The 69,421-nt window shown below is 44.0% G+C and overlaps 2 protein-coding genes and 1 pseudogene across 2 annotated transcripts; all 3 read left to right on the forward strand.

Moving 5' to 3' along the window:
- The window catches only part of LOC130480132 (zinc finger protein 420-like), an 11,287-nt pseudogene extending 10,847 nt beyond the window's left edge, over nucleotides 1–440 (forward strand).
- A 26,970-nt stretch (nucleotides 441–27,410) lies between these two features.
- Nucleotides 27,411–28,325, forward strand: LOC130475347 (zinc finger protein 79-like; the record flags this gene model as incomplete). The annotated part of the gene is made up of 2 exons (XM_056847144.1): nucleotides 27,411–27,871; nucleotides 28,040–28,325. Coding segments are annotated over 2 exons (747 nt in total), but the record flags the coding sequence as incomplete, so codon positions are not given.
- An 8,073-nt stretch (nucleotides 28,326–36,398) lies between these two features.
- LOC130475440 (zinc finger protein 709-like) lies at nucleotides 36,399–58,655 on the forward strand. Its single transcript, XM_056847262.1, has 8 exons — nucleotides 36,399–36,678; nucleotides 43,719–43,903; nucleotides 52,474–52,588; nucleotides 54,225–54,295; nucleotides 54,504–54,630; nucleotides 56,182–57,606; nucleotides 57,674–57,684; nucleotides 57,954–58,655. Exons 1-8 carry the CDS (start codon nucleotides 36,399–36,401, stop codon nucleotides 58,653–58,655), a joined length of 2,916 nt encoding a protein of 971 aa, XP_056703240.1.
- Nucleotides 58,656–69,421: the final 10,766 nt, after the last annotated feature.

The raw sequence follows: 69,421 nt of genomic DNA on the forward strand, positions 1-69,421 counted from the left end.
TTTTGAATGCTCAGAGTGTGGAAAGAGATTTAGTTGCAGTGGCGATCTTCAAAAGCATTTAAGAACCCACACAGGGGAAAAACCTTTTGAATGCTCAGAGTGTGGAAAGGGATTCAGTCGCAGTTTCACTCTTCAACAGCATCAAAGAACTCACACAGGGGAGAAACCTTTTGAATGCTCAGAGTGTGGAAAAAGATTTAGTTTCAATGGCAGTCTTCAAACACATTTAAGAACCCACACAGGGGAGAAATCATATGAATGCTCAGAGTGTGGAAAGAGATTCAGTCACAGTGGCAATCTTCAACTGCATCAAAGAACCCACACAGGGGAGAAACCTTTTGAATGCTTAGAATGTGGTAAGAGGTTCAATTGCAGTAGCCATCTTCAACTGCATCAAAGAACCCACACAGGAGAGAAACCTTTTGAATGCTCAGAGTGTGGAAAGAAATTCAGTCAAAGTGGCAGTCTTCAACAGCATCAAAGAACCCACACTGGGATGAAACCTTTTGAATGCTCAGAGTGTGGAAAGAAATACCGTTTCAGTGGTAATCTTCACCAGCATCAAAGAACCCACACAGGGGAGAAACCTTTTCAATGCTTACAGTGTGGAAAGAGATTCACTTACAGTGGTCATCTTCACAGCCATCAAAGAACACACACAGGGGAGAAACCTTTTGAATGCTCAGAGTGTGGAAAGAGATTCAGTAGCATGGGCAATCTTCAAATACATCAAAGAACCCACACAGGGGAGAAACCTTTTGAATGCTCAGAGTGTGGAAAAAGATTCAATAGCACGGGCAATCTTCAAATACATCAAAGAACCCACACAGGGGAGAAACCTTTTGAATGCTCACAGTGCAGAAAGAGATTTAATTGCAGTAGAACTCTTCAAACACATCAAAGAACCCACACAGGGGAAAAACCTTTTGAATGCTCAGAGTGTGGAAAGAGATTCCGTCAGAGTAGCCATCTTTATATACATCAAAGAACCCACACAGGGGAGAAACTTTTTGAATGCTCAGAGTGTGGAAAGAAATTCACCCGCCATGGCACTCTTAAAAAGCATCAAAGAATCCACACAGGCTAGAAACCCTTTGAATTCTCAGAGTTTGGAAAAACATTCAGACACAGTTGCCATCCTGAAGGGAATCTATGAACCCACACAATGTAAAAACCTTTTTGAATGCAGTGTAAGGCCCCTGTCTCCTCCTCTAATCTGATCTGCTAACTTCTCTCAGTTTTTTGAAGCGTGCCCCCTTGGAAGCCTAAAGAACAATGCGGAGATCTTTCAGATTGGTTTCAGAGGGCTCATCTGCCTGCCAAGTCCAGACCACATTTCCATCATGGAGGCAGGATGTCACTAGGGCTTTGATTAAATCCCCCCCCCCATAGCCTCTGTACAAAAATACCTTTACTTAAATTTCATCAAAGCAATGCAAGGCCATTTCTAGTTAAAGGGCCATCACCTCTGAGCAGCCATAACATCTGAGCGACTCAGGCACACCAGGTGCTTTTAAATCCCCCCATCTTTGAATATCGGTTGTCATTCCTGACGTGTCCCACTGAAGTTTGAAGGCAGTTACTTCAAAAACTGTAATCAAATTCAAATTTTATTTCTTTAATCATTCATGATCATGGAAAAGTCTAGTCCCCTTTCAATCTGTGGGATTGAAAGGGGGAGCCCAGTTTTGTGAAAAGGGTGTGCCAGGTTTTCCCCATTACCTGGGTACTCCTGTAACCTGTAACTGCTTTGCAGGACCCCCCATCACTGGACTTCTGCTGCACAGGAATTCTCGGCTTCTCACTGACCTTGGATCAGGTAATATTGATCTCTCTCCTCTATCCTTACCTGTTTCCCCATTCCTTTCCCCATTCTTAGTTTTGTATATGTGTGTGTGCGCTATTTCTTAGGGAATCAACTCTAAGGTGCTTGCTGTAGATTATTTACAGTTTTACTGCTTTTTATTCAGTTTGTATCTAATAAATTTAAAATTATAATCACTCCACTTTTTTATAATTTTATTTTTGGTTTCTGAAAGCTAATTTCCCTACTCTGGGTCCAGTGTGGCATGATAGAGAATGCGTTGGGCAAGTCAGAGGTCTTAAAGCCTAAAGTGCCTGGCCAACACTTTCTTTAAATTTAATGTACATTGCGGGAGGGGGGAGGGAGATCTCAGTGTGGTTCCTTGCTTGATGAATCCCAGGGCATTAGTACTATGTTGTGTGAGAGAGAATGTTTGAATTTGTTTAGGGGCAGTTTAGGGTGTTTTCTTTTCCCCTTTCTGAACCTGAAGGAGGTTTAGCTGCACCTAGGAGGTTACTGTTGGAACACAAGGGGGATTAATTTGGTCTCCCTCCCCTCTCTCTACCTCTCTATAAAGTGGGTGGTGAATGGTATAGAATAGAAAAGGATTATGCCCTAGAGGTTGTCTGAATTAGTGGAGGCAGCTGCCTCCATTTTTAGGTTACAGGAGAGAAGTTCCTACAGCCTTTAATTAGTGCAATTCTGGGCAGCCAACAAAACAAAGGGAGCTATATCCCACCCATGAAACAGGCTAGGAACCTGGAGAGTTGAGCCAACATAATTAAAAATACTATTATAAATATAAAATGCAATTGTCCTTTAAAACCGGTAAAAACTTAATCCTCAAAAAGTAAATTGCATACATATAAGAACCTACATAAAACAGCTCCATTGGTTGTACTGTAAAAACCACCAAGACCATACACATTTTGACCGATAGGGACTTCTTCAGTGGTCACAATTGTGTATAGACACGTCTACAAGCAACCAATAACATAATTTTTGTATTAGTCCATGCAGGTTTCATGTGAAATCTAGGGATAGAAAAATATGAAAGTGTATTTTCATAATAGGGCTGTAACCAATTCAGAACTTTGTGATACCATTTTTTTTTCAAGTTTGCTACTCATAGTTCATTATTAGGGCTCCAAATATAGACAAAAGTAAAATCAAGCCTGAATTCGTCCTGGAACTCCCATCAACCTGAAGCAACCATGCTGCTCCCAAAAAAGGATTTTTACAGATGGCATTAACCCAAACACACACAAACCTTGCTACTTTTAAAGAAGTTTTTCATTGGACATGCCTTCATGCATAACTGTACAGTGTAGCACCCCCCCAATTGCTCCCCCCCATTTCTCTTGCTAACTCAAAGTTCTACCGTACAGACCCACTACAGAGAGTTTCTGTGACAACCAGTGAAAGAAATCTGAATAAGGTCCAGAGATTCTAATATAAGCCTCTGAAGTAGAGAATAGATGACGTCATCACCCTGTGCATCATCGAAATAGCAGGGGTGAGGGATGGAGGGGAAAAAACCTTTGAAAGAAACATTTCCGTCTGAGGATTTTTCATCATCAATGCAGAAATACAAAAGATACCTTTAGCAAACCACCATCATACATACATGCTATTTATACAAAAAGAACCGTCAATTTCCTCATTCTGTCCTTAAGATGTCAAAGTTGCAAAAATCCAGTGCAAAATCCAGAAGGTTTTTCTATTTCACAGTTGTCTGAAGAGTTGCATGGAAGATGTCTGCACTTATCCTCTGACCAAGAAGCGCAAGTCCTTTTCAGCATGATTGAAGGGCACAAAGTGATGTGGAAAAGGAGCTGAAAGTTTCCTTTTTCTAATACAGCTTCTCTGCTCACAGATAAGGGGCTTGACAGTTCTCAAAGAACAGCCAACATACATAGGTTTACAAGGGCACTGCACCACAGAGATAAATCCTTTAGAATTACAATTAACCAAAGAATTGATGGGAAAAGTTCTATCTTTGGATGAGTTATGAAAATTTGTGTTTTTACAGAGAGAGCACACATAGCAGGTACCACACTGGAAACTCTGTTTCGGAATAGCTTCCCCATCAATAGTTCTGTTTTCTGCAGCAGGATCACTCAATCAGCTTCCGACCAGCATATCTTGGAGATTTCTAGCTCGCCTGAATGCAAACCGGGGGGGGGGGAACGGGGGGACGGACTACACCGGGGATCCCTATATAGAAGGTGCCAGTGTTTCTAAGGTGCCAGTGTTTCTATATTATGTGCCTTACGTGAATGTGTGTTCTGTTGTATTTAAGCGAGATCACCATTCTATCAGTGTTATGTCTCTTCCCTTTGGGAGTTAATGATGATTATCTTGAGGTGCTTTTGTCCTTGTAAAAGGGCTGTTTGACCGTTCTGGTTGTATATCCCCTACCCAACAATTGCCTTGTTAGAAGCTGAGCCTGTTTATAGAAATATGCTTCCAGACTTCAGTCGCGTCTCAATCTTAAGAAAGGTGAATATGGCAGGTTCCTTTTTAGGTGGCGAGGATGAATACTAACGCCAGCTAAAAATGAGTTGACACCAGTTGGCTTCCTATGCATATCGGTTTGTATTGCACTCTATCCTCTGTTTGCAGGAGGAAATCATGTGTGTGTTTCTTAATATAATTGTCCACTAATGCTTGCTGTATCAATTCAGCTATTTGTCAGGCCTTGGCTGGGCTTCTTTCGAAGTTAAGATTTACCATTCGCAGACCAGAGGCTGGCCTCCTGTCAAGGCCAGGAGCTGGCTGCTGGTCAAGGTTATGATCTCATGCTGTTTATCTCGTCTCCGTGTTATGGCTTGGCTGCTGTGAGAATCGTTAACTCTTCGTAACCTTAGTAACCTGTGGTTTCACTTTGTATTGTTGTTTTCGCTTTGAATGCTTTTATGTTGTAACTCGTTTTACTTCTATTAGTGCCCTCTCCTGCGTGAGAGGCAGTCAACTTCTTAAATCTGTCTTTTTGCTCCTAATAAATTATCATTGTTTAGGTTCACCTGCCTGAGCGTGTCTGTTTATGGGAAGCTAGGGATAGACGCCTGAGCTGACATTAGGGCGTTAATAAAAGTAAAACAGATGGGTTACAACATAAAAGCATTTAAAGCGAAAACAGCAATACAAAGTGAAACCGCAGGTTACTAAGGTTACGAAGAGATAACAGTTCTCACAGCAGCCAAGCCATAACACGGAGATGAGATAAACAGCATGAGATCATAACCTTGACCAGCAGCCAGCTCCTGGCCTTGACAGGAGGCCAGCCTCTGGTCTGCAAATGGTAAATCTTAACTTCGAAAGGAAGCCCAGCCAAGGCCTGACACTATTTATTTCTTGATCTCTCCTGTGGGATTTTCACTGTGCTTTGTATAGTGTGCTTCACTATTCAGCTGTCTGTATACTTCTTGTATATATTCCTCTCTACCCCTAAATTGGTTAGTAAAGACATCCCTCTAAATCCAAGTGATACAGATGGAAACCGGAAGCCACTGCCAGAGACAGGCTTAGGTGGCACAACAAACAAGAGTCGGAGGTGGCAGAAGCTCTTTGAGTGGGACACCTGATCCCCATAAATTCTTGAGTAGACTCTCTTTGTTCTCTTCGTATGCTTCAGGTACATGAACTTAAAAAAAGAAACAACATGAGAGCCTTGAAGCCACCACGGAATTATCAACATGCAACAAAATCTGACTGTGGGGTGGGGGGAAATAGTAATGGCAGTCATGAGTTAAGAGGAGGGGTCCATTGATGGATTACAGATCCGTTATATGACAGCAAGCAAAGGGTATGAATAAATTTATAGTTCTCACCATGGAAGGAACTCAGCAGTGGGGTCCCACAAGGGTCAGTATTGAGGCCGATACTTTTTCATTTGTTCATAAATGATCTGGAACTGGGGGTGAGCAGAGTAGTGGCCAAGACCGCAGATGACACAGAATTATTCAGGATGGTGAAACCCAAGGATGACTGTGAAGAGCTCCAGGAGGAGCTCCACAACTTGTGTGTGTGGGCAACAGTGTGGAAATGAAATTCAGTGTAGGGAAGTGTAAGGTGATGCACACTGGAACAAAGAATACCAACTTCAGGCATAGGCTAATGAGGTCTGAACTTGCTGAGACATTGAGGGGAAAAGATCTCGGGGTTGTAGTAGATAGCTCGCTAAAAGTGTCAACCAATGTGCTGCAGTGGTGAAAATGGCAAACTGTATGTTGGGGATTATTAGGAAAGGGATTAAAAATAAAATGGTAGATATTATAATGCCCCGTATTAATAGATGGAAAAGGTTGAAGTGTCTGGGGCTTCTCAGTTTAGAAAAGAGAACACTAAGGGGTGACACAGTAGAGGTTTACAAAATTATGCATGGGATAGAGATAGTTGTATTTATTTATATCTTAAATTTCTGACAAGCCCTCCCTGGCAGAACCAGGAATGTAAATCCTTTAAAAGTATACAATAGACTAAACACAAACTAACAATAGATGGTGCTAAAACCAGATTGTCGATAAAGCAGATACAGACCGGCCCCTGAATTCAGACAAAGGAGGAGGGGGGAAATGTAGGGAGGCCATTACTGATGACATCAGTGGTTGGTCTTGATCATAGGCCTGGTGCAATAGCTTGGTTACCAGGAAGAGCATTCCACCAGGCTTGTCAAGGACAGCCGCACACTCTTAGGGCTGGGGTCCACCAGTAGATTAGCATCTAATGAGTGCAATGTTCTTTGGGGGTGTATTGGGAGAGGCAGTCCCAAAGATATGAAGGTCCCAGACAGTGAATGGCTTTAAAGGAGAAATCCAGCTCCTTGAACCTGGTCTGAGACTCCAGCTGTAGCCAGTGAAGTCGGTGAAGAACTTGCTGAATGTGCTCTCGAATTAAGGCCCCAGTCGAGCATCACCACAGCATTCTGTACCAGTTGGAGCCTCTGGATCAGTCTCAAGGGCAGCCCTACATACAGCAAGGTACAGTAATCTAAACTAGAGGTGACCGTCACATGACTCACCATGGATAGATCAGGGTGGGGTAGATAAGGCACCAGCTGCTGGGCCCAACATAGATGGAAAAGGCCATCTTGACCATGGATGTGACATGAGCCTGCATAGACAAGGAGGCATCAAGGATCACACTCAAACTCTTGATGGAGGCTGAAGAAGTTAACCACCTCGTCAAGAGCTGGGAGCCGGCACCCTGTCCCCAAGCCTCCCCAACTGAGCCAGAGGACCTCCATCTTTGCTGGATTAAGTTTCAGCGAAGAGTTCCTATTGCTTGGTCAGGGCGTTTTGGGGACAAAGAGAAAATTTTCTCCCTCTCCCAAAACATTAGAAGTCAAGGGCATCCAATGAAGCTGATGGGCAGAAGTTTCAGGATGGAGAAAAGGAAATACTTCTTTACACAGCAAGTGATTGAAATGGGGCCTTTGTTGACAGAGGTTGTAGAGATGGCCCTAGGCAGCTTTAAAAGGGGATTGGATAGATTCATGGATGATTGTTCTATCAGTGGCACCCAGCCATGGTGGCTAAAGGGACCCTCCACATCCAGAGGCAGTCAACTTCTGAATCCCAATTGCAGGAGGTAACGACGGGAAGGTCTCGGCCTTTGAGCTCTGTTGTTGGCCCTCCAGAGGAACTGGTTGGACACTGTGTGAGACAGGATGCTGGACTAGATGGACTGCTGGTCTGATCCAGCAGGGCTCTTCTCATGTTCTTTTATTTTGCTTGGGTAAGGCCTTCTCAGCCACCCTACCCACACTGATTAGGCCACTTGCAGAGAGCAGGTGTCATGCTGAGAAGGCCCTGCAGAAGGCCTCCAAATCACCACTCAAGCAAGGAAGTCACCTGAACACATGAAGCTTCCTTATACCAAATCAGATCCTTGGTCCATCAAGGTTAGTATTGTCTATTAAGACTGGCAGTAGTTCTCCAGGGTCTCAGGTTAGGGGTCTTCCACATCACCTCCTATGTGTAGATGCCAGGGATTGAACCTGGGACCTTCTGCAAGCCAAGCAGATTCTCTGCCATTGAGCCAAAGCCCCTCCCAAGCCACAAACTTCAGGAAAGGCAGGAAATTCACTGGGGCGCCAACCCAAGAGGAGAAATCCCTCTCCCAGAAGGGATGAAAGGGAGACCCTGAGCTAAGTGAGAGAGGAAGAAGATCTTCATGAGTTCAAAGTTCAGATGACCAAAGATGGGCTGACTGGCTGAAGGGCAGCAGTTCTTGTGGTGAAATGGCTCCCTCAGCTCCACAGGTATAATTTTGTACTCTGTTGATGCTCAGAGGCCAGCTGAGGTTGCGGAAGAAGTGGCTGAAAAACCAGTTTGCAGAGGCTCTGATTTCAGATGGCTCTGGGCAGACTCTACTGGATTGCAAATGGCTGCTGGCCTATCAAGACAACTGACTCTTCTTGCAAGAATGCAGAGCAATCGTGGTATCCAGAGCATTCTGGAACTGGGGAACCCTTTGCATTTCCCAGCAGGCCAGGACAGGGAATAAAAGGACAAGACATCTTTTTGTAAGAGGAAAAGCAGGATTCGTGCTTTGCCTCCCCCCATCCATTGGAAAAAGGAAAGTGAATTCTGGAGAGTCATTCGCCTCTTGTAGGATTCACTGCTCCTGGGTCTGCGGCCCCTGGATTTTGTCTAAAGAAGCATTTTCTTAGTTCTGTGTTCAAAACTTCATTTCCAGGCACATGGACGCCTGATTTGGACTGGGACCATAGCAGACAAGGAGCCTTAAGCCTCCCACCACATGGTTTGCCTGGTCCAGTGTGGTTCAGTATAAACCAATGTGATGTAGCAGTTAACAATGATAGACTAGTATGTGAAGGCCCCAGGTTCGAATCCCCACTCAGGCCATGGAATGCTCGCTGGGTGACCTTGGGCTAGTCACACCCTCAGCTTAACCTACCTCACAGGATTGTTGTGAGGATAAAAAGGAGGCGAGGAGGATGATTTAAGCTACTCCCACTGGGGAGAAAGGCAGGGGTTAAATGAGTTAATATCTGAAATGGCCCCAAGTGACTCTTTTGGGAATCCTGATTGAGCCAGTACACATCTGGAAATCAAGTTCCAAGCACACAGCTACCAGAACAAATCTATCACAGGACTTGGGACGGACCTGGAAATGGGGCGTTGTGTAGTGATGGCCTTGCAGGGTTTCTGGCACCAGGATGGGCTGTGATCCAGGGCACAAGGGGCGGCCTTCCTGGATCCCAAGATCTTGTCAGTGTTAATAGTGGGAGCTGGATTTAAATGATCCATAAAGGGACCAGGCGTCCTCCTTGCGTTTCCTCATGCCTTGGCTCTATTTTCAGCAGCCTCCAAATCAGACCATCTCTGGGTGTGCCTAATGTGGAGGGATTTACCATTTCTAGGAGAAAATAACGTCCAGAAGCAGAAAGTGCCCTCCACTACCTGCCCCCCTCCTCCTTCTTTGGGGCTTCAAGAAGCCCAGTGAATATGTGCTGGGGAACAGGTGGGCTGGATCCTTCTTGGGGAGGGAGGGAGAGAAGGGGCAACATCTCTTGCAAGAGGTAATTCAAGGCTGAGGAGGAGAGAAGAGTTGGTTTTTTATATGCCGACTTTCTCTACCACTAAGGCATAATCAAACCGGCTTACAATCACCTTTCCCTTCTCCTCCCCACAACAGACACTCTGCAAGGTAGGTGAGGCTGAGAGAGTATGACTTGCCCAAGGTCACCCAGCTGGCTTCGTGTGTGTGTGTGTGTGTATGTTAACTGCCGTCAAGTTGTTTCCAATTCATGGAGACCCTATGAATCAATGTCCTCCAAAGTGTCCTATCCTTAACAGCCTTGCTCAGATCTTGCAAACTGAGGGCCGTGGCTTCCTTTATAGAGTCCATCCATCTCTTGTTGGGTCTTCCTCTTTTCCTGCGGCCTTCAATTTCACTTAGCATAATTGTCTTTTCCAGTGATTCTTCTCATAATATGTCCAAAGTATGACAGGCTCAGTTTAGTCGTTTTAGCTTCTAGGGTCAGTTCAGGCTTGATTTGATCTAAAACCCACTGATTTGGTTTTTTTGGGGGGGGGGCGGTCCAGGGTATCCGTAACCCTCTCCTCCAGCACCCCGTTTTAAAGGAATCGACTTTCTTCCTATCAGCTTTCTTCCTCGTCCAGCTGTCACACCCATGCATAGTAATAGGAAAAGAAATGCGTGGGAGTGGGGAAACCAACCCCTGTTCACCAGATTAGCCTCATGTGGAGGAGTGGGGGGAATCAACCCCAGTTCTCCAGATCAGACTCCCTCGCTCCAAACCACTGCTCTTAACCACTACGGAACGCTGTCTGCCCCTTCCTTCCTCCCTCCCCCCGAGACAGCAAGGTAGACGTCCCCTGACTATGGAAGATCCACTGATTTAGCAATTGGTAATAATCTCTTTTCCTTTCTGTAAATGTATTGAAATGTATTAGGACAGCAAGGGAATAGCTTGTTGCTGGGCAGGATATCTCTATGTGTGTATGTCTGTGTGCTAAGGAATTGGGGCAAGAGTCACAGCGGGTTACAATGAACCATAACAAGAACTGGGTGAAACTGTCACTCTACTGCCGCCTCTATGTCTGTAGTGCTATCAGCTTTACCCTGAATGTTGATGGGTTGTCCTATCTTGAATTTGGATAAATATCCCTTCCTCAGTATGATCGGGGCTCAGAGATTTCTGCCCATTAGGGCCTCTGAGTGAGCAGCTGCAAATAAACTGTTTTCTTGAAATAACGATCTCAGGTCTCTCTCCCCCCCCCCCACGAACCCTTGTTTACCACATCACCCCCCACCCCCAATGCCTTTGGTCTCCTCCAGCAATTCCTTCTCTGTCTTTCACGGATCTCCCCTCCCCTCCCCTCGCAAATGCAAAGCCCGTTTTGCAGAGGGGTGGGGGGTGATGGTGGGGCGGCGGGCTGTGCTTTGCACCCCCGCCGGAGGAGCCCTGCTCTTGGCTGCCTGTGCCCCACAAAGACTAAGGCCAGCGAGTCTAAGTGCCTAGAGAGGCCACTTCCTTCTTAGGCGGAAGCGGCCTTTGTTGCTATGACACGTGCAGCTGCCGCAGCTCCTTCCGCGTGAGTCAAGGGGGGGGAGAGGGGAAATGGGGGGTGGGGGGGTGGAAGGGGAGTACAAGGGAGGTCAAAGGCGGGGCCCGATCCAGGAGAGGGAGGGAGCCCGCCTACCCAGGCCCACCCACCAGAAAGCCGGGGGGGGGGGGCTCCTCCGTTTGGATCTCCACTTTCCCCCCTCCTGTTTGCATGGGGGTGAAGGGGGATGCAGCCCCTTCCCTGCATGGCGGAGGCCTCGCCAGGGACCCAGGTGTGCAGCGGTGGGTGGGAGGGAGGAGCGGTGGGTCACGGGTGGGGGGAGGCGTTGGGATTCCCGGCGGAGGAGTGGGTTGGCAGTCAAGGAAACGCGGGGGGGGGGGAAGAGGGGGCTGGATGGGGGGGGGAGAAGGAAGTGGTTGGGGTCAGACCCCCTCCCTCCCGGCAGGCTCTCTCCAGACTGGCTGTTTCGAGGGAGGGGGCGATAAAGGACAGCTGGCATGACACGCGTTTGGGAATGAGGGGCATTCAGACGGGGCCGAGCCTGCCATCCCCTTTCACTCCGGAGGGCAGAGACCGGAGGGGGGCCAGGGATGCCCAAGGAAAGCAAAAACCCCACATACCTCCCTGCACCAGAGATGGACCCCATGAGAATAAAAACCAGTCCATTTCCTGGCTTTGATTGGCGTGGGGGGGGGGGACAGAATACCCTGAATGGTGAAAGGGAGAGAGTCCACCGTCCTAGAGAGACACACGGGTGGGGGGGGGAGGGGACATTTACTGCTCCCTCCTTGCAGAAAGAAGGTTTGAGTTTTCCAGGGTGCTGCAGGGATGGCCGGGAGGGGTGTGGGGGGCTCCCCTTTTGGGAGGGGGGAGGAGTGTGGGGCCAGGGTCTGCTAGGCCAGAGCCACAGCAAAGAGAAAGGAAGGGGGTGGCACTAAGCAGCCCCATACCTGCCCCATTCTGGACCAGAAAGGGACACTTGAATCAAAACAAAGACATCCCCAAAGAAGGAAGAGTCAAGGTCAAGGGACCTTCTAGCTCACTGGTTCCCAACCGGGGGTCCGTGGACCCCCAGGGGTCCGCGAGAACTAAATTAAGGTCCATGAAACAAAGTTATAAACCCATAATAAATTAATATTTTCAATTAAAAGTTCTCTATTATAAAAATATATATTCAACTATTATTCTAAGTTTAATGTTTAACTAACAGTTATGATTAAAGTTTATTTTCAACTTCTCAGAATTTTTATTTTGAACCTTGGGGTCCCTGCTCTGAACAAAAAAGTCCCAGTGGTCCCTGGTCAAAAAAATGTTGGGAACCACTGCTCTAGCTCCTTTAGACTGGGGAGGGGGCTGATGGGTGAACGTTCAGGAGGGGCGGGAAGTTTAGGGGAGCCCCCTCCTCTTCTGCCCCCTCCTGCTTCTGGCCACCCTGGCATCAGCAGGCCTTTCCTTCCTTCCACCTCAGGATCCCAAGATATGCAGCCGTCTTTGTGAGAGAGAGCCCCACTCCACTTTTTCCTTTTGGGCGATGGTGTGTGGGGGGGAAGGGGTTCCCTCCCAGCTCCCTGAGATTATGAACCAGAGTAGCAGCATCTCTTCAGGGTCAGGAGTGCCACGTGCTGGAGGGAAGAAGAGAGACAAGGCCCCCATCTGACACGCCTAGGAGACATTAATCTTTCTGACCTGATTCACACAAGCAGAGACAGTGGGCACAACCTTTCTCCTTGCAGTTCTAGCTTTCTATGTGCAAGGAGTTTTCCATGATGCAAAGGAGCATTTGTAGTTGCCAAGTTGGAATCTCCCACCCACCCCCTTGAGCCAGACAACTCTAGTTTTAGCTTCTGATTTGTGGCTATGGATATGATATGTATTATGATAGTACATCTGGAGTGATTCAATAAAAGAATAGTAAGCATGCATGAGGATCCATGATTTTTAACTCTGTTTTTTGCACCATAGGGTTGCCACAAAGCATTGAATCCATGTTTGTTTGTTTTTTGGTACAATCTGTGGAGATGGGCGTCATATGTGATTTGAGTTAGGGGTGACCCAGTGCAAAAGCCCTGAAGATGTATGAGGGTCCATGTTTTGGAACCATGCTTTTGTGCCATGGCAGTGCCATAAAGCAGTGGATGTCTCACTTGTGCAGTGCAATCTGTGGCTAGGAACATGCTACGTGATTTGTTGGTGATTTTAGGATGGCCTGACACAAAAATCAGACAGACCCATGAGGACTGGTGCTTTGGGATTATGTTTTTGTATGATCGCAGCTGTATGAAGCAGTGGATGTGTGATTTTTGTGGTGCTGCCTTTAAACTAAGTCATGATGATAGTGGTTTTCTTTTATAAAAATCATATGATTTCATGAGGATCCATTTCAATGCACCTAGATTCTAATTTTACCCAATCCCCTTTTGCACCCAACTTCAACTGAGGTATGGCATTTCTATAACCTTTTTGGTCCAATTCCTCTTCGAAGGGCACCCAATACGGTGTGTGTATGGGGGGGGGGGCTTACTAGGTATGCAGAAGAGTTTGGGAATTGAAAGAAAAGGATCATCACCCAGACCCCACCCCAGACCTCCCCAGCAGAGGGGCCTGAGCATGCTTTTCACCATCCAGGAGCCATGGAAGATGGAAATTCATTGAACATTATTTCAGGGGGAGGGAAAGGACAAAGTAGGAAGGGCCATGGAGACAGTGGGCATCCCCTGATGCCAACCCCCCAAGCCAGGATATGATGAGCTTTCCAGAGCTCTGCTCCTTGGTCTCCAAATCAGCTGCACAGATGGATTTTATAGCATCGTCTCCTAAAAAGACTGATTCCTCCCTACACACACACACACACACACACTAAATGCTTTGTGGCAAAAGGGGGGGTGTCTAAGAAATTGGGTACTCCATAGAAGGGGGGGAAAAGCATGATTTTCTCAGAGTACTTGGAGGGCCTGAAGCTGCAGGTAGCTTATCTCAGAAGGACCTCAGCTTTTAAAATGTATTTTTATCCATTCATTTGATTTGATTTCTGTTATAAAACTATACATTAATATTCTAGGTATGAAAATTTCTTATACTGATTACTGGAAGGGGGGATTGTGCTGGTTATTAATTGGCTATTAGTCTGTATTATGATGGTGGTTTTGAATGTTTGCAATGGATGTTCTATGAATCTTCCCAGAGCGATTGTAGGGCCTGATGCTGACTGTCGCCCCCCTCAGAAGGACTCCAGCCTTTTAATAAAGCAGCACATTAATATTTGAGGGCTGCAAGAAACTCCTGAAAGAAAGGAGAGACAACACACCAAGGCAGAGCAGAGCTGCAAGTGTATGCATCTTTATGGGATGGGCTAGCCAGAAGTCCAAAAACAGGCCCATAAAGTACCAGAAACTGTTACATGTTAGTTAATGTTTTACATACTTAACTGCTGTTCTGTGCCTTATAAAGAAAGAAGAAATTTGCATAGTATTAGTTTCAAAAATGTCAGTGACCCATGTTGGGATCACACTGTCAAAGATGTGAACTCCCTCAGTTCTTTCACTGGAAAAAATATGTTTTTGATATTCCTCCTTGCATTAAATACAAATTGCACTTGGCTGGGAATGACTTTAGAATTTAGGGTGTGGATATGGTGAGATACAATTCCTCTCCCCGCATAGCCCTCCCTCCCCAACTTAGGGGTTTCCACCTTTTGATCTTCAGGTATAACCAATTATATAACAGATTCTGTTTGTTAGACCCCTAACCTGAAAATCGTCATTTTAATACTCATGAAAGCCTCTGTGGCCAGAGATGGCAGCCAAGTTTTCAACTCCCAGACGGCAAATTCCTGGACATTTAGGGGTGAATTCTGACAAAGTCTGGCTTGGGCTGGGGGGAGCTCAGTGGGGGTACAATGCTATCGAGTCCACCCTTTAGTGCTGCCATTTTCTCCAGGGGGAACTGATGTCTGTCACCTGATTGTAATTTTGGGAGAGCTTCAAGCCCCACCTGGAGGTTGACAACCTGGGTAGGCACCAATTTTGCTGCACTGTCCAGCAGAGGAGAGGAAAACTTTAAAAAACCTTTTGCCAAAGTCCAGACATCCTAGCAATGCCACCCATGGTGTCCATGGAAATACCAACACTCAGCAATCACTGCAGGTGGTGACTCCCATGTTACAGCAAAGAGGGGCGGAGCATGCCGGTAAGGCCACACCCCTGGTATCGACCTACTGACCACCAATCCAGGAGGGACAAATGGCACATGGGCATGCATCGCTGTGATGATCATGACACCGCTGCCCATACCTAGAATCATATCATAGAACCAATGCATTGGAAGGGACCACCAGGGTCATCTAGTCCAACCTCCTGCACAATGCAGGAAAATCACAATTACCTCCCCCCACACCCCCAGTGACCCCTACTCCATGCCCAGAAGTTGGCAAAAAAAAAAACAACCCTCCAGCATCCCCGGCCAATCTGGCCTGGAGGAAAATTACTTCCTGACCTCGAAGTGGTGATTGGCATTTCCCAGGGCATGTAAGAAAGGGTCACAATAGCCGAGCACTAACTCATCCTTTCCTTCCCTCCCTCTCATGATCTGCCTAATCAGCATTGCTGACAGATGGCCATCTTGCCTCTGCTTAAAAACCTTCAGGAGAGGAGAGCCCATCATCTCCTGAGGAAGCCTGTTCCACTGAGGAACCACTCAAACTGTCTAACCTTAAGGGGCAACATAAAAAAACTTAGCCCTCATATCATCTCTCAATTGTTTCCTCTCCTGGTTAAACATACCCAGATCTTTCAACCTTTCCTCATAAGGCTTGGTCTCCAGATCCCTCACCATCTTTGTTCCCCTTCTCTGGACACATTCCAGCTTCTCTACATCCTTCTTAAATTGTGGTGCCCCAAACTGAACAGTTCATGTTCAGTATTGTGTAAATGAACACAACACTCCAGGTGAGGACTAACCAGAGTAGAGCAAAGTGATACCATCTCTTTGCATGATCTGGACACTACCTCTGTTGATACTACCCAAGATTGCATTTGCCTTTTTAGCTGCCGCATCACACTGCTTGCTCAAGTTCAGTGTATGGTCCCTAGATCCTTTCTGCACACACTACAGCTAAAACAAGTCTCCCCGACCTAATAACCTCCCCAGCTCACTTGGCTCAAGCAAGCCGTGACAGAAGGACAAATTCTCCCTTCTGTGTTGGGGTTTGGATGGGAGAGCAGCATCCATTTGCCAGGCAAGAGATGTACACATCTCCCCCCCCCCCGGACACAGGAGGCATGGGTTCCGGTCCCACTAAGGATTTTGGCAGATGCCCCCCCTCATCTATCATATCCCAGGCTCCGCCCCCAAATGTCCAGTACTTTCCAGACCTGGAATTGGCAACCTTGTATGTTTGGCAGGGTTCATTGCCTCCCCTAGCTCCTATTCATCCCAGCACCCTTGGGCCCTGACCTGGAGGGCGCCAGGAAGTCAATTCAGCCCTGTTCTATGCACAGGCCACACTCCTGACGCAATCCCACTCTGTGCCAATGTAAGATTTCCACTTGCCCTACCCAAGCAGGAGACCACTATGACTTTGGGTGGGCTTCTCTCCTGACACCTAGTGGCCATCCAAAGCCCCTTGAACAGCCTGAACAATAATCAGACACAAGCGTCTAGCATTATTAAAGAGCTAGAGGCAGTTACCTTTCCCAAAGAACCCAACAGGCAAAACTTTAAAAATGTTGGTATGTACTATAGCAAAACGATATTACAAACCACAAGTGCAACTTTGGTTCTGATCCACTATGTGTCTCCATTCTCTTTTGTTTTCTTTCTTGCCGATTGCTATCTGTCTCTACCCTGCAGAGAGAATCCTTTCTTTGTAGCCAAGTGAGTAAAAGCATATTTCACAGTCGGAGGTGACCCAATAGAAGGAGATGGAAGACCAGGACCCGGAAAGACCTGGACCTGGCAAGAGATCAAGGAAAGGCCCCCAGCCCATCCAGGCTGGGAGTGGCATTGAATTCTGGGAGAGAGCTGAGCCAGAGACCTGGGAACAGAAGCCTCTGAACTCAGAAGTACATTGCCGACACTTCCGGCAGTTCCGCTACTGTGAGGTCAGTGGGCCCCGAGAGTTTTGCAGCCAGCTCCATGGACTTTGCAACCACTGGCTGAATCCAGAGAGACACACCAAGAAGCAGATCCTGGACCTGGTAATCCTGGAGCAGTTCCTAAGCCTCCTGCCCCAGGAAATGCAGCGCTGGGTCAGAGGGTGTGGGCCGGAGACCAGTTCCCAAGCGGTGGCCCTGGCTGAAGGCTTCCTCCTGAGTCAGGCAGAGGAGAAGAGGCAGGCAGAACAGGTGAGGGGTTTTCTTTCCATGTATTCCAATTCAAACTATGATATCCAACCTTCTCCTAAAACGTCCCTGTCCTTGTTCAAGTGTTAATTATCCAAATGGGAGATTTAAGAACCTGCTTCAGCAGATACTTCTAGGGAATTTTTTAATCCCTCCAGATAATTCACCAAGGTTGAAGGAAAACCCTACCAGGTCTGCTGATAGAAAGGTGGGGAGTCTGGGAGTTGGGCACGATCCATTTCCTGGGGTCTTCAATTCCTTCTCTTATCCCCCTCTTTCACTGCTGTTTCAGAGGTGGGGTCCATCTGTGAAGATGGAAGCTGAGTTCTGTGAGATGGAAAGAGCTCTGTTGGAGGAATGGCAGTGGGCCCAGGCCCAGGAGCATGGCCAAAATGCCCTCTTATGTGGTAAGGACTATGACAACTGACCCCCAGTAGTATACCAGTAGGGTAACCGAAATCACTGGGTTAGGCCAGTAAACTCAAAAATCATAAAGCTCAAAATGGTTTTATTAATAGAAAAGTTAAAAAAAGAGATTAAAATACAGGCTACTTAGTCAATTAGATAAAAGGCATATAAAACAATAAATCTAGCTGGCTACATTATACATACACACACATACCTTTTTTAAAGAGTTGTTTTCCAGTAAAACCAGTAAAATATTGTTTTGGGAAAGCTATAACATTCTCATACATTGAAAGACATATTCTCACACACCAAAAGACATAAAATACATTAATCAGACAAAATTCCCCTTGATAAACCTTAATCTTTAAACTTTGACCCCATGTCAGATGGACAGATGATGTATAAAGTTCATCTATCAAAATACATTCTCAAAATAAAATTTCCACTTCTCACATAATTCTTCAAAGGCTATTGACCACGAAGACTAAACAAGTAATTTTTAAATTTGCATATAATGCATTTCCATATACTTTAAAGGCCAAACAAAATCACATAGGTAAGGAAATCTCTATTCCCTTTGGGGGTGAAGGAGTAAGAGAGCTTTAAAAGGTTACTTCGAACTATTTTTTTCTCTGTACTTTCATGTCAGCAAACCACAAGCCTGTCTGGCCTCGGTTCTCAAGCCTCTGATTTCTGTTGACTGCACTATGTGTTATTCTCTCTTTGTTTCTCTAAGCATCCTTTCCCATCCATTCACATATCCCAGTTTTATTGTCTTATTCATAAAATCCAAAGAATCCTTTCAAGCCTATGCTGAAGTTGGTCAATAATCTATACTTTTAACACTAAATATATTGAAAACCATAACAACATAGTCACTGATCTTAAAAGCTATAAGGATATTGTTTAAGGTGACAGAGTCACATGCTGAAATTGAAGCATAGAGGAAGAGTGACAACCATAAGGCATAGCCAATTTATGGAAAAGTGGACTCAGGTCAGATGATCTGACTCCCAATCAAGGTGGACTTTTGGGAGAAGTCTCTGGAAGGTGCTAACCAGTCTGAACGGAATGATGTTCTCAGGGGGAAAGAGTGATCTCATCTCCCTCCCATCTTCCCACAGAGGTGCTGGTTCAACTGATTAGGATGGGATGAGCTAGTGACCTTGATGGTTCTGCCCAAATCTGGACTGAGCTCTTCGGTCTCTTGAATAAATGGAGCCTGCATGTTCTGGGCAGTAAAGCTCTGCCAGCCAGTTGTTAGGGGTCAGAAATAGTGGGAGAATGTGTTTTGCGCTCATGCTTAGCGGGGCATCTGACGTGCCACTACAGGAAATAGGATGACAGACTAGGCATGGCTCTGGAGTGGCATGCCCAGCAGCTTTGGGGAGGGGCTTTGGGCGGATGTGATGTCACATTGATGTTTCCTCTGGCTGAAAACCCAGTTGTGACATTAGTTGGTCAGTAGACGCTCCAGGTACTCACTGATATTGCCCTGAGTTTCAAGATGTGACCGATTCACATCTGGTTCTTTAGCCAGATGTGACAGCGAGGTGCCATGTGATGTCATTTTCGCCTCCCTCTTTATCTCCCATCAGACTAGACTCAAGGAGGGCCCAGCTGGTGGGAGAATAGCCTGCCTGGGCTTTTGGTCTGATCCAGAAGAGATTCTGCCATGTTTTTGAGCTCCAGCAGTCACAGGACAGGTTTAAAGTATCACAGGAGTCTGAAACATGACAGCAGCATTTAGAGCCCCTGAGGCTCATGGATTCCTTGTACTTTTGCCTCTCCTACAATGCACTACAAAGCGTTAGACATTTTCAAAGTGTACATAGGGCAGAGTTTCACAGCCCTGGGGACGGGGATACATGAAGCTGACGTGGAAGCAGGCGGATTAGTAGTTATCCAGGACACACCACCAGAACTCCTTGCTTTATAGAAAACAGTGTTGTTTAATTTACAGTGCACAGATACAAAAGACAAACCATCACGTACACTTCTCTCCACCAAAATTCCCAACACAGAGTTACAGTTACATAGGCTTATATACAGAACTCCACCTGAAACCAATTAGGCCACCTGTAGACCTGGCCACAGTATTACATCATCCTTACTGCTTCAAACCAGTTAGTTGCAGTTCACCCTAGAACCTGCAAGGCTATTGCTGCCTCTTACATCAGCTTAGATGCCTCTGATCTGACAGCTATCTGTCAGCTGTCTCTGTCAGATTATTATGAGCAACTTGTTACTCTGACAGAAGCACGATTCAAACAGTCAAACGAAATATGAAGTAGAGGCTAATATGCTTTCTTCCACTTTTCCCTCCCTCACAGGCAGTGAAGAGACAGTGTTGATCCATTTTGTTTGCAAAGGTGTAGAAACAGGTGTTGCACCTCCAGTCCAGGTAAGCAAGATGAGCAGGGGACAAACTGGGTCCCTCCTTTTTCATGGGGGCTTTTCTTCTGCAGTTTTTGTTAAGGGGCCCAGCCAAGAGGCTCTGAACGTCACTCTTTTTACACACGCCAGCACCCTCCCAGAATGTCCCCTTAAAAAGTGCCATCTCTGCTTGGCATGATCTCTGACGAAGGAATCTGCTTTTTTCTTTCAGTCTCCCGTTTCCTTTGAGGAGGTGACTGTGTATTTCACTGAGGCAGAGTGGGCCCTGCTGGATCCAAACCAAAGAGCTCTCTACAAGGAAGTCATGCTGGAGAACTATGGGTGTGTGGCCTCTCTGGGTAAGGTGCCAAAGGTGCAAACTGGTGGGGTGGCAGCGAAAGTGATATTCAGCATGCCCAGGTAGAGTGACCCGAGTGTCTTGGCTGGCCCAGGGGCAACAAAGGCCAGTGTTGTGGCCATGCCCAAGCCAGAGAGGGTGCCTTAGCTGAGGCCAATGCAAGACTGAGAGGCCCTCAGGAAGACTCTGGAAGGGGCCCCATCATAATTTCTCAGTTGCCAATCTTTACATCACACTTGTCCCCCTGATGGGATTACCGTCAGCGCCTCTGACTGTGATCTGGAATGCAGCCATCCCCATTACAATGGTTGGGACTGTGGTACGCCAGCCGCAGTGGTCTCCTTTATTTGGGGAAATTATCTGGAGACTAGCTAGAGCTATGCAAGAGGCTGGCAAGGGGACCTTTTAACCAGTTCTGCCCCTGGGTGAGCTAGCCAGGTGGAGAGCAACCCCAATAACAAGGAGGCCTTTATTAATTTTAAGGGTTTTATTAAAAGTAACCAAACAGGGTAAAAACACACACAAACATACAATTCCCAACACACATAGAGCTAAGAAAGTAAAGGTTTGAGATTCCCAAGCGGTTCATAGTCACCTTTCCTGCAGAACGAGTTTCCAGAATGGCAGCTACAAGAGGGGAAGGGGAAAAAGGACTGCACACCAGGTGTAGAACTCACATCTTGTCTACATGACAGCAGTGTATAGGTTCCGTGGGGCGTTCAGTGGATCCAAATGAAGTGCCACTGGCATGTGCCAGGGTGCCAATATTTATGGCTGGGTTCTGCCCTGGGGCAAACTGACTCACTGAGTATGTGCGCATTGGGGCACAAAGGTAAGATTGCTTCAAAATTGGGGAAAGATTGAATAGTGAAAAGGGGGGAGCTAGGGTGATCAAAATATGAGGGGATTATTGACGACTGACAATCACTCAGTAATTGTGTTATTGACAGCTGGCAGGAACTGGGAGGAGAGAGGGTAAGGAGAAGATGGGATTTGCCTGCTATCCGACTACTTGAAAAACAAGAAAATAGTAGATAAGTTAAAAATAGATATATAGAATATTTTTCTGAAAATGCAGATACAGGAATCTCGGATGAAACAGTATGGGACGCCGGTAAAGCAGTAGTTAGAGGATTATTAATACAACAAAATTCAAGATGGTTTAGAGAGAGGGAGATGCAAAAGAAGATTTTAGAGGAAATTAAACAGGGAGAGAAACAGCTAAGAAAATTACAAGACAAATTATTTAAACAAGAACAGATGGATAGGTTAAAAAAACTACAACATCAATATGAATTTTTAATAACATCAGAAATAGAGAAAAAAATAATGTTTAATAGACAGAAATTTTTTGAACATGCCAATAAACTGGGTAAATTATTAGCTTGGCAACTCAAATATAAAGAGAGGAAATTACCTATATTAAAAATAAAGAGGGATGGTAAAACAATAACAGATAAGCAAAAATTATGGAAACTTTCATAGATTATTATTCAACTCTTTACAGACAAAGTGTTGTTCCAGAGAAGGAAATAGAGGTGTATTTAAACCAATTCGATTGGGATGGACTTTCACAAGAACATGAAGATTTATTGGATTCTAATATAACTATGGAGGAATTAAAAACAGTTACAGTATAGGTAAAAGAAAGTTAAATAAATCTCCAGGCGAAGATGGATTTACAGCATTTTATTATAAAACTTTTATAGAACAATTATCTCCACATTTATTAAGAGTAATGAATCATTGCTTGCAGAATAGATCCATCCCGCATACCTGGAAACAAGCAAATATAGTATTAATACCAAAACCAAACTCGGATTTATTGGATGTCAAAAATTATAGACCAATCTCATTATTGAATAATGATTATAAACTTTTTGTAGCTATTTTAGCGAATAGATTGAAAATTGTATTGAACCAGGTTATACACGAGGATCAGGCTGGTTTTCTTCCAGGTAGACTGATTAGTCAAAATGTCAGATTAGTATTGGATCTTATAGAAAATGCAGAATCTGTTATTACACCTATTGCGGTGATATTTTTAGATGCAGAAAAAGCATTTGATAATGTAAATTGGAGATTTATGAAAAAAGTATTAGAATATATGGGTTTTGGACAAACTTTTCAATCAGCTATTAGAAATATTTACACTTATCAAACGGCTAGATTGTTGATTAACGGTAGTTTGACATCACAATTTGAAATCCAAAAAGGTACAAGACAAGGCTGTCCTCTCTCACCCTTATTGTTTATTTTAACGTTAGAAATTTTATTGAGGAAGATTAGAAATAATACAGTTATGATAGGTTGTCAACTTGGGAGAAATCATTTTAAGGTTAAAGCTTACGCTGATGATTTAGTTTGTTTTTTAACTAATCCTATTAGTCAAATTGGAGAATGGAACAAAACGGTTGAGGTTTATGGAAAGCTTGCAGGTTTTAAAATAAATAAAAATAAAACTAAAATATTGGTTAAGAATATGACATTGTTGCAGCAGCAAGAACTATCACAACATTCAGGCTTCTCTATTGAACATAAAATAAAATATTTGGGTATTTGGTTAACCTCAAACATCCTTAATTTATTTTAAAATAACTATATTAAGATATGGCAGCAAATTATTACAGATTTGAAAAATTGGGAAAAAATACCTCTATCGCTATGGGGTAGAATTTCGGTAATTAAAATGATGGTTTTACCCAAAATGCTTTTTTTATTTCAAAATTTACCAATTATAAAAGGGGCCAAAATATTTAAAGCTTGGAAAAGAGATATTTTAAACTTCCTGTGGGGAAAGGAAAGGCACAGAATAGCATATAATAATTTAATTGAATTAAAGGAAACAGGAGGTTTAGGATTACCAGATTTAAGAATGTATGAGGCATCCTGTTTCGCCTGGTTAAAGACCTGGATTTTGTTAGAGAATACCAAAATATTAGAATTAGAAGGTTTTAACCTACGTTTTGGATGACATGCATATTTATGGTATGATAAGGAGAAGGTAAATAAAGATTTCAATATTCACATTATTAGAGTTGGATTATTTCAAATTTGGAAAAAATATAGAAGGATTTTGGAAAATAAGACCCCGGGATGGATCAATCTAGTAGAAGCTTATATGAAGAGAGGGATACATTTAAATTTAGAAATGGATGTATATAGAGAAATTATTGAATGTACGGAGGGAGAATGGGTTTTAAGAAGTAGAGAAGAACTTAATATTAAGGACTGGTTTTTGTATTATAAATTAAAAGGTATATCAACTTGGATTTAATAAAAATACATCCAAATTGGAAAAAATATTAATAAAGGGAAATAAGGGATTGATAGGAAGAATATATAAATTATTAATTGAAACTAATTTAAAACAAGAATTAAACCAGTAATGGTGAAATGGATGAAGGAGTTAGGATTTAATATTCATTTGGAAATATGGGAAAACATATGGAAGAGAGAATTTAAATTTACAATAACTAATGAAATCAGAGAAAACTTATATAAAATGTTTTATAGATGGTATATAACACCTGTGATGATATCTAAAATGAAAAAAGGAGATATGGATTTATGTTGGAAATGCGGAAAGGAAAGAGGCACTTTTATGCATGTATGGTGGATATGTAAAACAATTGGAAGTTTTTGGGGAAAAGTTATTAGGGAAACTAATAATTTGATTAATGGTAGAGTAAAAAGAAAACCTGCATTTTGTTTATTGGGAATTCCACAAAAAATATGAGTAATAATGACAGGGTTATTTGTCAATATGGTTTTGCTGCTGCAAGAATTGTAATAGCTGAAGTTTGGAAGCAAGTGAATAAACCTTCAATTCGTGACTGGAGAGAGAAATTATGGATGTATATGAGGATGGCCAAATTAACCGAATTCCTACATGGAAAAGATATGGAAGAATTTAAAAAAACTTGGTCAAAGGCTATCACATATTGGAATAAACTGGCAAAAATGGATTTTATTACTTTAATTAGTGAGTTATAGAAACTAGTTTTAATATTTTTATATTTTACTGTTAATAGATATTTTTAAAACTGTTAAGACACTTCTTCGGAAGTCGGGTGATGGGTCACTTTTTTAAGGTGGGTGGAGGGTTGAAGGGGTATCTTTTTGGACCTTATAATTTTGTAACCATGTATGTACCAATAAGTATATATAGATATTCTTTTGTATTTTCTTTTTTAAATTTTTATATGATTATTATTGTATTTGTTTTGTTTTATGTTATAAAAATTAATAAAAATTTATTTTAAAAAAAGTTGTTAGGCAGATCTTGATATTCTGGCCACCTTCTTGGTTATGCAAAAGGTGTTCAGAAAGGCAGCTGTTCCAGAGGTGATTTCCATGCAAGAGGATGCAGGAGAAGAGTCCAAAGATCCAAGTTCTGCTCTGCAACCACCTCCAAGATGGAGTCCAGGCCACTTACCTTGTTCTGGGCCCAAGGTGCCATTTGCCACGTGCAGGGTGCTCCTGGCTCCATCCGGCAAGGTCCAGTGGGGTGTCCGAAGTGCTCCTATGTAATGGGAGTGTGGTGCTGGGTGTCTCTGCATCTTATTAAGTGTGTGTGTGTGTGTGTCTCTCTCTCACTCACACTCACACACACACCTGGGTGAACGTTGGTCAGTCACAGTTCACTTAGAAGTCTCTCAGCTCCACCTACCTCACACGGTGTCTGCTGTGGAGAGGGGAAAGAATTGTGATTTGTAAGGTGCTTTCAGACTCTTTTTGGTAGAGAAAAGTGGAGTATAAAAGTTTCTTCTATGTCTCTTCTGTTTAGTCATGCATATACATCAGTAGTGGAGACTAAAAAGAGTTGCATGTCAACTCAAATGTGAGCAGTGGGAGAATGATTGTTTGCCACTGTAAGGGAAAAAAGTACACATGGGCAAAATAGATAAGGGAGGGATAGGCAGAATATCAAACTGCTCCCCTGGGGGGCCTGATAAGGTGTGACCAGCAACTCAGCTGGGGCAGGGGAGTAAGGACTGATAAAGGAAATATAGACCGATTAGTGAGCAGTGCCTGATGGGTTGCTTGGCTTCTTACATAGGTGCTGAATGGACCTCTTTCTTTATTCCAGCAGCACATATAGAGGAGAAAGTTGCGGGATTTCAGGGGTTCTCTTCAGAAAAAGCAAAGAATTAAATGTACTCTTCAATATAGAGCAGGAAAAAGCCACTGAAATGTTTTTTGTGTGGATGATCAGAGCTCCTTGTATGGCTAATAGGATCTCTCTTTTCATTCCAGCAGGGGATGATCAGTGTAAGGTAGTTGATGAGGAAGTGTCTCAACTCTTAACAGATGAAGTGAAGAGTGAAGATATGAAAGGAAACTTCAGGAATCAAGGCGGACCAAAGAGGCAGAAAGGATGTCAGATGGTCAAGAAGAAAGGTAAACCAATTTCTGGCAAAGGGCGGGATTTCCATGGACGAAGGCACATGGTGGAGGAAGCATATAAGTACTTGGAGTGTGGAATGAACTTCTCAGATCAAACCCAATATGATATCCATTTGCAAATGCACAGTGCAAAGAAGACTCATCAATGCATGGAGTGTGGCAAGAGTTTCCTTCATACAACAGAAATTGTTAGGCATCAAAGAACACATAAAAGGGAGAAACTGTATAGCTACTCAGACTGTTGCAAGAGCTTCTCACAGAAATCATACCTTTTGCAAAACCAAGGAATTAATTCGGGAGAGAAGCCATTTATCTGCATAGAAAGTAGAAGGATGTTCTCTTGTGGAAGAAAAGGAAATGCACTTTCCCCGAAGCTTGGCATAATAGGGGCACATAAATGCTTTTGGTGTGGGAAGAACTTCAGATACAGATCAAAACTCCTTGTGCACCAAAAAATGCACACAAGGGAGAAACATTTTCAGTACGCAAAGTGGGGAAAGCGATTAAGTCACAGTGGCACTCTTAAACATCATCGAAGAGCCCACACAGGGAAGAAACCTTTTCAATGCTCAGAGTGTGGAAAGCGATTCAGTCAGAGTTGCAATCTTCAAAATCATTTAAGAACCCACACAGGGGAGAAACCTTTTGAGTGCTCAGAGTGTGGACAGAGATTCAGTCAGAATGGCCATCTTCAACAACATCAGAGGACCCACACAGGGGAGAAACCTTTTGAATGCTCAGAGTGTGGAAAGATATTTCGTTTTAGTGGTTCTCTTCAAAAGCATTTAAGAACCCACACAAAGGAGAAACCTTTTGAATGCTCAGAGTGTGGAAAGAAGTTCAGTGTGAGTGACCATCTTCAACAGCATCAAAGAACCCACACAGGGGAGAAACCTTTCGAATGCTCAGAGTGTGGAAAGAGATTCAGTCAGAATGGCAATCTTCAAATACATCAAAGAACCCACACAGGGGAGAAACCTTTTGAATGCTCAGAGTGTGGAAAGAGATTCAGTCAAAGTGGCAGTCTTAAAATGCATTTTAGAACCCACACAGGGGAGAAACCTTTTACATGCTCAGAGAATGGAAAGAAATTGAGTCGCACTGGAAATCTTCAACAGCATCAAAGAACCCACACCGGGGAGAAACCTTTTGCCTGCTCAGAGTGTGGAAAGAAATTCCATTTCAATGGCAAACTTCTACAGCATTTAAGAACCCACACAGGGGAGAAACCTTTTGAATGCTCAGAGTGTGGAAAGAGATTTCATTTTAGTGGTGATCTTCAAAAGCATTTAAGAACTCACACAGGGGAGAAGCCTTTTGACTGCTCTGAGTGTGGAAAGAGATTTCATTTTAGTGGTGATCTTCAAAAGCATTTAAGAATCCACACAGGGGAGAACCCTTTTGAATGCTCAGAGTGTGGAAAGAGATTCACTCAGAATGGCAATCTTCAACAGCATCAAAGAAACCACACAGGGTTTGAATACTCAGAGTGTGGAAAGGGTTTTCATTTAAGTGGTGATCTTCAAAAGCATTTAAGAACACACATAAGGGAGCAACCTTTAGAATGCTCAGAGTGTGGAAAGAGATTTAGTTGCTATGGTGGTCTTCAACAGTATCAGATAACCCACACAGGGGAGAAACCTTTTGAATGCTCCGAGTGTGGAAAGAAATTCAGTCTGAGTGGCAATCTTCAACTGCATTTAAGAACACACACAGGGGAGAAACCTTTTGAATGCTCAGAGTGTGGAAAGAGATTCACTCAGAATGGCAATCTTCAACAGCATCAAAGAACCCACACAGGGGAGAAACCTTTTGACTGCTCAGAGTGTGGAAAGAGATTTCGTTTTAGTGGCGATCTTCAAAAGCATCTAAGAACCCACACAGGGGAGAAACCTTTTGAATGCTCAGAGTGTGGAAAGAGATTTCGTTTTAGTGGCGATCTTCAAAAGCATTTAAGACATCACACAGGGGAAAAACCTTTTGCATGCTCAGAGTGTGGAAAGAGATTCAGTCAGACTGGTGGTCTTCGAAAGCATTTAAGTGCCCACACAGGGGAGAAACCTTTTGCATGTTCAGTGTGTGGAAAGAGATTCACTCAGAATGGCAATCTTCAACAGCATCAAAGAACCCACACAGGGGATAAACCTTTTGGCTGCTCAGAGTGTGGAAAGAGATTTCGTTTCAAGGGCACTCTTCAAAAGCATCGAAGAACCCACACAGGGGAAAAACCTTTTGAATGCTCAGAGTGTGGAAAGAGATTCATTCAGATTAGCCACCTTCATAGACATCAAAGAACCCACACAGGGGAGAAACCTTTTGAATGCTCAGAGTGTGGAAAGAGATTCAGTCAGATTAGCCATCTTCATAGACATCAAGGAACCCACACAGGGGAGAAACCTTTTGAATGCTCAGAGTGTGGAAAGAGATTCAGTCAGAATGGCCATCTTCAACAGCATCAAAGAACTCACACTGGGGAGAAACCTTTTGACTGCTCAGAGTGTGGAAAGAGATTTCGTTTTAGTGGCGATCTTCAAAAGCATTTAAGAACCCACATTGGAGATACCTTTTGAATGCTTAGAGTGTGGAAAGAAATTCCATTTCAATGGCAATCTTCAACAACATCAGATATCCCACACGGGGGGAGGGGGGAGAAACTTTTGCTTTGTCGAAGTGTGGAAAGAGATTTATTTGTTATGGTGAACTTCAAAAGCATTTAAGAACCCACACAGGGGAGAAACCTTTTGAATGCTCAGAGTATAGGAAAAAATTCAGTTGCAGTGGTCCTCTTCAAAGATATCGAAGAACCCATACAGGGACAAACTGTTTCAATGCTCAGAGTGCGGAAAGAGATTCCTGCACAGTGGCTGTCGTCAAGGGAATCTAAGAACCAACACAAATGAAAAACCTTTTTAAATGCTAAGTGTAAGGCCCCCGTCTCCTCCTCCAGTTTGATTCCCCAACTTCTCTCAGATTTTTGAAGGGTGCCCCCTTGGAAGCCTAAAGTACAATGGGGGAGGTCTTTGGGATTGGTTTCAGAGAGTGCATCTTCCTACCAAGTCCAGAGCACATTTCCATCACGGAGGCAGGCTGTCACTCAGGCTTTTATATATCCCCCTATCCAGCTCCATCATCTGAGGCACACCCAGTGCTTTAAAATCTTCCCCATCTTCAACTATCAGTTGTCATTTCTGACTCTTCCCACTGCATTTTGAGGGCAGTTATTTCAAAACGTGCAATTAAATTTAAATTTTATTTCTTTAACAAATCATGATTATGGAAAAGTCTGGTCCCATCCCAAACTGTGGGACTAAAAAGGAGAGACCAGATAGAACATAAGAAAAGCCCAGCTGGATCAGACCAAGGCCCATCAAGTCCAGCAGTCTATTCACACAGTGGCCAACCAGGTGCCTCTAGGAAGCCCCCAGGCAAGACTACTGCAGCAGCACCATCCTTCCTGTGCTCCACAGCACCTAAGATAATAGCCATGCTCCTCTGACCCTGGAGAGAATAGGTATGCATCATGACTAGTATCCATTTTAACTAGTAGTCATGAATACCCCTTTCCTCCATGAACATGTCCACTCCCCTCTTAAAGCCTTTCAAGTTGGGAGTCATCACCACATTTTGGGGCAAGCTTCTCAAGCTCTGTAATATCATTTTTTAGGTGTGTGACCAGAACTGTACACAGTATTCCAAGTGTGGTCTCACCATAGATTTGTACAAGGGCAGTATGATACCAGCAGTTTTATTTTCTATTCCTTGTCTAATTATGGCCAGCATGGAATTTGCCTTTTTTCAGCAGCCGCACACTGGTTTGACATCTTCATTGAGCTATCCACTACCACCCCAAGATCCCTTTCTTGGTCTGTCGCTGCCAGCACAGATCCCATCAGTGTATATGTGAAGTTGGGATTTTTTGTCCCAATATGCATCACTTTACACTTACTCACATTGAATCTCATTTGCCATTTTAATGCCCATTCTTCCAGTATGCAGAGATCCTTCTGGAGCTCTTCACAGTCCGATTTTGTTTTAACCACCCTAAATAATTTGGTGTCATCTGCAAACTTGGCTACTTCACTGTTTAAAGTAGCCCTGCGGCCCAGCATGACCTTTGGGTGCAATTCATCTGGCCCTGAGGAGTTTGTTTCATTTAAAGAGACTAGGTGTTTATGCAATATCCGAATGCCAATCCTAGGCTGCAGCTCCCTTCCCTCATCATGTGTTCTGTTGATGCCATGTTGAGCACCATTTCCCTCGCAAAAGAAGACTGAGGAAAAGTAGGAATTGAGCAGTTCTGCGCTCTCTTCAACTTTTGTTAGAATTTCACTTTCTGTTTCCAGCAATGGGCTTATTATGTCCTTGTTCTTTTTCTTATTCTGAACATAGGAAAAGAACCCTTTTTTGTTGTGTTAAGGATCTCTCACTAGCTTAAGCTCATATTGAGCTTTAGCTTTCCTAACACTGTCCCTACAAGTACTAGTTATTTGATTATATTCATCCTTGGTTGTAAGGCCCTCCTTCCACTTCTTAAATGTGTCTTTTTCATTTCTCAAATCTTTAAAAAGATTGGTTCTTGTAGGTTATCGGGCTGTGTAACCGTGGTCTTGGAATTTTTCTTTCCTGACGTTTCACCAGCAATTGTGGCAGGCATCTTCAGAGTAGTAACACTGAAGGACAGTGTCTCTCAGTGTCAAGTGTGTAGGAAGAGTAATATATAGTCAGAAAGGGGTTGGGTTTGAGCTGAGTACTGTCCTGCAAAAGTAATGTGCTAATCATTGTCCTGTAAGTATCAAGATAATGTGCTAATGAGGGTATGGTATGTTAATATGGAACCATTGTATCCTGAAGTGATCTGTTAATGTGTGTAATCCAAAACTAATCTGCATGGCTATTGTTGAATGTTGTCTTTGTTAGTCTGGAGGTTTTCAGAACAGGAAGCCCAACCACCATGTCCCGTTATGACACACCCCCTTTTCAACCGCTTCAATATCCCACTCTCTCAGCCTGGTCGTATATGCTGAGGGAAAATCGTTGGCCTGAGTATATTTGTGAGGAGATTATTTTCCTTCTCCTCCAGTCCCACACCAGTATTTACCTCAGAGAGAAATATGACACGAGGCTTTTTAACTTAAACAGACAAAACAGGGAAGTTTATTGAACAGAACTCACAGCGATTGATTTTCAAGGAAAAGGCAGAAATTGGAGGGAAAACTCAAAGTCAGGTTTATCTACATAAGATTACTTCAGAGATAGCTTAGATGTTTTCTTCACTCAAGTTCCTTCAGTTCTTAGTTTCACGCTTACTCAGATTCAGACTCTCAGACTCTGTCCCCAGCCTAGCTCACAGGAGTGAAGGAAGTCTGAGTTCGTTTCCATCCTCAGAGAACTCACAGAAGTTTGGGGAAATAAAAATCCCTCTTCCATTTCTCTCTGATTACCAGTGGCTGTAATCCTCCACACCTCCCTGCCACCGGAATAGCTCTACCTCAGAGACTAATTCCCCTTTGTGACCTGAGAATGGGCCCTCTCTAACCCAATTCTCACTCCTGTCACTGCCACAGGTTGTGTATGTTTCAATAGCTTTGGCTTTAACAGAATCCCTCAGTTTCACAGAGTACAGTCTGGCTTCCGCTCAGTCTCGCTACCAAGCTTCCAATCTATCACAGCCCTCTCTGGCTGATCCCAAGCTTTGACTACTTTCACAGCCTTCTATCCAGGATGGGTCCCAAAGCTTCAAATGTTTTGTGTCTCTCAGAGCTCAGAGTGTCAGCTCTCTGGCTCCGCCCACTCTTGGTCTGTCAGCTCTTGCTGCAGATTAACCCCTTATCCGTCACACCCGTCTCTTTGAGAGCTTTGTAATCTGGTCTAGGAGTGTCTCATCCAAGTCCTCTACTTGGTTTGATGGTCAATAGCAGACACCCATCATAATATCACTAGTATTTCTTACTCCTTTTATCTTTACCCATAGACTCTCGACTGAACTTCCATGCTCAAATTCATGTACTTCTTCACAAGTATACACATCCTTGACATGTAATGCTACTCCTCCCCACTTCCTAATCTATCCCTTTTAAACAAGTTGTACTCCTCAATCCTAATATTCCAATCGTGAGTGACATCCCACAAAGTTTCAGTAATGCCTACTAGGTCAAAATCCCCTTTCTGTATCAGGGCTTCAAGTTCCCTCTGCTTGTTTACCATACTCTGCACATTAGTGTATAGACATCAGAATCCATGGTTTATGTGCCCTGAAGTTTTCGTTTCTGTTCTTATCCATGAGTTAATAGATAGATAATTTATTAGCCAGACAAAACATGATAAAACGTAAAGCATGGACTAATAGATTCTTACAATCAAAGAATTACAGTCCGAGTCTTAAAACATTTTTAAAACATTTTAAAAAAGAATTACAGCTGGGACACATCTGTCAATTGCGCTGTTCTAAGGCGACGAATTTTCATTGCTGCTAAACAAAATTTCGCAACTTGAAGAGTGTTTGAAGGATTATCCCCTTGTAGGAGCATCTCAAACCTTTCACCTGCCCTGTTAGGTCTCAATCTTGATAAGAGGGGCTCAATAAACTTCGAACAGGGTAATGTATAGAAATTGCAGTTCAGGAGGGCATGCTCAACAGTTTCTAAGTCCCCTGATTTGCAGGGGCAGAATCTCTCTTCCCAGGGTGTCTTCTTATATTTCCCTTCAAGCAAAGCAGATGGTAAGGCTGCACATATGGCCAGGGTAAAGGCCCTTCTGTAATTATTTATCTCTAAATAATGGAGATAGGCTGCTGGTGCTAGGATGTATTTAGTATGGAGGGGTGCAGTGAATAGAGGCGCCCTTGCTAGATCTGTTTGTCTCTCAATGTCTTTGATCCTTTGGGATATAATTAACTTAGCTTGTTCCCACCCTAACTGAAGTAAAGCTAGGGGTGTAAAACCCAAGTTGTTTAATTTGACATCTATGGCTATCACCCATCTGGATCTAAAGGAGTCACAAAGGATCAGTGGGAGAAGACCATTAGGGTTGAAGTAAATTTTTAACCAGAGAGAGATCGAGGACAGGCAATCCTTGCCTCGACCTTCATCATGCCGGTTTCTAAACGTATCAGAGCATTTGGAACACATCTTGGCAATTGCAGGGTAGCTCTAAGGAACTTAGATTGCACATGTTAATGGGAGTAAGACTAGAGGGTGAAGAGTCGAGTTGTGTTCCATATAGCATTTGTGCTAGGGTTTTTGCCTGATAAAGTTTGAGTGCTGCTGGAATGTAATGTGTCCCTTTGGTCCGGAGGAAATTGATTATCAAACGGGCTGACCTTTCCCCCAAATTGGCTGCATGAGTATTATGGGCCAACTTGGATCCAGATACCTGGATTGTCGTTCCAAGATATTTATATTGGGTGACCTGTTCCAGCCTGTGGCCATTAATGCTCCACCTCCTATATTTAGGACGTCTACCAAAGGCCATGACTTTTGTTTTATCGTAGTTGATCATCAGGCGTTCTTTCTCACAAAACGTTGCCACTCTCATAAGCGCCCTCCTGAGACCAACTGGGGTTCTTGAAAGAATTACCGCATCATCGGCGTAGAGCAGTATATGAATATGCCTGTCCGCCAGTTTAGGAGGATGCAAATCTGGTGCTTTCAGTGTGTTAACTAGATTATTTATATAGTAGGCAAAAAGCTGGGGGGCAAGAAAACAGCCCTGCCTAATACCTCTATAGGTGTTTATGGGGGTCCATGAGTTAATGTTTCCTTGCATACATGCCATTCCCTGCAAATCTTTATTAGTCTCATCTCTAGTTATTGTCATCATACTAGGCTTTAAGTTTTTGTCTCGCTCCCTCATAGGATTTAGGTTAAAACCCTCCTTATCAGGTTTGCAAGGCTCTCACCAAACACGTTTCCTACCCTCGTGATGTGTAAACCATCTCCCGATAGAACAGCTTCATCTCGAAAGCATAAGCCATGGTCCAAAATCCAAACCTTTCTTGACGACACCATCTACGCAGCCAGTCATTAATTTGTAGTATTCCTTTTTCCCTTCCAACACAACACAACCTTCAACAGAAAGAACTGACGAAAACACAACCTGGCCCCCCAAGTCTTTCACCTTTCTGAGAGCCGCATAGTCTTTTTTTACTACATTCTGGGCTGTGCCAGGCAATATCATTTGTTCTCTCATGAATGAGCAAGAAAGGATAATAATCTGTGAGCTTGATGAGTCTTCCTACCCTTTCCGTCACATCCTGGATGCATGCACCTTGTAGAAAGCATACATCTCAAGATGACAAGTCCAGTCAGCACACTTTAGACCAGGGGTGTCGAACTCATTTGTTACGAGGGCCAGATATGGCTTAAATGTCACTAGCTAGGGCCGGGCCATGTGTACCAAATAAATAAATAAATACCATAAAATGTAATGCCAGGTACTGGAGATACGAACTTCATAGACAACACAGGCAAAGTCAATTATTTTTGCTATTGTTTTAATCATGTTTGTATTTTGTTTGTATCATTTTTGTATCATTAATTGGCTTTGCCTGTGTCTTCTATAAAGTTTGTATCTCTGATCCCTGGCATTAAATTTGATCTGGACTGGGGGTGGGGGTGGCTGCCTTGGCTGGCGATCCCACAGCAGGATCATCATCCCAGATCTGGACTGGTGGCTGCCTGGGAACAGAATGTCCCCAGGGAACAGAATTTGCGCTCTGGGACTGGAATGACATGTCACAGAGTGGAATAACAGCCCATAGGAGTACCAGAAGCATTCTGGGACTGTCATTCCAATCCCAGAACACTTCTCCTATTCCTATGGGCTGTCATTCCACTTGAGGTCTATCATTACATTCCTGAACATTTCTACTCCCAGGGGTTATTCCACTCTGCAACCTCTCATTCCAGTCCCAGGACACTTCTGCTATTCCCAGGGACTGTCATTCCTCTCTGTAACCTGTCCTTACAGTCCCAGAGCATAGATTCTGTGGCTTGAGATCGTCATTCCACTCTGGGGCTGTCATTCCAATCCCAGAGTAGTCTTTTTGGGCCCAGAGATTTTAATAGAAAATCCATTCCGCATTTTCTTTGCAACTTTTTTGTGCTTTAATATATTTCAATGGAGTCCATGAAAGTCAACTGGCATTCCTGCCCCCATTATTGCCAATGGGCTTGCAAGCTTCTCCCATTGTTTCCAGTGGGCAATCCTGTCATTCCTTTTAGTACATCCCCTTTTTTGTTTTAGGAATTGCATGGAGAATTACCATTTAGGAAGATCTTCCTGCCTATAGAGCAGTAGTGCAAGATTGCTGAGGCTTGAGGGTAGGAGATAAGCATCTTGTTCACTTAGTCCTAAGCCTCAGCAGCTCCAGCTGCTGAAGTTTTACACTTGGTAAACAGGAACATTAGAACATAACAAAGGCCATGCTGGATTAGACCAAGGTCCATCAAGTCCAGCAGTCTGTTCACACTGTGGCCAACCAGGTGCCTATAGGAAGCCCACAAACAACTGCAGCAGCATTATCCTGCCTGTGCTCCACAGCACCTAATATAATAGGCATGCTCCTCTGATCCTGAAGGGGACAGGTATGCATCATTGCTCTTTTCTGTACCTTCTCAAGCTCTGCTATATCTTTTAGGAATGGTGGCCAGAACTGCACACAGTATTCCAAGTGTGGTCTCACCATAGCTTTGTACAAGGGCAGTATGATAGCAGCAGTTTTATTCCATTCCATTTATTTACTAGCTCCTTTGACCAAAGGTCTTGAGGTTAACCATAACAATAATACATAACAGTTTTATTCTCTATTGTTGTCTAATTATGGCCAGCATGGGATTTGCCTTTTTTCATAGCAGCCACACACTGGGTTGAAGTCTTCATCGAGCTATCCACTACCACCCTAAGATCCCTTTCTTGGTCTGTTGCTGCCAGCACAGATCCCATCAGTGTATATGTGAAGTTGGAATTTTTTGCCCCAATATGCATCACTTTGAGCTTGCTCTCATGGAAGCTGCTTATGAGAGAGGAAGCTACTTATCTTGCTCCAAAATTTGAGCAGTTCAATGTAGGGAGGGAAATACATATTAAACATATATTTCTGCATCACCCTAATTTCAGATGCTGATAGGGTCTCAATCTATCTTCCACAGCTTACTCCTGTCCTTTCTCCAGGGAGCTTAGGTTGGCCTACAAGAATCTCCTTTTCTCAAAGACTTGGAAAGATGGGGTAGACTCCAAATTTCTTGGCTAGGTTGCATTTCAACTATCAAAATGAATGTCCTACCGAGAATGAACTTTCTATTTCAAACACTTCTAATTGACATCAGTAAAACTATGATAACCAAATGGCAAAGAATCATTAACAAATTTGTTTGGAGAGGGAAAAAGCCTAGAGTCAGATTTGTGGTCTTACAAGATGCCAAAGAGAGGAGGTCTTTCATTACCCAACCTGTTTTTAAACTATCAAGCTGCCACACTTATTGCAAAAAGGATTTCACTACTGGTTATGGTCAAAAGCTTTAAAGACAATACCTAAACATTTGCCTTGAGAATCCACAACTTTTCATTTGATAAAAATATGAAATTCACTAAAATCATTGGTAAGTCCGAGAGCGCCCAAACTGATGTCTCCAATGGAAGCGTACATGGACATTGCGAGTCGAAAATCCAATGCCTACCTGACGTACGGAGATTTAGTGAAAAAAGATGGCCAGACTAAATCACTTGAAGAACTAAGAGAAGAAAACATTAGAATGACATGGTTGGCATATCATCAAGTTGTACATGGACTAAAAACAGACCATCAAACATCAGATAAACCAACGAGTTTCGAACAATTGGTGGTGAAATCACAAGATCACTTACTTTCAAAAATTTACAAGCTGCTGTTAAACATGGAGACAGCTGAGGAACAAGTCAAGACATGTATGATAAAATGGATGCAGAACTTTGGCGAAATGATTCCAATGTGTAAATGGGAGACAATGTGGAAAACTGGAATAAAATTTTCAAGATCCAAGGACGTTCGAGAAAATTGGTACAAAATGTTCTACAGATGGTATTTTGCACCTAAAGACTTACAAAAAATGTACAAATTGTTGAAAGTGTTCAGAGACCGAAGGGACTTTTTATCATCAATGGTAAAAAGGCCCAGAGATATTAGAAGCAAATTCACAAAGAGATTATGGCAATACTCGAGGTGGAATTTGATTTAAATCCCAAATTCATGCTTCTAGGGATGATCCCAACTCAGCTCCAAGCTATTCAGAAGGAACTTTTTCAGTATGCGGCTGGTGAGGCTAAGAGGGCTCAAGGTCACCCAGTATGTTTCATAGAGGAATGGAATTGGAGCTTGTCCTAGACCTAGTCAGATACTTTTAATACTAACTCATACTGGTTCTGACCCCTTTCCAGCTTGGGGTCTTTTGCTAGAGCAGAGCAGATTTGCTAGGCAGAATCAAACTGGCTTACAATCACCTTCCCTTCCCACAACAGACACCCTGTGAGGTAGGTAGGGCTGAGAGACCTCTAAGAGATCTGTGACTAGCCCAAGGTCACCCAGGCTTCCTGTGTAGGAGTGGGGAAACAAATCCAGTTCACCAGATTAGCGTACGCAGCTCATGTGGAGGAGGGGGGAATCAAACCTGGTTCTCCAGATCAGAGTCCACCGCTCCAAACCCCGCTTTTAACCACTACACCATGGTGGCTCTTAATCAGTCCTTGTCCTGGATTCTTTTGCATATCTGGGAGAATACTAAATGTTTTTGTATTGCCGGTATATTGTTATGTATTATAAGGTTTCTAGCTTAATAACTGGGAATCTGGGTTCAGTTTTTCTACCTTGGGCATATTAAGAAATGGCTCAAACAGAGAATCCTTCTCTCTGCTTGAGGTTTCTTAGCCTTGAAGGGGGCAGTCTGTACAAGTGCAGAAGCACTCTTGCTGCAGAAGCTCGGCCATTGCCACTGAAAACAGCTCCTGGGGCTAAGCTCAAAGGAAGCTCCAGTGGAAGAGAGACACCAAACACAGCACACGCCTCCATTTTCAGGTGAAAGCAAACACTCTCCTCGTACAATTGAGCCCCAACCACCATAGTATAAAGGGGGCAGCTTACATACATTGTCTGAATCGGCATTGAGGTTGTAGAAAGCCAGGGTGCCAAAGACAAAGCCCACCAGCAGAGCTGCACTCACCTTCCATGCCCTGCGCAGCACAAAATCAAACCTGCCCCAGCAAGGCAAGACGGGCACTCGAGAGCAAGGCAGGAAGCAGCACGACGACTGCTCCCCACCCCCATAGAGGACCCTCCAGCAACATCTATGGCCAAATGGAGCATAGCGGCAGAAGCTGCCCGTGAAGGGGAAAGGAGCTAAGAAACTATAGATTCCTGAGTAGCGTTCTTCGGGAAGAAGGTATTTGTTTATCCCTGCCTTGTCTGACTTGGGAGCCGGATGTGAGTGCTCAAGGGGCGGGATCCGGCCCGCGGGCCTTATGTTTGACACCCCTGCTTTAGACCCTCAGTAGGGAATCCCCAATCCCAGAACATGCCTCTTCCTAAATTGGGAAATGGAAGCTCAAGTCCTGTCATTCACAGGAGCCTGAGAAATTTCTTTCAAGCTTGCGGGAGGCAGGGGTAGGCCTTGTTCCAGTGGTCCCAAATCAATATCTATGGGGAGATCCTGGAAATGATTGCTGAGCAACAGAAGATTAGAATGACTCCTGATTTTCCAGCTTCTGTGGGTCACATTCTTCCATGCACCCTGCTCCTGTGTTGGTTGCACGTGTATTTGTTGAGATACCTTTCTCACCTCCTCTTGTTGCCCCCTAAAGAGCACTTCATGTGTTCTGTCCATGAACTCTTCACCTTCCTTTATAAAATGGGTTGTGGACAAGCATCCCTCAAGTCCCTGTATCTTCTCCTCCAGCAGAACTACCAACTTACACTTACTGCAAGTATAATTCTTGTTACCCTCAGGTAACACAAACATGCCACAGACATTGCAGGTCACTGCCTCAGTTCCCTCACTAGCCATGCTGCTGCAATCCATTGCTGAAGTGGTTCAGATTCTTTCCTGCACTTCCCTGATAGTTCCCCTGACAAACTGTCTCTAAAACTCCCTGCTTGAAGAAGCAGAAAACTCAACACATCAAATATGTATAAACCTGTCAGCTGCTTACAGGGCCCCCAAGCTAAGAGCCACAGGGCAAGAGCCTCTGATGAGGAGAGCCCAATTCAATTAAAGGCCCACCCAGCAGAAGGCAGGGCCAGCAATCAGCCCAATCAATCAAGGACAGTCATCTTCTGCACTCAGCTTCCTCAGTCCAGCAACACTTCCAAAGCCCTGCTCAGAGTCCAGCTGACTGTGGCTTGAATGACCCTTTCCAACTATATAGTTTTAGGATTCTATCAATTAAATGATCTGAATTAGGGAAGCTAACTAGACACCTAGGTATCGTCGAAGGCTTTCACAGTCAGAGTTCATTGGTTCTTGTAGGTTATCCGGACTGTGTGACCGTGGTCTTGGTATTTTCTTTCCTGACGTTTCGCCAGCAGCTTTGGCAGGCATCTTCAGAGGAGTAACACTGAAGGACAGTGTCTCTCAGTGTCAAGTGTGTAGGAAGAGTAACATATAGTCAGAAAGAGGTTGGGTTTGAGCTGAATCATTGTCCTGCAAAAAGTATCAAAGGTAATGTGCTAATCATTGTCCTGTAAGTATCAAGATAATGTGCTAATGAGGGTGTGGTATGTTAATATGGAACTATTGTATCCTGAAGTGATCTGTTAATGTGTGAAATCCAAAGCTAATCTGCATGGCTATTGTGGACTGTAGATGTGTCCTCTGAAGATGCCTGCCACAGCTGCTGGCAAAACATCAGGAAAGAAAATACCAAGACCACGGTCACACAGCCCGGATAACCTACAAGAACCTAGGGTTTCTAATTGCATACTTGTATATGAATCAGCCCTGACCAGGCTCCTCCAGATCGAGTGCATGTATCATCTATTGCTGTATGTATTGTATTGGTTTCTCCTTATGCAATATCTTTTCCTTTATCGTCTAGCATGCCGTGTTTAAACTTATGCATTGTTTCAAATTTCTGTAGTTCTAGCTGCAGTATCCTATTGAGTGTATTAATTTACACTGTGTAATCTGCCTTGAGTCTCAAGTGAGAAAAGTGGACTATAAACAAATCCTTCTATTGTTCTCTGTACACCAGATATGGTCTTCAAGGTTGCCTGTCTGGCATTGGCCAGAGCCCGGGCTTTTCCCATCGTGGCCCCTGTTCTGCGGAATGGCCTCCTTGAGAAGGCGAGGGGGACCCCCCTCCTTGGAGATCTTCAGGAGGCACCATAAGGTCTGCCAGTTTGCCAGGGCTTTTGAGGGAGTTTGAATTGCCAGGCATCTTTGAAGGAGGGAGGAGGAAAAGATTTGGGGTTTGCTATTTTATTTTTAGTTTTACCTGAGGATGTTTAACTATTGTTGTAAGCTTCCTTGATCCACAAGGAAAGGTAGGATATAAGCATTTTAATAAATAAATGATTGATTAAATAAATAAACTGGTATCTGGCATGTGTAGCCTTGTTTGTAAGTAGATGGGTTAGCGGTGATTAGGAAAACAGTTTATTGGACTTTGTACTGTTATGGAAAAAATTATTATTTGCTTTTTATGATTTCATTATCCATGCCACATCTGTCTTAAATTTTGTGAGCTTTCTTTTATTTACTCTGACATTTCATTATGTATGGTTTTTAGTTGAGGAAATGCATGATTCTTTGATTTCCCAATTAATATTTCCTCCTGTTGGTTCCCATCATACCACATTCTGATCACACCAGGCTATGCTTGGAGGATACAAAGCCTGCACCCTTGGTATGGAACACAGCTTTGATTTTTCTGCCCTTGGGACATCTACTAACATTGGGGACCCTGCTGTTGTTGGGGTTCCTACTGGAGGGATTTGATCCCCTTCATTAATTACAGGGGGTCCTTTGAGTATGGTATCCCCCTTTGTGAGTTGTTACTGAAACCATGGGAGGTGGGACTGTTGAAGTATTGAACATGTGCTTCAGGGGTGCTGCCACATCAAGATGTGGGTGCAAAATCTCTCTGCACATTGTTCTACAACTTCCCCATTTTTTAAATTAACTTCATCAGATAATGATCTTTGTGTAAATATTTCATATCAACCTCCTTTGCACCACCCAAACAAAGACATATCTATCTATCCTGTTTCAAGAATGACACTGTCCAATACTAATCCTGATCCAGGATCAGTGGGGAACCCTTGTCCATTGTATGAGCACCGGCTTCCTGATTCATCCACAAGGATTGTACAAAGTCTGGTGGGTGTTACAACCCCCCCCCCCAAATATGTGAACATGCATTCGGACGGACATGTGGAATTAGCTTGCACAGTTGCATAGGGAGCAGAAAACGGATCTTTGACCTTAAATGGTGGGTGTCTGTAGCGAGTTTCAGCAGGAAGACAAGACCTGATTTAAAAAGTTAAAAAGGAATACGGGAATTTGGTAGAATCATGGGAGGGGGAAAACTTCCTAAGAAAATACTAGCAAAAACTAAAATAAAGCACAGACAAATAGCACATTTCTTATCCAGACTAACAATATAACAACAGCAACCAAAAGTCAACTACAGCTATTCCAGTTCAGAGCAGAAGTTACTTTTAAGCTACAGATATAAATGTGGGAAGAATTGGGGAGTAGGAGAGGTGGGATCAGCTGGGGCAGAGGCATCCAAACTTCCAGATGTGAGGCCCTAAATAGCAGAGAGGAGCAAAGTGCCAGCTCTCTGTGTGGTGCAGTGTGGTTTGAAAAGTTAAGGATAATAGATCAAGATGGGGAACAAAGATATACCTTTCCTAATCTGCAAGGAGGGGTCAAGCATTGGGAGTCTGGGTTAAGTCTGATCCACATGTACATACTGATTAGATTTATGCCATCCCATGCCAGCAATGCCCTTCCACAATCTACATTGGACAAACAGGTCAGTCTCTTAGACAAAGATTAAATGGACAGAAGTCTGACATCAGAAACCACAATATTCAAAAGCCAGTGGGGGAACATTTCAACCTTCCAGGACATTCTGTTGCAGATTTAAGAGTAGCAGTTCTCTTACAAAGGAATTTCAAAGGGAGATTGGGAAGAGAAACTGCTGAATTACAGTTGATATTCAAACTAAAGTCAATGTATTTACCTGGGCTGAATAAAGACCGTGCATTCATGGCTCATGACCAATGCTGATTTCTCCACACCCATCTCTCCCCTGGACATCACAGACTCTTCTGCATATCACACCTAAACCCATCAAGCCTGCTATTCACATTTACATACTGTTCCTCTACTTAAAGACCGATAGATTCACTTTCTAGCTGTATCTGAAGAAGTGAGCTGTGGCTCACGAAAGCTCATCCCCTACCAGGCGGAGGGTTGCCTCTGCCGGCTGCCCCCTTCCGTCAGCAATGAAGGACAGCGAGTCTACAGTCCCAGAGAGGCCACTTCCGGTCTTGCCCGGAGTCGGCGCGTGGGGACGCGGCCTTTGTTGTTCCGGCGGGCGGAAAAGCAGCAGCAGCAGCTCCTTCCGAGTGAGTCGAGGGTTGGGGGGGAGTGAGGTTGGAGGTGGGCGGGCCCTGATCCGGGGGGGGGCAAGGAGGGAGACCCCCCCAACACCGAAGAGCCTGGGGGGGGGCCTGCTCCATCAGGCTCTCTTGTTTCCTCCCTCCTCTCTGCATGCATAAGGCTGGGGATGGGTGGGGGGGGGGATGCAGCCCCTTCCCTGCATGGCGGAGGCCTCGCGAGTGACCCAGATTTGCAGGGGGTGGGTGGGAGGGAGGCATGGAGATCCTGGATGGGTCCTCCGGGGGGGGGGGTTGTGAGTCAAGGCAAGGTGAAGAGGGGGCTGGATTTTGGGGGGGGGTGTCCTGCAGGGAATTTCAAAATATTTGAATCCTTGGCCCCATAAGAATAATAACCACTTTATTTCCTGGTAGAGAAAGTCGACATATAAAAACCAACTCTTCTTCTTCTTCCCCATCGCCCTTCTTCTGGGTGTGTGCAAGGGGGAGGGAGTTCCCTCCAGGATTCCCCAGATTATGAACCTTAGTTGCAGGCTTTCTTCAGGGTCAGGAGAGTCATGTGCTGGAGGGAAGAAGAAGAGAGAAGGCCCCCCCATCCGGCACGCCTAAGAGACATTAACCTCTTTCCTGATTCATACAAGCAGAGACAGTGGGCACAACCTTTCTCCTTGCAGTTCTAGCTTTCTACGTGCAGGGAGTTTTCTGTGATGCAAGAGAACATTTATAGTTGCCAAGTTGGAATCTCCCACCTGCCCCCTTGAGCCAGACACTCTAGTTTTAGCTCCTAATTTGTGGCTATGGACATGATATGTATTATGATAGTAAATCTGGAGTGATTCAATACAAAGAAAAGTGAGTATCCATGAGGATCTGTGATTTTTAACTTTTTTTGCACCGTAGAGATGCCACAAAGCAGTGGATCCATGACCTTTTTTTGGCGCAGTCGGTGGGTATGGTCATAATTATGTGATTTGAATTAGGGGTGACCCAGTTTAAAAGTCCTGAAGATCTGTGTTTTGGATCAATTTTTCTGTGCCATGGCAGTGCCACAAAGCAGTGGCTGCCTGATTTGTGCAGTGCAATCTGTAGCTATGAACATATTACATGATTTGTTGGTTCTTTAAGGGTGACCTAACACAAAAATCAAAAGGATCTATGAGGATTCATGCAGAACCATGAAGCAGCGGATGCCTGATTTTTGTGGTGCTGCCTTTAAACTAAGACTTCATCTACAGTATGACAGTGGGTTTTTTTTGGGTAAAAATCATATGATTTACTAGATCCGAATTTTACCCAATCCCCTTTTGCACCAAACTTCAACTGAGGTACGGCATTTCTATAATCTTTTTGGTCCAATTCCTCTCTGAAGGGCGCCAAAATACAGCTTGGGGAGGCTTCCTAACTATGTTTGGGAATGGAAAGAAAAGTATTATCACCCTAACCTCACTCAAAACCACCCCAGCAGAGGGGCCTGAGCATGCTCTTCACTCTTCAGGAGCCGTGGAAGATGGAAATTTGTTGAACAAGGACAAAGTAGGAGGGGGCGTGAAAAAGGTGAGGCAACCCCCCAATTCAGGATATTATGAGTTTTTTCAGAACTCTGCCCTTTGGTCTCCAAATCAGCTTTGCAGATGAATTTTATAGCATCTATTCCTAAAGAGACTGAGTCCTCCCTCCACACACACACAATGGATGTTTTGTGGCAAAGGGGGAGGGTCTAAAGAATTGGGCACGCCATAGAAGGGTGGAAAGGTGCAATTTTCCCAGAGTAACTGGAGGGCCTGAAGCTGCAAATAGCTTACCTCAGAAGGACCTCAGCTTTTAAAACTTATTTTTATTCAATTATATGATTTCATTTCTATTATAAAACGATACATTATTATTCTAGGTATGACAATTCCTTATACCAGTGGTGGCGAACCTATGGCATGAGTGCCAGAGGTGGCACTCAGAGCCCTCTCTGTGGGCTCGCGAGCCTGAGTTCGTTCCCCTGGCTGAGGAGGCTGGGGACCAGCTGTGCCTTCCCGGCTCCTCCGGGAAGCGCCGGGCTCCTTCCCAGTGCCTTCTCCGCAGTCGCCGGCTACGCGCTCCGGAAGTGAAGACAACGACAATCCTTCTGCCGACTGGAAGAGGCGGAGCCGGGACGGGGCTGGACTGGGAGCGGGATGCCTGGGCGGCCGTCTGCGGCGGGCTGGTTGGTGACAGCAGGGCAGGGGGTTGGCGGTGAGGGCCGAACGGGGGCCCGCCTGGCATTTGTGCTGGAGCCAAGCCCTTCGCTTAGCTCGGGTTTCCACTCTGCTCGTTCATGCAACCAAAGGTGCCTCTGAGCGTGTGCAGAGGGCTGTCCCCACCATCAGCCACCCCCCCACATAACAGTCTTTTTTAATTCGTATGAAGGTAACAGTTGGAAAAAGAACCAAACTGAAGGGGTGGGGGCTATGCTCCAGCTGCTTTCCTACCCCCCGCTCGGCCGCCCATGCAGGGTTGCCAACCTCCAGGTAGTAGCAGGAGATCTGCTATTTCAGTTCACCTGGAGAAAATGGCCACTTTGGCAATTGGACTCTATGGCATTGAAGTCCCTCCCCAAACCCCACCATTCTCAGGCTCCGCCCCAAAAACCTCCCACAGGTGGCAAAGAGGGACCTGGCAACCCCTAGCCCAAGGTGGACTTCTAGCTGTGTTGGCACTTTGCGATAAATAAGTGGGTTTTGGGTTGCAGTTTGGGCACTCGGTCTCTAAATGGTTCACCATCACTGCCTTATACTGATTACTGGAAGGGGGATTGTATTCGTTATTAATTGGCTATTAGTATGTATTGTGATGGTGGTAGTGAATGTTTGCACTGGATGTTCTATGACTCTTCCCAGAGTGGTTGGAGGGCCTGAAGCTGCCAGTCGCCCCCCTCAGAAGGACTCCGACCTTTTTACAAAGCTGCACATTAATATTTGAGGGCTGCAAGAAACTCCTGAAAAGAAAGGTCAGACAACACACCAAGACAGAGCCGAGCTGCAAGTCTATGCATCTTTATGGGATGGGCTGAAGTCCAAAACAGGCCCGAACTGGTATATGCATTATTATTTTATACTTAACTGCTGTTTTGTGTCTTATAAAGAAAGAAGAATTTTGAAATTTGCTTAGTGTTATTTTTAGAAATGCCTGTGTCCCATGTTGGGATCACACTGTCACAGATGCGAACTCCCTCAAGTTCAATCATTGGAAAAAATATTTTTTTATATCCCTCTTTGAATTAAATAGAAATTGCACTTAGCTGGGGGTGACCTTAGAGTTCGGGGTGTGGACATGGTGAGACACAATTCCTCGCCCCCCATAGCCCTCCCCCCCACTTAGGGGTTTCCACCTTTTGATCTTCAGGTATAATCAGTGATATAACAGGTTCCCTTTCTTAGACCCCCAACCTGAAAATAGTCATTTTAATACCCACAAAAGTCTCTGTGGGCAGAGAAGGCAGCCAAGCCTAGAGGCTGAGCCTGCCACTCTAGGGGGAAACGTGACCCCCAGAAACTCCACTAAGAGGGTTGCTGAGTTCCAGGTGGGGCCTGGAGTTCTCCTAGTATTACAGCAGCTGAAAAGTCTTGCAGACGGATCCTGGGAATATTACTTCAGCATAAAAAAATGTGTTTGGCAGCAGCCTTGCAAGCCTGATACTCTTTAAACTAAATCTTCCCGGGGAGCGAGGCGTTAATTTAAAGCCTCAAGTGAGGACAGTAACTGCAAATATAGACAGGAACGAATTGCAGAGGGTAGCACATACGCAAGGAAAGACAGTTCAAAAACTTAACAATGGGAGGGAAACAATCTTAAATAAGCTGCCAAGAGGAAGGACCTGTGGTCTAAGGTGTCTCCACACTATTGCACAGAGCATGGGAAATAAGCAGGATGAACTAGAACTTTTAATAGTACAAAGCAAATATGATAGGCATTACGGAAACCTGGTGGGATGAGTCTCATGATTGGAATGTACTAATTGAAGGGTATAAGTTATTTCAGAGAAATAGACCAAATCGGAAGGGGGTGGAGTAGCATTATACGTTAGGGATGATTACACCTGCGAGAAGATCCAGGACTTAGACACTGGAACCCAGCTTGAAACCATCTGGGTAAAAATTAAGGGGGAGAAAAATAGTGATGTAATTGTGGGGGTATATTATAAACCCCCAAGCCAGACTGAGGAGTTATGATTCTTTCCTGGAACAGATGTCCAAACGTTCAAAAAAGAGAGATGCAGTAGTAATTGGAGATTTCAATTATCCTGACATCTGTTGGAAGGCTAACTCTGCCAAAACAACTAGGACCGACAAATTCCTCACTTCCCTTGCAGACAACTTCATAGCCCAAAAAGTGGAAGAAGCAACAAGGGGAACAGCCATTTTGGATCTGATCTTAACCAATAATGATGACTTTATGGGGTAGAAGGAGTGGGATCTTTAAGTGGGAGTGACCATGTTCTCCTGGAGTTTGTTATACAGCAGAAAGGAGAAGCAAGAAATAGTCAAACATGTATTCTAGGTATTGTCAAAGGCTTTCACGGTCAGAGTTCATTGGTTCTTATAGGTTATCCGGGCTGTGCAACCGTGGTCTTGGTATTTTCTTTCCTGATGTTTCGCCAGCAGCTGTGGCAGGCATCTTCAGAGGAGTAACACTGAGAGACACTGTTCTTCAGTGTTACTCCTCTGAAGATGCCTGCCACAGCTGCTGGTGAAACGTCAGGAAAGAAAATACCAAGACCATGGTCACACAGCCCTGATAACCTACAAGAACCAATGTACTCTATCCCGTGGGTGAGAATACTGAATGAGAAGGGACTACATAAAGGATGTACAAGAAATGGGGAAAAGGAGAAAACGAAGAGGAATTCAAACAAGTAGCCAACACATGTAGGGAGAAAGTCAGGAAGGCTAAAGCGCAGAATGAGCTCCGGCTAGTTAAAACCAAAAACAAAAAAGTTTTTTGGTTATGTCCATAAGAAAAGGAAGATCAAGGTAACGATCGGGTCATTGCGTGGAGAGGACAGTGAGTTATTAACAGGGGAGGCAGAAACAGCAGAATTGCTTACTGTATTTTTCCGTGTATAAGACAACCTTTTTCCCTTTAAAAATAGCCCCAAAATTAGGGGGGTCGTCTTATACACAGAAGGTGGCTGTTGCCGTCGGCCCCGCCCATGACTGGCGGGGCCAGCGGCAACAGCCACCTCTTTCCCCGCCTGTCAGCTGACAGGCAGAGAAAGAGCACAGCGCGGCCAAAGAGTCCTGTCCCCTGGCCGCCGGCATTCAAACCGGTCCCCGCCCACCCGACCGGGATGGCAACAGCTGTTAGGCGGAGAAAGAGAGGGTGGGGAAGAGTCCTGTCCCCCAGCTGCCGGCATTCAAACCAGTCGCTGCCACCCCGGTCGGGTGGGCGGGGACCGGTTTGGACGCCAGGGGACAGGAATCTTTGGCTGGCTGGCTCTCTTTCTCAGCTGACAGGCGGGGAAAGAGAGTTTAAGACCCCCCCATGTATAAGAGGACCCCTTTTTTCCTTTATTTTACGATTAAAAAATAGGGGTCGTCTTATACAACGGGGCGTCTTCTAGATGGAAAAATACGGTAACTCCTTTTTTGTATCAGTCTTCTCCCAAAAGGGGAATAGTGCTCAACCTGGGAATAATGGAGCAGAGGATGCAATAGGGGAATTAAAGCATAGTATAGGCACTGAGATAGTACAGGAATACCTGGCTACTCTTGATTAATTCAAGTCTCCGGGGCCGGATGAACTGCATCCAAGGGTGATAAAAGAAATGGCTGAAGTGATTTCAGAACCACTGGCAATAATCTTTGAGAATTAATGGAGAACAGGAGAGGTTCCAGCAGACTGGAGGAGGGCTAATGTGGTCCCCATCTTTAAAGGGGGGGGGGAAGAAATCCCAAACAATTATCGCCCAGTCAGCCTGACATCAATACCAGGTAAAATACTAGAGCAGATAATTAAACAGACAGTCTGTAAGCACTTAGAAAGAAATGCTGTGATTACTGACAGTCAACATGCGTTTCTCAAAAACAGGTCATGCCAAACTAATCTCATATCTTTTTTTTGAAAGAGTGACAAGTACGGTAGATGAAGGGAATGCTGTAGATGTAGTGTGCCTTGATTTCAGTAAAGCCTTTGATAAAGTACCCCATGATCTTCTTGCAACAATAGCTAGTAAAATGTGGGCTGGACACTGCTACTGTTAGGTGGACTGGTAATTGGTTGACCAACCGAACCCAAAGGGTGCTCATTAATGACACAACTTCATCCTGGAGTGACTAGTGGGGTACCACAGGGGTCTCCCCTGGGACCGGTACTATTTAATATTTTTATAAATGAGTTGGATGATGGAATAGAGAGCATGCTAATCAAATTTGCAGATGACACCAAGTTAGGAGGGGTAGTTAATACCCTGGAGGACAGGGTCAGAGTTCAGAATGACCTTGATAGACTGGAGAGCTGGGCCATAAGTAATAAAATGGATTTCAGTAGGGAGAAGTGTAAGGTACTTCACCAAGGCAGAAACAACATAAGGCACAGGTATGGGAGATAGTTGGCTTGACAACAGTACATGTGGAAGAGATCTGGGAGTCTTAGTGGACCACAAACTGAACATGAGTCAACAGTGTGATATGGCGGCTAAGAAGGCCAATGTAATTCTGGGTTGCGTCAATAGGAGTATTGTGCCTAGATCAAGGGAAGTAATACTACCACTGTATTCTGCATTGTTCAGACCTCACTTGGAATACTGTGTCCAGTTTTGGGCTCCACAATTTAAGAAGGATGTTGACAAGTTGGAGCATGTCCAGAGGAGGGAGACCAGAATGGTCAGAGGTCTGGAATCCATGCCCTATGAGGAGAGACTTAGGGAGTTGGGTTTCTTTAGTTTGGAGGCGAGAAGGTTGAGGGGAGACATGATAGCCATGTTTAAATATTTGAAGAGATGTCATGTTGATGAGGGAACTAGCTTGTTCTCTGTTGCTCCAGAGACTAGGACACGGAGTAATGGATTTAAACTAATAGAAAAACGATTCCACCTAAACATTAGGGAGAACTTTCTGATGGTGAGGGCTGTTCGATGGTGGAATGCACTGCCTCGGAGGGTGGTAGAGTCCCCGTCTTTGGAGGTCTTTAAGCAGAGGCTGGATGGCCATCTGTCGGGAGTGCTTTGATTGTGAGATCCTGCATTACGGGGCGAGAGTTGGGGTCATGAGATGTTGGGGGGAGGTAGTTGTGAATTTCCTGTGTGTGCAGGGGGTTGGACTAGATGACCCTGGTAGTCCCTTCCAACTCTATGATTCTATGATTCTAAGTCATTGGGGGATAATTCTGAAAAAGTCTGGGTTTGTGGGGGGCTCAGTGGGGTATAATGCTATCGAGTCCATCCTCCAGTGCTTCCATTTTCTACGGGTTGAACTGATCTCTGTCACCTGATTGTAATTTTGGGATGACTTCAGGCCCCACCTGGAGGTTGACAACCTGGATAGGCACCAGTTTTGCTCCATTTTCCAAGTTGAGTTTGGTGGTTTTATTTGAGGGCGGGCTATTGTCAGCATCTTTCAGCACAATAAAAGTTAAATGTCTGGAACTGGCATTCTATCCCTGGAAAAAAGAAACAGGCCTTTTTGGGTTTGATACATAAAAATGCTGATTCTGTGACCTTAGGCAGATGATGAGAGGGAGGGCATCTTGGCCATCTTCTGGTCACTAGGGGTGTGGAGGGGGGAGGTAGTTGTGAATTTCCTGCGTTGTGCAGGGGGTTGGACTTGATGGCCCTGGTGGTCCCTTCCAACCCTATGATTCTATGATTCTATGATAATAGGCATGGGGGAAGTAAACTTCTGCCTGCATTGGGATCACCGCAGGAACTAGGTAACATTTTGGGACAAGCTGGGCCAATACAAAACAGATGGGCTTCACTTGAACCAGAATGGAACCAGACTGCTGGTGCATAACATAAAAAAAAGGTGGCAGAGCAGCTTTTAAACAGAACCTGGGGGGAAGCTGACAGGAGCTGAGAAGCATCTGGTTTGGGCAGCCTGCAAATGGACAAAGGGAAAATTGCTTCAGATTGCTCACACGGGAATGGGGTAGACATGAACTGTGATGATAGAGTAAAGTGGGATAGCCACTTGAGGATGCCCAAGGGCACATGCCAGACAAGTTGAAAGAGTGAGACAATGTGGAGGTGTTTTAGTGCTAATGCTTGAAGCCTCCAATCAAAAATGGCTGAGTTAGAGTGCATGGTTTAAGGGAAAACAGATATTGTGGGCATTACAGAAACCTGGTGGAAGGGAGAGAACCAGTGGGATATAGTCATCCCTGGTTACAAACGCTATAGAAATGACAGGGAAGGGCATATTGGAGGGGGTGTTGCTGTGTATATCAGGGAAGGCATAGTGTCTAATAAACTAGAGACCATAAAAAGGCAGACTCATCCACAGAATCCTTGTGGGTGGCGATTTCAGGCCCCAAAGGTAATTTACTACTGGGGACGTTCTATCAGCTCTGACCAAAAGTGATCTAGAGATGGAAAATGAAATCAAGGATGCATGCAAAGGTGATGAAGTAGTAATAGTGGGAGACTTTAACTACCCTCATATTGACTGGATGCTCCACTCAAGCCAAAGACATCGTCAATGACTGTGCCCTCAAACAGTTAGTCATTGACCCAAACAGAGGGGAAGCGATCCTGGACTTAAAACTCTGTGGGGCTGCCAGTGGCTTAGTGCAGGATGTGTTTGTAGTTTAGCCAATTGGCAATAGCGACCATAATGACATCAAATTTAATGTATTAGGTGCTTTGGAACACAGGCAGGATAATGCTGCTGCAGTTGTCTTGTTTGTGGACTTCCTAGAGGCACCCGGTTGGGCACTGTGTGAACAGACTTCTGTACTTGATGGACCTTGGTCTGATCCAACATGGACTTCCGTATGTTCTTATGTAACTTTCCCAAAGAACCCAACAGGCATATCTAAAAACGTTTGGTGTGTACAAGGGGAGGGGGTGTGGCTCAGCGGTAGAACATCTGCTTGGCATGCAGAAGGTTCCAGGTTCAATCCCTGGCATATCCAGTTAAAGGCAAATAGGTAATGTGAAAGACCTCTACCTGAAACCCTGGAGAGCCACTGCCTGTCTGGTTAGACAATACTGACTTTGATGGACCAAGGGTCTGATTCAGTATATGGCAGCTTCATGTGTTCATAGCGAAATGATATTACAAACTGCAAGTGGATCTTTGGTTCTGTCCCGCTGTGTATCTCCATTCTCTTTTGTCTTCCTTCTTGCACATTGCTATCTGTCTCTTCCCTCTTCCCCGCAGAGAGAAGCCTCTCTCTGTAGCCAAGTAAGTAAAGGAATCTTTTCACATTCGGAGGTGACCTAATACAAGAAAGAGGAGATGGAAGACCAGGCACCGGAAAGACCTGGACCTGGCAAGAGATCAAGGAAAGGTCCCCAGCCCATCCAAGCTGGGAGTGGCATTGAATTCTGGGAGAGAGCTGAGCCAGAGATCTGGGATCAGCAGCCCCTGAACTCAGAAGTACATTGCAGACGCTTCCGTCAGTTCCGCTGCTGTGAGGCCGATGGGCCCCGAGAGGTTTGCAGCCAGCTCCATGGACTTTGCAACCACTGGCTGAAGCCAGAGAGACATACCAAGAAGCAGATCCTGGACCTGGTGATCCTGGAGCAGTTCCTGACCCTCCTGCCCCAGGAAATGCAGTGCTGGGTCAGAGGATGTGAACCAGAGACCAGTTCCCAAGCGGTGGCCCTGGCTGAAGGCTTCCTCCTGAGTCAGGCAGAGGAGAAGAGGCAGGCAGAACAGGTGAAGGCTTTTCTTTCCTTGTATTCCAGTGATATCCAACCTTGTAAAACTTCCCTGTCTGATATTTGTTCAAGTGTTAATTATCCAAATGGGAGATTTAACAACCTGCGTCAGCAGCCACTTCTTCTAGGAAATTTTTTAATCCCTCCAGATAACTCACCAGAGTTGAAGGTCTGGTCTGCTGATAGAAAGGTGTGGAATCTGGGAGTTGGGCACAATCCATTTCTTGGGGTCTTCCATTCCTTCTCTTACCCCCCTCCTTCGCTTCTATTTTAGAGGTGGGGTCTATCAGTTAATATGGAAGCTGAGTTCTATGAGACAGAAAGAGCTCCATTGGAAGAAGGGCAGCGGGGCCAGGGCCAGGAACGTGGCCAAGATTCCCTCTTATGCGGTAAGGACTATAACAACTGACCTCCAGTCGTGTACCAGTAGAGTAACCAAAATCACTGGGTTAGGTCAGTAAACTCAAAAAACATAAAGCTAAAAAAAGTTCAAAAAAGAGATTAAAATACAGGTTATACAGTCAGTTAGGCAAAAGACATATAAAACAATAAATCTAGCTGGCTACAGTATACTTACTAAGATGTTACATAGCTGCTGATCTTAAAAGCTATAAAGATGCTGCTTCAGGCGACAGAGTGACATGCTGAAATTGAAGTATAGAGGAAGAGGGACCACTATAAGGAATAGCTAAACTTGTAGAAAAGTGGACTCAAGTCAGATGACCAACAGCTCCCAATCGAGGTGGACTCTTGGGAGAAGTCTCTGGAAGGTTCTAACCGGTCTGGACTGGAACTATGTTCTCAGGGGAAAAGAGAGATCCATCTTCCCACAGATGTGCTGGTTCAACTAATTAGGATGGTATGAGCTAGTGACCTTGATGGTTCTGCCCGGTAGCGTAAGAAGCTACCGGTGTTGCTTGTGAGAACAGAGTGAGCTAGGCGTATGGAAAATTAGAGTGTTGAATCTTAGACAAGCAAAATGGAGAATAGTGATGTATCAAAGAATGAAATGGTTCTTCTGTCTTCACAAGGATGCATTGTGCCTGTAGGGGATTGGGGCATCCACTAAATTTGATGGGTATAGCGTTCTGGTCAGGAAAAAAATAAGAAATACTTCACCCAACTTTTGGTACTCAAAGCGATTCCTTTAAAAGGGAATTAGGCAAATTCATGGAAGAAGTTCCTCACACTGCTTACAATATTCCCATCCCACTTTGTTTGCATTAGCGGGACTCAACGTGGCTCAGAAGGAAAGATAGACAAATCTGGGCAGAGCTCTTTAGTTTTGCAATAACTGGAACCTGCATGTTCTGGGCAGTAAAGCTCTGCCAACCAGTTGCTAGGAGTCAGTAATAGTGGGAGAGTGTGTTTTGTGCTCATGCTTATCAGGGCATCTGATATGCCACTACAGAAAATAGGGTAACGGATTAGGGATGCCGGGCTTTGGAGTGGCACGGCCAGCAGCGTTGGGGAGGGGCTTTGGGCGGATGTGATGTTGCATTGATGTTTCCTCTGGTTGAAAACGCAGATTTGACATTAGTTGGTCAGCAGACGCTGTGGGCACTCACTGATATTGCCCTGAGTTTCAAGATGCATTCAGTTGACATCTCATTCTTCAGCTGGATGTGACAGTAAGCCGTGCGACGTCATTTTCACCTCCCTCTTTTTCTCCCACCAGCCTAAACTCAAGGGCATGTGTGAGGATAGGAGAATAGCCTGTCTGGGCCTTTTTGTTGATCCAGCAGAGATGGTGTTAAGTATTTCAGCTACAGCCTTCACAGGACAGGTTTAAAGTATCACAGGAGTCTGAAGTGTTGCATTTGGAGCCCCTCCAGGTTGATGGGTACTTTTTGTTTCTCTTCCACCTCTCCGACAACTTACTACAAAGTGTTACAATGTTTTTAAGCATACATAGGGCAAAGTATCACAGTCCTGGGAACAGGGGTGCATGAAGCACGATTCAAACAATCAAACAAAATAGGAAGTCGAGGCCAACACACTTTCTTCCACTTTTCTCCCTCGCAGGCAGTGAAGAGACAGTGTTGATCAATTTTTTTTGCGAAGGTGTGGAAGCAGCTGTTGTACCTCCAGTCCAGGTAAGCAAGGTGAGCAGGGGACAACACGGGTCCCCTCTCCTTTCTTAAGGCGGCTTTTCTCCTGCAGTTGTTGTTAAGGGGCCCAGGCAAGAGGCTCTGAGCACCACTCTTTTTACACATTGCAAGCTACCCTCCCAGAAGATCACCTTCCAAAGTGCCATCTATGCTTGCCATGATCTCTGACAAGGGTATCTATTTTTTCTTTCAGTCTCCCGTTTCCTTTAGGGAGGTGGCCATTTATTTCACTGAGGCAGAGTGGGCCCTGCTGGATCCAGACCAAAAAGCTCTCTACAGGGAAGTCATGATGGAGAACTATGGGAGCATGTCCTCTCTTGGTAAGGTGCCAAAGGTGCAAATTGCTGTCTTTAGGATTGTGTGACTCAAAATCTTGAACACCAATATATTGAGGTCAGCCCTGTTATTTGATCCCTTTTGGAAGCCTCAAGGTGGTGGGGTAGCAGCGAAAGCGATATTCAGCATGCCCTGGTAGAATGCCCCACGTGGCCTGGCTGGCACAGGGGAAAAAGAGGCCAGTGATGTAGCCATCTCCCAAGCCATAGAGGGTGTCCAGGCTGAGGCCAATGAGGGACTGAGAGGCCCTCAGGAAGACTCTGGAACAGGCCCATCCTAATTTCTCAGTTTCCAACGTTTGCACACACTTGTCCCCCAGATGGGATTACTGTAATCCCCTCTGATTGTGATGTGGAATGCAGCCATCCTTGTTACACTAGTTGGGATTGTGGGCTTTAATCTTGACCAGGTTTCCAGTCTTCCATTCTCTTTCTGTCTTCACCCCCCCCCCCCGCACCCAGCAGAATAGTCTGGGGAAAGGAGTTCAATACTCCACTCCTCCACATGAGGCCAGTTGGGTGAACGTGGGTCAGTCACAGTTCACTCAGAACTCTCTCTGTCCCACCACCTCACAAGGTGTCTGTTGTGGAGAGGGGAATGGAATGTGATTTGTAAGGCGCTTTGAGACTCTTTAGGGTAGAGAAAAATGGGGTATAAAAGCCTCTTCTATGTCTCATCTATTTAGTCACACACAGAGATCAATAGCAGATACTCAAAAGAGTTGCCTGGCAACTCAAATGTGACCAATGGAGGAGTGATTCTTTGCCACTGTAAGGGAGAAAAGTACACATGGGGAGGGACAGGAAGAATATAAAAGCTGCTCACCTGGGGGGCCTGGCTGGTGATAAGGTGTGACCAGCTACTCAGTTGGTGGTGGTGGGGAGAAAGTCTGATAAAGGAAATACTGACCCATTAGTGAGCAGTGCCTGATGGGTTGCTTGACTTCTTGCATTGGTGCTGACTGGACGTCTTTCTATATTCCAGCAGCACATATAGAGGAGACGGTAGGGGGATTTCAGGGATTCTCTTTGGAAAAAGCCAAGAATGAAGACTGTAAAGAAAATGTCGAAGATGGAGATGAACTACAGAGGCAGGAGGAAATCCACACAGACAAGAGGAATGATCAGTCCATTCCATCCCAAGGAGGAGTCTTCCTTGAAATACCAGTCCAAGAAGAAAGGTCAACCAAAATAAGAATCAATGAAGGTTTCCATGCTAATCGGAGAAACTGCTCTAGGGAAAATGAAAATGAAAGTGTGGTTTTTGGAAAAACCTTTAGTAGAAATCTGAGCGAAAATACCTTCAGTCGGAAATCAGCTGTTACTTCACATCAAAGAATTCACTCTGGTGAGGAGCTGTGTAAATCATTAGACTGCAGACCAGGCCTTTCTGATGCAACAGGCTTTCATGTCACTTTAAAAAGCATATTAATGTACCCTTCAATATAGAGCAGGATAAAGCCACTGAAACGTTTTGTTTGTGAATGAGCAGACTTCCTTGTATAGGTGCTAACGGGCTCTCTCTTTTCATTCCAGCAGGGGATGATCAGTGGAAGGTGAGTGATAAGGAAGTGCATAAACTCTTAACAGATGAAGTGAAGAGTGAAGATTTTAAAGGAAACTTCAGGAATCATGGTGGACCTAAGAGGCAGAAAGAATGTCACATAGTCGAGAAGAAAGATAAACCCATTTCTGGCAAAGGGAGGGATTTCCGTGAACAAAGCCACATAGTGGAGGAAGCATATAAATGCTTGGAGTGTGGAATGAACTTCTCAGATCATACCCAATATGATATCCATTTGCAAATGCACAGTGGAAAGAAGAACCATCAGTGCTTGGAGTGTGGCAAGAGCTTCCTTCATAGAGCAGAACTCCTTAGGCATCAAAGAAGACATAAAGGAGAGAAACCATATAGCTACTCAGACTGTGGTAAGAGCTTCTCACACAAATCAGACCTTTTTGAACACAAAAGAATTCATTCAGGAGAGAAGCCATTTATCTGTCCGGAAAGTGGAAGGATGTTCTCTTGTGGAAGAAAAGGAAATGCACTTTCCCCGAATAATAGAATAATAGGGGCATATAAATGCTCTTGGTGTGGAAAAAACTTCAGATACAGATCAAAGCTCCTTGTACACCAAAAAATGCACACAGGGGAGAAACCTTTTGAATGCTCAGAGTGTGGAAAGAGATTTAGTTGCAGTGGTGATCTTCAAAAGCATTTAAGAACCCACACAGGGGAGAAACCTTTTGAATGCTCAAAGTGTGGAAAAAAATACAGTCGCCGTGACACTCTTCAGCAGCATCAAAGAACGCACACAAGGGAGAAACCTTTTGAATGCTCCGACTGTGGAAAGAAATTTAGTTTCAGTGGCAATCTTCAAAAGCATTTAAGAACGCACACAGGGGAGAAACCTTTTGAATGCTCAGAGTGTGGAAAGAGATTTAGTTGCAGTGGCAATCTTCAAAAGCATCAAAGAACACACACAGGGGAGAAACCTTTTGAATGCTCAGTGTGTGAAAAGAGATTTAGTTGCAGTGGCAGTCTTAAAATGCATTTTAGAACCCACACAGGGGAGAAACTTTTTGTATGCTCAGAGTGTGGAAAGAGATTTAGTCGCAGTCACCATCTTCAAAGCCATCAAAGAACTCACACAGGGGAGAAACCTTTTGAATGCTCAGAATGTGGAAAGAGATTCACTCACAATTGCAATCTTCAAGGACATCTAAGAACCCACACAGGGGAGAAACCTTTTGAATGCTCAGAATGTGGAAAGAGATTCAGTCAAAGTTGCAGTCTTCAACAGCATCAGAGAACCCACACAGGGGAGAAACCTTTTGAATGCTCAGAGTGTGGAAAGAGATTCAGTTACAGTTGCAGTCTTCAACAACATCAAAGAACACACACAGGGGAGAAACCTTTTGAATGCTCAGAGTGTGGAAAGAGATTCAGTCAAAGGGCCAGTCTTGAAAGCCATCAAAGAATCCACACAGGGGAGAAACCTTTTGAATGCTCAGAGTGTAGAAAGAGATTTAGTTGTAGTGGTAGTCTTCAAAAGCATCAAAGAACCCACACAGGGATGAAACCTTTTGAATGCTCAGAGTGTGGAAAGAGGTTCAGTCGCAGTTTCACTCTTAAACAGCATCAAAAAACGCACACAGGGGAGAAACCTTTTGAATGCTCAGAGTGTAGAAATAGATTTAGTTGCAGTGGTGATCTTCAAAAGCATTTAAGAACCCACACAGGGGAGAAACCTTTTGAATGCTCAGAGTGTGGAAAGAGATTCAGTCGCAGTTTCACTCTTAAACAGCATCAAAAAACGCACACAGGGGAGAAACCTTTTGATTGCTCAGAGTGTGGAAAGAGATTTAGTATCAGTGGCGGTCTTCAAACACATTTAAGAACACATACAGGAGAGAAACCTTTTGAATGCTCAGAGTGTGGAAAGAGATTCAGTCACAATGGCAGTCTTAAAATGCATTTAAGAACCCACACAGGGGAGAAACCTTTTGAATGCTCAGAGTGTGGAAAGAAATTTCATTTTAATCGCTATCTTCAAATACATCAAAGAACCCACACAGGGGAGAAACCTTTTGAATGCTCAGTGTGTGGAAAGAGATTCAGTCAAAGTGGCAGTGTTCAACAGCATCAAAGAACCCACACAGGGATGAAACCTTATGAATGCTCAGAGTGTGGAAAGAAATTCCGTTTCAATGGCAATCTTCAAATACATCAAAGAACCCACACAGGGGAGAAACCTTATGAATGCTCGGAGTGTGGAAAGAGATTCAGTAGCAGTAGCCATCTTCACGTGCATCTAAGAACCCACACAGGGGAGAAACCTTTTGAATGCTTAGAGTGTGGAAAGAGATTTAGTTGCAGTGGTACTCTTCAGAAGCATCAAAGAACCCACACAGGGGAAAAACCTTTTGAATTCTCAGAGTATGGAAAGAAATTCAGTCACAATCTTAAAAGAGCATCAAAGAACCCACACAGTCTAGAAACACTTTGAATGCTGAGAGTTTGGATAAAGCTTCAGGCACAGTGGCCATCGTCCAGGGAATCTAAGAACCAACACAATGGAAAAACCATTTTGAATGCACCGTGTAAGCCCCCTGTCCCCTCCTCCAATTTGATCCCCCAACTTCTTTCAGTTTTTTGAAGGTCACTCCCTTGGAAGCCCTAAGTACAATGGGGAGATCTTTGGGATTGGTTTCCACTTCCACACTCCAGTCATGTATCAGTCTTAAGAAAGGTCAGCTGAAAATGAGTTGACACCTGTTGGCTTTCTATGTATATCAGTCTGTATTGCTCTGCCTGATTTTCTAACCACTACATCTAAAAAAATTCAGACTGGATTTATCAAATTGCATTTCAAATTTAATAGTAACATATAGAGTATTGATATACCATCCAAATTGGTGAAGTAGTTCTTCAGAGCTTGCCCAAATGAGGAATATATCATCCAGATACCTTTTGTGTAGGATAGAATGTTTTCTAAAGAGGTTAACATTCTGAAGAATAAAATGATTCTCAAATCTATCCATAAATAAGTTAGCCAATTCTTAGGCAAGCCTGTGTCCCATTGCTATACATAAGACTTGCAAGTAAAAAATATATATTTTGAAATTGAAAAATATTTTTGAGGCAAATCTCTACAATTTGTGGGTGGATCCAAATACTCTCTCCTATCTAGTGTCTCTTGTAATATTTTGATACCTTCTTCCTGTAGAGTATTAGTGTACAGGGAGACCACATCCATGGTGACAAACATCATCTCTTCAGTATGTAATTGTATCTTATGTGGTTCAAAAAATCCATTGAAGCAGATCGGTGACTATGCTCTTAGAATCGACCCTTTCCTGAGAAGGTGTTATCTTATTCAGTTAGTCACCTAATAAACAGGACACAATTTACTTACAAAAGTAAGAGTTTTTATTCTAGTGCTTCAGTCTATGTGTGTGTGTTAAGTGCCGTCAAGTCGTTTCCGACTCATGGCAACCCTATGAATCAATGTCCTCCAAAGTGTCCTATCCTTAACAGCCTTGCTCAGATTTTGCAAACTGAGGGCCGTGGCTTCCTTTATAGATTGAAGCGGATCTGTGCCTTTCAGTGCCTAAGCTCTTAGAATGGACACCTTCCTGAGAAGGAATATGTTATCTTATTCAGTTGGACACCTACTAGACAGGACTCAATGCTTCTTACCTCTTGCGAAGTAAGCTTTCTCTTGAATTGCCCCAATAAATTATGAAAAGAATGTGAATGTATTCTTGTACAATTTATTATACATAATATATATGCATGTAGATGGTTACAAAGTTCTAAAACTTGTTATAAGTACAGACATTATAAGTCTTAAACATGTTTATGTTGCAAGCAGTCTTTAACAATCTCTATGCCTCTATATGAGAGTATCTATTCTTAAAATAGTAATAATATGTCATTCAGGAAATAAATCAGTTACAGAAATATTGTAAAATATGGTTAGTGCAATGCACATGTTATAGTTACAAGCATCTTAATTTAAAATATCTAAAACATTATAAAAACCAAGACATACTTTACCCAGTCATGTCATTCACAAACCTCCCCATCACAACAGGGCTTAGAGAGATCTGAAAAGTTCCCAATTCATGTTAAGGATGTGTAAACCTTTATATATTATTTAACACTGTAATGTCTTTATATGTTATTTAACATTGTAATGTGTGAAAGTTAAAGAAACCTCTGGTTCCATGAATTCATGTCGGATCTGAAGACATGAGCTCTTAAGGAAGTCCAGTCCATGCCAGGACTAAGTTCATGAAACTTTATAGAATTCCTCTATATGTTATCAGCTTATGAAAAGGCCTCTGATCTATGTTAGGATCAGGAGGAACTATGTGTGTGTGTAAAGCTAAAGTAAGTAACAGCTTATGCACTACTGAAGTTATTCAGTTATCTGTAGTTATGTGATAGCTTAGAGCTTATGTGAATGTTCCAGAGCCCTGTATAAGACTCTGTTCTGATGTCTCTCTGATTGTGTTAGTATCAGAGAGATCGGTGTGTGAATCTTTAGTTCAATGTAAGAGCCTAAATCCATGTAAAGAATAATGAGTTCTGTGTAAGAACTGAGTGCAGAGGATTCCCTGTCAGTTAGGCAGCCCTCTGACTCCTACTCAGACAATGTTCAGAAATCTCTCTTTCAACTAGAGAAATCTCTGATTCATGCTTAGAGTAATAGCTCCTAGTTCTGTGTAAAGGAGACTATACGTTTTACAATCTTCTTCCTGTCAAGACTGGGATGCCAATATTAGGCTATATAGACCTTTCAGTAAGAACACATTAATCCCTGCTAGAATCAATGAGTCCTCAGTGTTTCCATATCAAATATTGAAAGATCCAAACTCTTAGACGGATTCTAGGAGCCTCCATTCATAGAATGAAGAAGTCTGCAGGCATTCAATTCTGACCTTCAGTCCTAGCAAGGGCTGGCTGTCATGAAATGAATCCCCCTTTTGGGAGGTCTCCAGTTTCACAGGAAGACTTGTTAAATGTTGGTGAAATCTGTAAGCATCTAGCATACCTAAAGGCCAGACACTTAGAGAAATCTTTCTAAGTTATAAGGACTCAGAGCCGCAGTCCACGCAAGAATCATGGTTCTGAGTCAAGGCTTTACATCCCAGGGAAGGGATGGAGATATCCTTCCAAGTCAGTATATGTACCAACGTGTTAGGAAATCTAATCTCTACCTAGAAGTTCCTTCTTTCAAGATCAGAATCTTTTTCTCTCTTTGCTCCTTATCTGATCCTTGGATGAGAGATTTTAATTCTGATCCTGAGTTGGTAATTCTGTAGCTGTGAGTTCCGGCCTACAGCAGGATTTAAAACACTTTACTTAAAATCACATTGTAACATTCATTTCATCATAGTACAGAATAAAATGTCACATTACAGAGAGAGAATTTAAATGTCTTTTTGTCAGCAGTTTAATTCTCAGGGAGCATCCAGTATGCCTTCTCGTTATCTTCAAGGTCAGTCTTTCTAAGAGGGCAGCTCCTTTGTGCTTCAGTCAGCATAAAACTACTGTTTCTCCCCATTCTTATACATTTCATATGGATTTCAAAAATGGGAGAATTCTATCTTAACCTTTTTATCACCTGGGCCGGCGACAGAGTCAATCCATCTCTTATTGGGTCTTCCTCTTTTCCTGCTGCCTTTAGCTTTTCCTAGCATGATTGTCTTTTCCAGTGACTCTTGTCTTCTCATAATATGTCCAAAGTACGACAGCCTCAGTTTAGTCATTTAGTCATTAGCTTCTAGGGTCAGTTCAGGCTTGATTTGATCTAAAACTTTCTGATTTGTTTTTTTTGGTTGTCCAGGGTATCTGTAACACTCTCCTCCAACACCACATTTCAAAGGAATCTAATTTGTTTCTTACCTCTCCTTTCTATCTGTCTTGTATTTCTATCAATGTATGTATGTAGATGGATACTAAGTCTTTAAAATGTTACAAAAGTTCAGACATTATAAGTCAAACATATTTCATGTTACAAGTAATTTCTAAAGCAATCTCTATCTTCAGTCTCTATATTAGAGTTTCAAACCTTAAAACAGTAATATTACATTTAGAAAATAAAACAGTTACAGAAATCTTTAAAAATAGTTAGAGACCATAAGGACTAGAGCCCTGTTGGCAAACCTATGGCACACGTGCCGCAGCCGGCATACCAAGCCCTCTCTGTGGGCACGCGCGGACCCGTCGCCTTTGCCTAGGGCTGTGCCGTGTTGCTGTGGTGAGGGCGCTGAGGGCGGTGCTCCTCCCCAAGCTCATGCTCCCCAAGCCTGCGCTGGGGCCCTCCCTCTCCTTGCACCCAGTGCAAGCCCCTCCCTCTCAGCTGAGCTGCGGCCGCAGCTCAGCTGTTCGTGGGGGTGCTCTGCCCGTCTTCAGTTTGGACGGGGGAGGCTGTGGCCGAGCACCTTGCCACACACCCCCCCTCAGATGAGCTGCGGGGCAGCTGAGATGTTTGTCGGGGCCCTGCCCATCTTCAGTTTGGACCGGGAGGCTGTGGCCGAGCACCTTGCTACGCCATGCCTGTCAGGGGCCCTGCCCGTCTAAAAAAGCATTCAGAAAATTCTACAACATTTGCAGACAATCCTACAAGCCATCAGGAAGTCTACAAGGAATTTCTAGCATTGTAGCAGCTGCAAAGGTGAATTTTAGTAACAGATTTTTACAGTTCCATAAGATGGAGACAACCCTGTGTTTTCTTACTTCTCCAGATAAAGCCAAATTTGAAGAACTTGATCTTTCCTGCCTACACTGGTTAGATTTAGAAAATCTGGAAATGGAGCTAATAGAATTTCAAGAAAGCTCTATCTGGAAAAATAAATTCTATGACCTGCATGAAACACTTGAGAAGATAGAAGGGATGCCAAAGGACAGCACAGTTAGTTCTGAAAATGAAATCCTTAAAGGGTGGAATTCTTTGCCAAATAATTTTAAGTCAATGAAAGCACTTGGGATTGCGTTCCTTACTTTGTTTGGATCATCTTATGCTTGTGAGCAGCTGTTTTCAGCTTTGAATTATATCAAATCTGACACCAGAAACAGGCTAACAGATGACCTGAGTGCTGCATGTGTTGCTCTCAAGCTTACAAAGTATGAGCCAAGGGTAGACAAATTATCAGCATGCACACAACAGCAAAAATCACATTAATTGTTCAAAAAATTTGACGATGTCACAAAAATGGTAAATTACATCATGGCTCGTGCTCTGATTTGTCAACAGTTTCAAGCACTTCTTGAGGAGGTTCAGGCACAGTATAATTGTTTACTTATGTACAATAATGTCCGGTGGCTGAGCAGAGGATGAGTCCTGGAGAGATGCATGCCAAATGCAAACTTTTACCTTTAAATAAAAAGTTGTTTGTATCATTGCAAGCTCTGTTATTGTGTTTTTCTTTTAACGCAAAATATGTGAATGTATGAGTTGTTTTTTCCAAACTAAAACCTCAGTATTCAGGTTAAATTGCCGTATTGGCACTTGGCGATAAATAAGTGGGTTTTGGGCACTCGGTCTCTAAAAGGTTCGCCATCACTGGACTAGAGAGATCTGAGAGTCCCCAGTCTATGCCCCAGGAAATGCAGCACTGGGTCAGAGGATGCAGGCCGGAGTCCAGTTCCCAAGCGGTGGCCCTGGCCGAAGGCTTCCTCCTGAGTCAGGCAGAGGAGAAGAGATACTAACAGAGGTGGTTTGCCAATGCCTTCCTCTGCACAGCAACCCTGGTATTCCTTGGTGGTCTCCCAATCCAAATACTAACCAGGACTGGCCCTGCTTAGCTTCTGAGATCTGACGAGATCAGGCTAGCCTGGGCCACCCAGTGTGCAGCTGCTATGAAAAAGGCAAATTCCATGCTGGCCATAATTAGACAAGGAATAGAGAATAAAACTGCTGATATCATACTGCCTTTATACAAATCTATGGTGAGAGCACACTTGGAATGTTGTGTACAGTTCTTGTCACCACACCTAAGAAAGGATATTGCAGAGCTTGAGAAGGTGCAGAAAAGAGCAACCAAAATGATCAGGAGACTAGAGCAACTGCCCTATGAGGAGCGGTTAAAACACTTAGGGCTGTTTAGCTTGGAAAGAAGGCGGCGGCTGAGTGGAGACATGACAGAGGTCTATAAAATTATGCATGATTTGGAGAGAGTGGACGGGGAGAAGCTTTTCTCCCTCTCATAATACCAGAACAAGAGGTCATCTGCTGAAGCTGGAGGGTGAGATATTAAACTAATAAAAGGAAGTATTTCTTCACACAACTCATACTTAAATTGGGGAACTCCCTGCCCCAGGATGTGGTGATGGCTGCCACCTTAGAAGACTATAAGAGGGGAGTGGACATGTTCATGGAAGAGAGGAGTATTCATGGTTACTAGTTAAAATGGATACTGGTCATGATGCATACTTATTCTCTCCAGAATCAGATGAGCATACCTATTATATTAGGTACATTGGATTACAGACAGGATGCTGCTGCTGCAGTTGTCTTGTCTGGGGGCTTCCTAGAGGCACCTGGTTGGCCACTGTGTGAACAACAGACTGCTGGACTTGATGGGCCTGTGGACCAACTATATCCAAAATTTTATTAATAACATCCTACCCCTCCTTTCCTCCCAATGTTTACCCATTTTTCTCCCCTCTCCCAGCAGCAACATTTGGAAAACTGAGAGCCAGTGTGGTATAGTGGTTAAGATTGGTGGTGTGGAGTGGTGGACTCAGATCTGGAGAACTGGGTTTGATTCCTCACTCCTCCACATAAGCGGCAGAGGCTAATCTGGTAACCTGGATTTGTTTCCCATCTCCTGCACATGAAGCCAGCTGGGTGACCTTGGACCAGCTGGGTGATAGTCGGCTAGTAACAGTTCTCTCCAAACTCTCTCAGCCCCACCTACCTCACAAGGTGCCTGTTGTGGAGAGAGGTAGGGAAGGTGATTGTAAGCCACTTTGAGACTCCTTAAGATAGAGAAAAGCGGGATATAAAAACCAACTCTTCTGCTGCTTCCCTTAGAGCAGTGGTTCCCAACCTTTTTTGAGTCATGACCCCCTTTTACAATTGCCACGTAACCTGCAACCCCCGCCACATTTGCATAATAAAGCCATAAATGACATTTGCATAATAAAGCCATAAATGACATTTTCAATAGGATAAAGAAAACAATACAAATAGATTTTTCAGAATATAATTCCAACATAATATTTAATTAACTAATTTCATTAATTAATTAATTAATATTTAATGTGATTGATATGTTAAACAAGGGTTCGTGGGGGAAGAGAGAGACCTGAGATCGTTATTTCAAGAAAACAGTTTATTTGCAGCTGCTGACTCAGAGGCCCTAATCATACTGAGGAAGGGATATTTATCCAAATTCAAGATATGACAACCCATCAACATTCAGGGTAGGCTGATAACACTCCAGACATCGAGGCGGCAGTGGAGTAATAGTTTCACCCAGTTCTTGTTATGGTTTACTGTAACCCTCCATGACTCTTGCCCCAATTCCTTAGCACACAGGCATACACACACAGAGATATCCTGCCCAGCAACAAGCTATTCCCTTGCTGTCCTAATACATTTACAGAAAGGAAAAGAGATTGTTACAAATTGCTAAATCAGTGGATCTTCCATAGTCAGGGGAAATCTACCTGCTGTCACATGATGGTTGTGCTTGCATCTGGGTAACCAGCTTCAAAATTCGTGGCTGAGTGTCTGTTAAAGCCAACCTCATGTCATCCTCAACATTTAGTCTGTTTCTTGTCTTTCAGCAAATAAATATGTAGTATTGCCAGCCTCCTGGTGGGGAGATCTTCCAGAATTACAACTGATTTCCAGATGCTATAGATCAGCTCCCCTGGAGAGTGTACTCTATGGTATTATACCCCACTGGGCTCCTTCCCCTCCCCAAACCCTGCCCTCCCTAGGCTCTACCCCTTAAAATATGAAAGAATTCCTCAACCTGGAATTGGCAACCCTAGGGATCAGGGTATGGAAAGAAAAAGGCAAGCTCAGAGCAGGAGAGAAGCAGGCAGGGATGGTATAGAAGAGTGTTTTGATATGAAGAAGCATTGAAAATCCACTCTCACAGAGATATGTAGAGGCAAATAGAATTAAAACTCGAAAGGCGAGCATGGTGACATTTTTATGCTTTGGGCTGGTTTTACCTGATTACATTAGGGCAGGGGTGGAGAACCTTTTTCCTGGAAGAGGCTAGGGTTGCCAGGTCTCCAGCCACCACCTGGAGGTTTGCAAACCTAGCAGAGGCTATGCAGGGGAGGGAGAGAAGGAAAGGAAGGAAAGAAAAGAAGGAAAGAAATGAAGGGAAAAAAGGAAAGAAAGAAAGGAGGAAGAAAGGAAAGGAGAGAAAGGAGAAAGGAAGAAAGAAAGGGAAGGAAGGAAGAAGGGAAGGAAGGAAGGAAAGAAAGGAAAAAAGAAAAGAAGGAAGGAAGGAAAGAGAGGGAGGGAGGTTCCCCCCCACACACATATGCACTCGCCAGCGGCCCCGGGAATCTCGAGGACACACGTACACGGGGAGGGCTGCGGGGCACCCTCCGACCGCAGCACAGAAAGCGCGCGTCAGGGAAATGGAGTACGAGGAGGGCCGGTTCCTCGCCTCTCTCCTTCCGGCTGTCGGTCGGCCGGTTCCTCGCCGGGATGGGGGCTGTCCCAGGACAGTGGCGGCGACCACCCAGAAAACACGTCGCGACCCCCAAGGGGGTCGCGAACCAAAGGTTGAGAACCACTGCCTTAGAGTATTTATAGGCCACCTCTCCAGAGACCTGCTGAAAGTAGCTCAGCATTAAAAGTAAAACCAAACTCAACCGGCAATTGTCAACCAGCCAGGAGATAAAGCAAACATTGAGCTGCCTAAAGCATATCTAGAAACAGTCCTCAGGCCAAGAGCAGACCATAAATGGAGCCCTTAGTGAAAAGCCAGGGTCAAGAGAAGCCTCTTTTCTTAAAGGCACCGGGAGGCCGAGAGAGAGAGGGAGAGGGTGGCCCTATAGTCAGGAGTCCTCAATCTGCAGGGAGACTTTGATGGCAAACACCTCAAGATGGAGAGAAGCTAACTCTTTTTAAAGGGGGATGAGGAGTGGTTGGAGAGAGATTTTCCCCTTCCCACAGCGGACACACAGATTTCTTTCTCCTCCCTCCAGGCAAATAGAGTTTGCAGGTTTTCAGTAATCACCCACAGCCTCTTTATTCCAGGTAAAAGCAGGACAGTATTCCCCACCACCCCAAGAGTGGTCGTGGCTCAGTGGTAGATCACTGAGGGTCACCATAAAGACTCCTGGGTAAGATTTGATGGGTCAACTAGAATCCTGCCAATGCATCTCGTTGGGCATAAAGATCCTTCATTTTCCTCTTAGTCTTAAATAAGTTTTTGACAGGACCTTTTAAAGGATATTCTTTGATTTAATCCCTTATAAACATATGTTAATATGATAAAGTTAGGGTATTGAATGAAAATTGTAAGATTAGATAAGTATATATCAATGGAAATATGGGGATTAGTATTGTTAGCAAAGGTATACACAATTTATTTTAAGATAGAAGAGAGTGAGGGGGAAGTCAATTTTTTTATTGTTACAATTAAGAATGATACATGCTTTAATTGCTTTATATTAACTTTAGAATTATTTGCGCATTTACATGTTATTATATTTAAAAAAACAAAAAAAATTATTAAAATTTTTTTCCCTCTTAGTCTTGTGTGGATTACATCTCTCTTTGGGACACCTCTTGATTCTGGAGGGCCAGGTTGGCCGATCACCTGTTTTGGACTTTGGCTTCTTGAGCTTCCTTTGCGGCAATAAATCAAAGTCTATATTGAGTTAGAAATAATCTCTAGCCTCCAATTAAGAGAAAGTTTCAAATTATGGACGTAGTCCCATTTCAAATATCAAAAGAAGTTTAATTTGTAGAGAGTTGTAGCCTGTGCAAATTATCTTTTTTTTTTAAATAATTTTTTTATTATTTTTCTATAGTAATCAAACAGAGTATTCAGCGATCAATATAAGTAAACATCAAAATTTAGATTCTAATTAATAATTGTTGAAAATACACCCATATATAGATAATAAAAATAAAATATAAAAACTTCCCCTACACCTCCCTCAATCTTATCATTTATTTGCTATCTCCTTTGTTTAAGATTCTAATCCTAATATTATTACAAACATATTACAAACATTTACTATTTCATTTACCTATTTTGAAATAAAGAGAAAGACAAAAAAAATAAAGAACAGAAAGGAAAAAAGAACAGATACATAAAAATAGAAATAAAAATGGATTAGATAATATGTAACATTTTTAACTCCGTTAGAAATGAATATCTTAATTTCTCTGTTTCTCCCACATATCTAATGACTATCAATTATATTAATGTCATTAATTATTCTGTTTTTATCAAAGCCAAATTGTTTAATTATCTTGACGCCATCTTCGAGGAGACTCAGTCATGTCCGCTTAACATCTGGATTTAGAGAACCAATGCTTGTCAATGTGCTTAGGTTCATGATTGACCTTTTTATTAGTTCATCCTTGCTGTTCAGTGCTCTCCTATTGTCTATTTCTGCACATCCCTTTAATAAATGCTATTCACTGCATTTTGTGGTGTTCTTGGGTTTGGGGGCTTCCGTCTGAATCCAGTTCTTTCGCCGTCCTTGGCTGGGAACAAAGGGGTCCCCAGACCGGGAAACTGGACCCCCTCCTATGCACATCTGGTTGAGGGTCCCTCCTCCTCCTCTCACCCCACATCAAGCCACAACCCATGACACAGCTTCTCCTGTGAGGTTCAGGAGGGGAGGAACGACGCTAATGGGAGGGGGTGCCACATCCAGTAACTCCCCATTCTATATATTGTCGAAGGCTTTCACGGTCAGAGTTCATTGGTTCTTGTAGGTTATCCGGGCTGTGTAACCGTGGTCTTGGAATTTTCTTTCCTGACGTTTCGCCAGCAACTGTGGCAGGCATCTTCAGAGTAGTAACACTGAAGGAGAGACACTGTCCTTCAGTGTTACTACTCTGAAGATGCCTGCCACAGTTGCTGGCGAAACGTCAGGAAAGAAAATTCCAAGACCACGGTTACACAGCCCGGATAACCTACAAGAACCAATCCCCATTCTATATTTATATATGCTAGGAAAGACCCTCTTGTGATTCCCAAGAGCTGCATGGAGGAAGGGGAGAAGCTTCTGGCCGGGCTCACTGTCTTGAGCCACACATACAGA

Source organism: Euleptes europaea, chromosome 1 (genome assembly GCF_029931775.1).
Source record: "Euleptes europaea isolate rEulEur1 chromosome 1, rEulEur1.hap1, whole genome shotgun sequence".
Taxonomy (NCBI): Eukaryota; Metazoa; Chordata; class Lepidosauria; order Squamata; family Sphaerodactylidae; genus Euleptes; species Euleptes europaea.

Coding starts and splice junctions, on each gene's coding strand:
- LOC130475440 (XM_056847262.1), top strand. CDS start 36,399: ATGGACATTGCGAGTCGAAAATCCAATGCCTACCTGACGTACGGAGAT. Junction 36,679..43,718: donor TGAGGAACAAGTCAAGACAT/GTATGATAAAAT, acceptor TCCTCTCTGAAG/GGCGCCAAAATACAGCTTGG. Junction 43,904..52,473: donor TAGGAGGGGGCGTGAAAAAG/GTGAGGCAACCC, acceptor CTTCTATTTTAG/AGGTGGGGTCTATCAGTTAA.